At 36.6% G+C, this 61,867-nt stretch overlaps 1 protein-coding gene across 4 annotated transcripts; it reads left to right on the top strand.

Moving 5' to 3' along the window:
- The first annotated feature begins 1,573 nt into the window (after positions 1-1,573).
- On the top strand, positions 1,574-30,658 carry LOC106504368 (butyrophilin subfamily 1 member A1-like). Of its 4 annotated transcripts, XM_084970401.1 has the most exons (13): positions 1,574-1,634; positions 6,951-7,061; positions 11,868-11,885; positions 16,343-16,360; positions 16,446-16,466; positions 16,758-16,778; positions 16,864-16,884; positions 24,280-24,300; positions 25,539-25,559; positions 25,913-25,939; positions 26,671-26,697; positions 29,875-29,901; positions 30,111-30,658. In XM_084970401.1, exons 1-13 carry the CDS (start codon positions 1,574-1,576, stop codon positions 30,656-30,658), a joined length of 942 nt encoding a protein of 313 aa, XP_084826527.1. The 4 variants fall into 4 exon arrangements, with proteins under 4 accessions (XP_084826527.1, XP_084826529.1, XP_084826530.1 ...); XM_084970403.1 differs by lacking the exon at positions 24,280-24,300; XM_084970404.1 differs by lacking the exons at positions 16,758-16,778; positions 16,864-16,884; positions 24,280-24,300.
- Positions 30,659-61,867: the final 31,209 nt, after the last annotated feature.

Below are 61,867 nucleotides of genomic sequence, written 5' to 3'. Positions count from 1 at the left end.
TTTATTGGAATATTCGCTTTATCAAAGTGGTCTGGAATTGAACTCACTGTATCTCCAAGATATGCCTACAGTGTCAAGAACACCACTGGAAATACTAATAAACTATTATATCAGGTATTATAAACATATAATTCTATTAAAAATACAAGTACATTGTGAGATATTACTATGTGACATCACTCTGTGTTCAGTGCCCTTTATGCTAATCTATCCCTCAAACAAGACGGTCATTGATCTAAAAGGAAAGAAAGGACTTGAATTCTGGAGCTTCAAGGTGACAGAGTTAGCCAGCTATGAAAAACAAACAGAATAAGAATGTAAAATACTGGTTCATCAGATCTAATTTATTGGAGGTTCTCCCAAAAGCAGTAAACCAGGAAAGACTAGTAACATTTTAAATTAATTAATTTTAAAATGGTATTAATTCATGTCCTCCACAAACACAGTGAGTATAGAACAGGAAAGAAAGTAGACACAAATCCCTACCCTCAAGGAGTTTTCATTCTTGTTGAGAGAGACAATACACATTTACAGACGTTACATATGGAGTGTCTTAAATGGTAATAAATACTCAGAAGAAGATAGAGTAGCAAAGGCATATAAGGATTGAAGAAGCCTGGCAACATGAGACAGTTTGCCCAAGGAAAGTCTCCCTAGAAAGGTGAACAAAGACCTGAGAGGGTGGAAGGAGAGTCGTGGGCATATCTGGAGGAAGAGCATTCTATTTAGAGGAAAGAGTAAGAAGAAACAAAACCTGATTGGAATATTCATGGAACAGCAAGGGAATTGGTCTGGTTAGAGCAGGTCATCAAAAGGGTGTGAGATGGGGTCAAAGATACAGCCCTGGGACTCCACCAAAGAGCCTATGTAAGGATGAGAGATACAAGGAGAACCTACGGCAGAGTCTAGGTCCATCATAGCAGAAATGGTTCAGAAGTTCACAGAGTCTGAGGATAGTGTCCAGTGCTCAACTTGGGCTGCTGAAGAAAACTCTTGAGACAAGGAAACTGAAATCAGTGGATTAGATTTTAAGAAAAAAGAAGAGGAACCTACTTTACAACAATCCTTAGTTTTTACTGGTCTTTGTCAATTATCAAGTGAACATAAAATTTTTTTCTCTTTTAGCACTAGGCACTCTGAGGTTGATTTGCACTGAAGAGAAAAAAAGAGAAATCTCCCATGTATCAATTGATTTTCTGTGTATATGCAATTATTTGTGCATGTTTTCAAATGAGCAAATGAACTAAATGCAACTAAAATATGGTTTTATGAGCTATAAGGTCCAGAGTCCAGAGTTTCTGTTCCTGCTTCTGATTAATTCTATACTCCAATCTAGCTAGAGAGCTCAAGAGCAAGAAACCTGATTCACATGACTAAAACTTCTCTCTGATCCAGTGATATTGCCTTGGGTGGTATCTTGCCCCTGTATTAACAGAGTGAACACAAAGACTTTCAAAATCTTTGTGTTTCAAAAACACAAAGGATTTAAAAATCCTGCCAACGCAGCTTGAAACCAAGTTAAGGATTTTCTTTGGGCCACGAGTGAAAGACGTGAAACAATTTCTTTCCTGAGATGATGACCTACCCAAGAGATTGCTGTAGAAAATTACCTATAATGAATGAAAATCACAAAGGTGAGTTTTATTTTTTGATACTGCAGTTATTGTTCGTGTGTGTGTGTGTGTGTAGAGCGAGAGCATGTGTTCAAGAGCACACATGTGTCTAGTGCTTCTGAAAAAAACATCTGAGTCACAAAGATAGAGCAAACCTCAGTGTACAAGGTATAAGACTTAGATATTCTACTCTCTCAAGTCTGGTCAACCTGACTTCCATGCGTTCTTTTCTCTATGTCATTAGAGTATCACTTATTTCAAAAATATAACCAGAAATTAGCAATTAATAAGTGTGATATTTTAAGTGTGCATTCTAAAGTTATGAAAAAGTACCTTATAGGATTAAAAACTAACAGTCTTATACTAGTGACTTTATGTAATAATGAATTAAAAGCTTCTTTTTTTTTTTGTCTTTTTGCCATTTCTTGGGCCGCTCCTGCAGCATATGGAGGCTCCCAAGCTAGGGGTCGAATCAGAGCTGTAGCCACCCGCCCACACCAGAGCCACAACAACGTGGGATCCAAGCTGTGTCTACAACCTACACCACAACTCATGGCAACTCCAGATCCTTAAACCACTGAGCCAGGCCAGGGATCAAACCCGCAACCTCATTGTTCCTAGTCAGATTCGTTAACCACTGAGCCACGACAGGAACTCCAAAAGCTTCTTTTAAGGCACATGATGCTGTGGAATTCCAAGATGCTTTTAATATTCTTGGTGAATATATTTTAATGTGCAGTAATTGGGCATTTTAAGAGTGGAGAACTAAGCTATAGTGGCTAATATTCTGGTTCATAGTAAGTCCTAAAAAATTGATGTATAATGAGACCATAGGTAAGCTTCTCTGCTTGGAAAAATAACCTGTGAAACAACTCATAGATGTGTAGAGATTAGAAAAAGTTATTTCTGGTCATTGTTGGGTATCATTCAAATTATCCTAACATAAGAGTTTCATACTTTGTTCTAAAATTTTTTTTTTTTTGTCTTTTTGCCTTTTCTAGGGCCGCATGTGTGGCATATGGAGGTTCCAGGCTAGGGGTCGAATCGGAGCTGTAGCCACTGGTCTACGCCAGAGCCACAGCAATGCGGGATCCGAGCCACGTCTGCGACCTACACCACAGCTCACAGCAATGCTGGGTCCTTAACCCACTGAGCAAGGGCAGGGATCAAACCCGCAACCTCATGGTTCCTAGTCGGATTCGTTAACCACTGCGCCACGACGGGAACTCCCTAAAAATGTTTTATGTAAGAGTATGGCTTTGGACTATTTTGATATTAACTTTAAACATTTTATTACTTGGCAATATTTAATGAAATATTTAATGTTTGAGGAAGAAGACTAGATACAAGAACAGAGGAACCCATTGATGATATGACCATTTACCTAGAAGGAGAGCTTCACCAAAACTTCCTGTTCAAACAGTACTAACAGTAATGGTGTAAATACATCCAATTCCCTCAGACATTTGGCTAAGAAATAAGCAGAGAACTGTTGGTCTCTAGCAAGAAGAAAGATGATAATATAAAGAAAAAGAAGTAAGAATATAACTAAATCATATTACAGCCAGCTCAATTAAGTAAAGGTGGCTACATCTCATTTACTTAAATTCTTGGAATTTAGCTCAATTATTTAATTATTTTTAAAAACCAACAAGTAAATAATCTGAATGACATATAAGACCATGTTATTAACTTCAAATGCATTTTCTGAACAAAAAAATTTAAAGGTGTAGAATTTACATTTAGAAAGAGTAAGTTTTTCATCCAATCCTGGCCAGGGATCAAACCCAAGCCACAGAAGTGACTTGAGCCACTACAGTGACTATGCCAGATCCTTAACCTGCTGCTGCACCAGGGAAATTGATACAGATATTTAAAGGTTACACCCCATTTATGGTTATTACAAAATATTCACTGTATTTCCTGTGTCTTAAGTACATCCTTGTAGCCCACCTTAAACTCAATAGTTTGTACCTCCCACTCCCCACCCCTATTTCGCCCCCCTTTAAAAATTGTATATAAAAAAAAGAATGAGTTTTTTCACTTTACATTTCAAAGCAAAGATCAGATTCAAAGATGAAAAGGGGAGTTTCTATCCCAGGTCAGCAGTAACGAGCCTGACTAGTATCATGAGGATATGGGAATGATCCCTAGTCTTGCTCAATGGGTTAAGGAGCTGGCGTTGCCCATAAGCTGTGGTGTAGGTCACGGGTGCAGCTCAGATCCCGAGTTACTGTGACTGTGGGGTAGGCTTGCAGCTGCAGCTCTAATTTGACCCCTAGCCTGGGAACTTCCATATGCCTCAGGCACTGCCCTAAAATGGAAAAAAAGAAAAAACAAGAAAAAGGATTTTTCCTGTTTATTGCTCATAAAAGCAATATTTGCATTTGGCAATAAATAAAACTTTACATTTATCTGCTCTACTTCTACTAAATTAAGTCTTCTTAAAAATATGTATATATATGATCTAGGAAACAAACTCATTCACTTCTATTCATAAAATTTGTCTATATTTCCAGTAAAACGGCATAGTTCTAGAGGGGTGTGAATCATGTATATATGATTGGATGTTCATAATCAGTGTGTACAGTAAAAACATATCCTACTAGAAGCCTGATCAGTTAGCTGCATCTTCAGATTCCAACCTGAGTAGCACTTCAGAAGAGTTACGCTGTTTTCACTCAGGTAGAGTCCCTCCAGTTTCTTTCCCCAAACCAGGGATCAGGAAACATTATATGTAAAGGAAAAGGTGATAAATACTCCAGGCTTTGAAGACTAAGAGGCAAAAAATAGTATGTACTTAGATAATAAGAGAGAAAATATTTCCATAGACATTTTATTGGTGAGATTTATTAAGTTTTTTTTTTTTTTTTGGTCTTTTTGACTCTTCTAGGGCCACTCCCGCGGCATGTGGAGGTTCCCAGGCTAGGGGTCTAATTGGAGCTGTAGCGGCCGGCTTACGCCAGAGCCATAGCAATGCAGGATCCAAGCCACATCTGCAACCTACACCACAGCTCACAGCAACACCGGATCCTTAATCCACTGAGCAAGGCCAGGGATCGAACCCACAACCTCATGGTTCCTAGTCTGATTCGCCAACCACTGAGCCACGACGGGAACTCCGAGATTTATTAAGTATTAATAGCTATTGAGTACAATTTTTGTGATGCAGATCTAATAATGAGAAGAATAGAAGTTTTGGAGGAAATAGGGTCTTGCTTAATTGTGGATTTAAGTTAGCCTTCCTGATCTTTAGAAACAGTGCTTATCTGTTAATAATGGTCCGTTATAAGAGTTACTTATTTCATCTTTGAAAATGTCTTTTCACCCAGCGAACTACCACCAAATGCTGATACTAGTCCAGGGGCATATGAGTTTAACTGAGCTTGAATCACTTCAAAGACAATATTTGAGTTCTATTTTGTTCTTCTCTTACTAGTCGCCTTTAGAATGTCATTACATTGTAGATCTGCCACTTCCATTTGAAGATTATTTGGAAGCTGCTCAATTGCACAGAGACATACATTTCAACATATGGAAATTTCCTTTGCAGTGTTATTGAGGTAAAATGGATGCTGCTGGAAATCTTATTTAAACTTTGAAAACATATCTGGTGCAAATTCGTGTGAGGAGGAAGATCTTTCCTTTTGTTTGTTTACTTTCTGACACCACAAGAGGCATATGCGAAGGAGCTTGACACTTTATGTGATACAATTGTAGTTAAAATGGCTTCATCACAGTCTAAATTTCATATGTAAGTTCTATTTTACCTTGTAATTTTAGGTTGAATGTGTGGAGAAGCATTATGATGTCTGAAGTAAGAGCTATTTTCAGAGTTACGTGGTGTTCAGTATGAATGACTGAGATTGATCTTATTTTTCAGAAAATTTCAATCTCACCCTGAATTAAAGAAATAAAATTATATAAAATAAAATTTTATCACTGCTAAGCCATCAACATCCTCTGTGGTAAGGTAAATTAGGATATTCTGATTCTATTTCTGACAGAAATTAACAGAATTAACAGTAATTAAGGACACCATAGTCAATGAATGATATTCATTTTCAGATGTTGGATTATTATGTATCTTGGCATGAATTTAGTCAGGTTTATCCTATTTTTGGTTGCTCAGCTTATTGAATATGTAGATTGATGCCCTGTGCCAAATTTGGAAAATTTTCAGCCATCAATTATTCAAACAGTTTTTCAGCCCCACGGCCTCTCCCCTTCCTGGGACCTCAGTGACATGTACATTAGATCTTCTGTGATAGCCCCACAGGACATTTATTTTAGTCTATTTCCTCTTTGTTGTTGAGATTGGATAGTTTTGTTCTGTATTTAAGTCACTGACTCTTCTGTCATCTCTTTTCTCTGCTAAGCTATTCAGTGAGCATTTTATTTTCCAGTTCTTAGATTTCTGTTTTGTCCTCTTTTGTATCTTCTATCTATTTACTAAAACTTTCTATCTTTTTTCACTTGTTAAAAGTATGTTCAGAATTGCTTATTTTTGTGATAACCACCCTACCATTCTTGACAGATCATTCAAAAATTGTTGTCCTTTTGGTGCTGATGTACATTGATGGTCTTTTTTTTTTTTTTTCATTTGAGTGGATATTTTCTTGGTTCTCCCATGTGTGAAGTGTGATTTTCTATTGTATACTGGACATTTGGGGGATCTCATATAGCACCTCATTTTGCTAAGTGCAGGTAAAAGTACAGGTTCTCCACTCAGCATTGATTAATGCTATGGAAGGAGAGAGGCGTTTTGAGTTGCTGGGTAGGGCCATTCTGCAACCTGCCCTGGATCATGTTTAGCTTCACAGGACATACGACATAAGATCCCATACATGTGGTACCATCTGAGGCTTGACAAAACAGATGATGTAGGGAGTTCCCATTGTGGCTCAGTGGTTAACGAATCCGACTAGGAACGATGAGGATGCGGGTTCGATCCCTGGCCTCACTCAGTGGGTTGAGGATCTGGCATTGCCTATGAGCTGTGGTGTAGGTCGAAGACACGGCATATCCAGAATTTGGCAGAGATTCTGTCATTTACTTTTCAGTGTCCACCCTCAGAAATCCTTCATAACCCATAGGAGAAACATCTCCCTAATCCCTGGTCTATTCTGAGATATTCAGTCCCACACTGTCTTCTGAGTGACTGCTGCAAGACCCCCTTGAGATACTTAGAGGCAGAGCAATCCCTCTACTATGAAGACTGAAACTTGGTCATAGACGTACAAGTTACTTGAGTATAGAATAAAATTTCTATTGTAGAAACAGCAATAGGATTGGTCTGGATGTTAACAAGAAATTTCTCTGTCATGCCTTTTTCAGAATCTCAACCCAAAGTAGACCATGTGGATGACAACTTTGCAACTTGCCTTCTCAAGCTCTTAGTGATGGTTCTTATTTTTTATGTATTCCGGGAGGAATGTTTTGGAAATAGTAAGTTACTAAATATTTAAATAACTAAAGTCATGCTATCTTAAGGAAACTGTCCACTACTCTGACAGGCTTTGACATTGTTCCTGAACGGTGATGATAACAGAGATGAGTGGCCTCTAATCTTCCCACAAAAGCAGAACTGGAGGCAAGAGATGTGGCAGTCTCGGTTCACTGTTTACTTTTCATTTTTGGAGGGAACACATTCTATTATTATTATTATTATTATTATTATTATTATTATTATTATTATTATTATTTTGTCCATTCTAGGGCTGCACCCACGGCATATGGAGGTTCCCAGGCTAGGGGTCTAATTGGAGCTGTAGCCGCCAGGCTATGCCAAAGCCACAGCAACTCAGGATCCGAGCCGTCTCTGTGACCTACATCACAGCTCACGGCCACACTGGATCCTTAAACCCACTGAGAAAGGCCAGGGATCAAACCTGCAACCTCATGGTTCCTAGTCGGATTCATTAACCACTGAGCCACGATGGGAACTCTGGGAAACTCATTCTTTTAGTTCTGGAAACACGGTTTAAGAGAGATTTTGACAAGAAATTCATCAAGTGTACCATTTCCCCAAATTGCAAAGTTTCTGAAAACACTTCTTTTAAATTAACAGAATCAATCAAAAATAGTTAAAATTTCTCAACTATTTTGATAAATCTTCATTGAGAGTAGATTCTCTCAGTCTCTCAGTTTCTCTCTCTCCAGTGTTATTTCAACTGTTAGCATTAGAAAGAAATAATGATTGAAGTTGTAAAGCATCATATTTGACCTCTATATAAGGAAATATTTTAATGGTAAGACCTTTTTCATTATTGAATATTCCTGTAAAAAAAGGTCATGAGTTGCCTACCACTGAGATCATTTAACTGAAATCTTAATGGTCATATACAGGAATTGTTTTTCCTCACATTAGAAAATAAATTTCTAAATATATTGAAGGGTCTAATTATATTTTATCATAAAAATGTATAAGTGTAAAGAATAAATCCTAATTTTCAAGCAAGATTTGTGGGGTGATGTTAAAAAAATTTTTTACCACCGTTTTCACAATTTTTTAAAGTTGCTTTTAGAAAAAAATTATTTCCTTAGAAAAATTAAATATGCAGTATTTTGCAAATTTAGAAATCCTGAATATGCAGAAATAGTCAAAGAAATACACTGGGATTTTTTTTTCAGTAGATTCTTAATAGCACTAGGAATCAATGAGTATTAACAAATGAAATCCTATACAAACATTTTATTCTAAAAAAAACCCACACTGGATTTAAATAAATATTCAGGTAAAATCAAGGCCAAAAAAATTTTTAAACAGGAGTTCCCGTCGTGGCTCAGTGATTAGCGAATCTGACTAGGAACCATGAGGTTGCAGGTTTGATCCCTGGCCTTGCTTAGTGGGTTGATGATCCGGTGTTGCCATGAGCTGTGGTGTAGGTTGCAGAGGCGGCTTGGATCCCGCGTTGCTATGGCTCTGGCGTAGGCCGGCCACTACAGCTCCGATTAGACCCCTAGCCTGGGAACCTCCACATGCCGCGGGAGCGGCCCAAGTAATGGCAAAAAGACAAAAAAAAAAATTTAAAACAATTTAAATTAATATATAATCAACCTAACACAAAAATGTATATAGATACAATATAGGAAGCCAAATTTAAACAAATATCTTTAAAAACTCCTAATAATACATTAAAACAATCGATATAAGGAATTCAATTCAATGAACTCAAACATCATAACTATGTAAGGACTAATTGCAAATATTTCACTGAAGAACTATTATAGGACAGGTAACAAGAAAAGCTATTATTCTATTCTCTTAGGCTGCTAAAAGAGATAGATTTGATTTTGTGTTTCTCTTGCATACGTGGATAATTATAATTTTAATGGGAGAATAAACAGAGCTACAGAATCCCATAGATTCTGCACTGCCAAACTCAGATGTAACACTCCACCAGTCATACGCACGTGTTCTTATGCTGGTCCTCACCATGATTACATATCCAATGGATATGGAACCCCTAAAATCCTCCAGTGACATTCTCCATGCAGTGGACATATGCAGGGCTGGCTTCATGGGTATGCGACTTGTGCAATTGCTCAGGGTCCAGTGCTAAGAATGTCCCATGATTGGTATAATGCTCTCGTGTCGTTATATTTACATTTTCAATAACTTTATATCTGAATATGTTTCCTAAGTGGAGTCCAGTGAGACAACAGACCATGCATATGAGTGGAGGAAATATACTTATTGGCACTGCATGGAAGCAGTTGTGATCCAGCAGCAGTCCAAACACAGTGGGCTCAGGCCTATGGACAAGGAGCAGTGTACAAACCATAGTTGGCACATGCAAATACTTGTGGTGGGCCAGAACATCATGGGACCTAGGTTTAATAGGATTTTGGCCTGTGTCCAAATTTGTGACAACAACAGTGGCAACAGCAACAGAAGTGATGTCAGAGGCTGTGGCTGTGGGAAAGAAGAGGAAATTCTCATGTGTGTAGTGAGAGCAACTGCAGTGGAGACCAGCTTGCTCACCTGTCCCAGAGCCTATTCCTGTGGCATTTGCACAAATATTAAACTCTCTGTTCTGAGTGTTGGAAGAGAAACAAATATTCATGGTAACTTTATTTATATTAGCAGAAAATGGTCACAAAGCAAATACTTTTCAATAGCTGAATGGTTAAATAATCCAATGTACATCCATACAGTGGAATACTATTCAGCAGTAAAGTGGAACAGGCTATTGATTCCTACAGCAAATTTGATGGACTTCAATGGCACTGCATTTTGTGGAAAAAAAAAAAAAGTCTATTCAAAAGATTATATACTGTATCATCCTATTTGTATAACACTTGAAAAATTATTTAACCATAGAAATGGAGTATAGATTAGTGGTTGACAGGGGACAAGGGCTGAGCAGAGATGTGGAGTAGGAATATAAAGAGATTGTACAAAATATTTTTTCTGTGGTTATGGAATATTTCTGTGTCTTGATTGTGGTGGTAATTGCTTGACATGATATATGGGGGAAAACTGCATAAACACAAACAGAGACACACTCAACAGAAACACACACACACACTCATCAATGCATGGCAAAATGGTGAAACCTGAATGATATATATTGTATAGTCAATAGTATTGTACCATGTCAATTTATTCGCTTTGATATTTTGCTACAGTTACAAAGATATTTATCTATCATTAGAGGAATATGTGTAAAAGACACACGGGGATTTATACGTTTTTTTAAAAAAAGGAGGAAAAGAAAACTATAATTGCTAAGCTTCATCAGGTAAAGCAAAAGAGACTAGAAATGAAAGAAATAGAAAACCACAGCAGAGAAATAGAAACTAGGGAAAAAAACAGCCAAATCAAAATTTTAGAAATTTTAAAATTTGAAATTTAAATATTTTACTGTATTGGCACAATAGCAAAATGCGGATGGCAAAGTAAAAAGACCAGAAACTGGAGAACAAATCCATGGGATTTATTTTATCTGAAGAATAGAAAGGAAAATATATTTAAAGCATGAACAGAGCTGTGAAGAAACTACAAGATAATATCAGATGTTCTAACACAAAAACCACGAGATTCTCAGAGGGCACAGCACGACTGAGGCATAAGACGTATTTGACGAAAACTGTCAAAATTTCTCAAACTTGGTGAAGATTTAAATTTAAGGTTGCAAAATACTGGGCAATATACAAGCAGAATAAACTCCAAGAATAACCACATACCTAGATATATCACAATCATAATACTTAAAACCTCAAGATAAAGAAATAACTCCTGAAAATCTCTAAAGGAAAACAAGAAGATCAATTATTTAAGATCAGGTGGTTTCATATCAGACATCATAAGAGTAAGAATACGGTGAATCAAGAGTGTTAAATACTGAATGAAAAGACTGTCACTCTAGTAAAATCTTCTATATATCCAGTGAAAAGAGACTTCAGTGATAACGGCAAAATCATACAACCATGCATGGAAGAAAGGAAAGTCAAGGAATTTATCAAAATATTTGTTTAATAAGAAACTCTAAAGGAAGTTCTGCAAACTTAAGGGAAATGATACAGAGGGAATAATAGAGAGGAAGAGAAGGATATGATGGATAGAAATAAAATGAAGGGTGTGTCGATTCTGAAAATTTTAATTTCCTTTTTTTAGAAAACACAAAGGTGAAACATATTTTATCTTCATCAGTACACAAAGGGTTTAATTAATAATCTAATTAATTTGAACCTCTTTACTCATTTGTATGTTGTACCAATTTATTGGACACAAATGAATTTAATCTATTTAATCAGAGAAAGAAAGGAAGTAAAAGAACTATCTCCCCCAATTAGAAAATGTATAATTAAATAAAAATCAGACCTGGATTATATAAAAGCCACATTCTTGGTACCTTGGCATAATGTAAAATAGAACTTTATCCATAAAGAATTAATATTTGATCCTCTGTAAGTTTATTTGTGAATTATTTGAATTATTTATTTATTTATTTATTTATTGTCTTTTTGCTATTTCTTGGGCTGCTCCCGCGGCATATGGAGGTTCCCAGGCTAGGGGTCGATTCGGAGTTGTAGCCACCGGCCTAGCCAGAGCCACAGCAACGCGGGATCTGAGCCGCGTCTGCGACCTACACCACATCTCACGGCAACGCCGTATCCTTAACCCACTGAGCAAGTGCAGGGACTGAACCCGCAACCTCATGGTTCCTACTTGGATTCATTAACCACCGCACCACGACGGGAACTCCTGAATTATTTTAATTAATATTTATCTTATTTGTTTTGCAGAGAAAAGAAAAGGAAATGGTGAGTTTCAGACTTTGATCCACTTACAGAGACATCATTGCAGCCAACCCAGCTTTAGGCAATAGCAAGGAAAGAGTTCCAGCATCTTCACATTATATAAAATAAATCATTCCCCCGGTATACAAATCTATTTGAAAATCTTATTTTGTTTGCAATTTTCTTCAATTTAATCTGTAATACATTTGTTTATATCTGTTTTTTGAAACTGTCCAAATTTTTGTCTAATATTTTTTTCAGAGACAATTAAGGAAGAAAATAAGCCAGAGCAAAGGAAGCCTTTTATCGTCACATAAATATAAATTATGTAACCAAAGCAATGTCAGCCCTTGTGTCTATAAGAGCAACACAATGGGTATTTTGGTGTTTTGTAAAAACAAGAACTTTGCCCATGAGTAAACTTAATCGATTCAACCCTCTGCTATTTCGTTTGTAGATTGCTTCTAGAGATTTATGTTTTGCTTCTATTGGGCTAAAATTCATATAACATTAAGTTAGCCATTTTGAAGTGTGAAATTCAGTGGCATTTGGTACATTCACAATTGAGTAACATCACTTTCATCTAGTTCCAAAATAATTTTATTACCTTAAATGTAAACTCCTACTCATTAATGAGTCACTTCTCATTCCCTCACCTCTTAGTCTCTAGCATCTGCTGGTCTGCTTTCTGTCTCTGTGAATTTACCTATCCAGGTATGATTGCACATGCATGGGATTATACAATATGCCAACTTTTCTGTCTGCTTTTTTCCCCTTGCACAAAGTTTTTAAGGTTTGTTCATGTTGTAGCATGTATCAGTATTTCATTCTTTTTTCTTTCTTTCTTTTTTTTTTTTCCTCAGGGCTTCACTGGCAACATATGGAAGTTCCCAGACTAGGGGTCTAATCAGAGCTACAGCTATCAGCCTACACTACAACCACAACAATGGCAAGATCTGAGCTGCATCTGCAACCTACAGCACAGCTCACAGAAACGCCAGATCCCCAACCCACTGAGCAAGGCCAGGGATCAAACCCACATCCTCATGGATTCTAGTCAGATTCAATTCTGCTGTGCCACGAAGGGAACTCCCAGTGTTTCATTTTTTTTTTTTTTAAGGCTGAGTAGTTCTTCATTGTATGGACATACCACATTTTATTTATCCATAAATTGTTGATGAGCATTTAGGCTTTTTATACTTTTTCATTACTATGAATGGTGTTCCTTTGGATATTTGTATTCATGTATGTGTTTAAATGTCTGTTTTCAATATGGGGGGATATTGCTTGGTCATATGGTCTGCTTTGTTTAACATTTTGAGGATCTACCAAACTATTTTCCAGAGAGATGGAACCATTTTACATTACAGCCAGCAAAGTATTAGAGTTCCAGTTTCTCTGCAATCTCAACAACGCATTATTTTTCCTTTTTTTTTTTTTTTAAATAAGCCATACTAGTGCCTTTAAAATGGTATTTCATTGTGGTTTTAATTTCTATCCCTTCATGACAAAAGATGATCATCTTTCCATGTGCTAGTTGGCCATTTGTATATCTTCTTTTGAAAAATGTCTATTCAAGTCCTTTGCTCTTTTTTTTTTTGTCTGTCTATGTCATGAAGAAGTTCCTGGGTCAGGGATTGAATCCAAGCCACAGCAGTGACAATGCCAAGTCCTTAACTGCGAGGACACCAGGGAACTCCACTTTGCTGACTTTTTTTAATTTAATTTTTTAATTTTAGGATTTCCCATAATGGTGCAGCAGAAATGAATCTGACTAGGAACCATGAGGTTGCTGGCCTTGCCATGAGCTGTGGTGTAGGTTGCAGATGTGGCTGGGATCTGATGTTTTCTACGGCTGTAGCATAGGCTGGCAGCTGTAGCTCTGATTGGGCCTAGCCTGGAAACCTCCATATGCCATGGGTGCAGCCCTAAAAAGCAAAAAAAAAAAAAAAAAATTTTAATTAAAATTTTTTAATTTAATTTAATTTATTTTTTGGTCTTTTGGGGGCCACACCTGTGGCATACAGAAGTTCCCAGGCTAAGGGTTGAGTCTGAGCTATAGCCGCCAGCCTACACCACAGCCACAGCAATGCAGGATCCGAACTGCGTCTGTGACCTACAACACAGCTCACGGCAACACCGGATCTTTAACCCACTGAGCAAGGCCTGGGATCAAACCCTAATCTGCATGAATGCTAGTCAGATTTGTTAACCACTGAGCCACAACAGGAACTCCCAAAATTTTAATTTAAAAATTAAAAAATTTTCCATACCCCTGTGGCATATGAAAATTCCTCAGTCAGCTATCAAATCCCAGCTGGAGCTGAAGCTATGCCATAGCTGTAGCAATCCACTGCATTAGGCCAGGGATCAAACTGGCATCTGAACAGAGACAAGCCATATCATTAACATACTCTGCCACAGTGGGAATTCTCCCTTAGCTCATTTTTACACTGGGTTCCTTTTCTTTTTGTTATGGAGCAGTAAGTTTTCTTTCTCTATATATATTCTTGAAACTAGGCCCTTAGAGTATATACTTTGCAATATTTTCTCCTATTCTGTACCTTGCCTCTTCACTTTCTTATCTTTTGATGTATGGAAGTTTTCAATTTTTATTAAGTCCAATTTATCTTTTTTTTCCCTTTTGTTACTTGCGCACTGGTGTCATATTTAAGAATCAATTTTCAAATCCAAGGTCATAAAAAATGTACTTTTTTGTTTTATTTTAAGAGTTTTATAGATTTAAGCTCTTGGATTTAGGTCAGATTCATTTTGAGTACATAACATTAATACAGTAAGAACATTAAAAAGTGAGTAAGAAAGACCTATATACATTAGTCAATCATTGGAGGCTTTTGCTGACCTTTTTAAAAGCACTTTAAAGTGTCCTAGTAGGAAAAAAAAACCCGTGATGTTAAATCACTAATTGGATTTTCAAATAAGGTAGTTGAAATAAGAAAAAAACACATGATATATTATTGTTTAACTTTCTGAGGATCTGCCAAGCTTTTAATATAGTCTTTCTATATATTACACAATATTATATACTATTTATTACATAGTATTTGAGAGTGCCGACTTTACCCTAATGCTTTTTTCTTCTACTGAAAATATCTTTTCCTAATAAGAAAATACACAGGCAAATGTGTTCCCTGTTTTTTTCTATTTTATCACATATTAAGTTAAAATGAAAGAAATGAATTACAATATTTATAAATCATTGGAGTAACTAGTCTAAAATAACTAACAACTACACGCTTAAAACTTTTCTACCAGAGAGGTCTAATAATGGGAGAAGTATATTATAATGACGGTCAAAACGGACATTAGCAAAGAGAATGAAAGAGGAGTATATGCAGACAAAACCACTTAAAATTTTATAGAAAACAGAAAGTGGATATTATTACCACATAGCAGAGCAACTAGGATCATAAAACAAAAGAGGAAATCTACGCTTCCATATAAACCTTTAACGGGCTCTAGACATATCAATGTCAAAAGCAGTGAAGAATTAAAAAGCACTGTAGAGTTGAAATAGGGTGAAAATGGAAGCAAGTTATATGACTTTTCTCAGTATGAAGTTTACTGCCACATACAATAATCTAGGAACTTGCACATCACACAAGTGAAAGACAGCTAATACTTCATCTTTATAAAAATAATTGAATTGCTCTAAAGAAAAAAAATTTTAATTATCTGTTACTTAAATGGGCTCCAAAATAATGGCTAGCTCTACCTCTTATCATCCTAAGATGGAGCTCTCCTCTCATCAAGCTATTTCCGAGAACAGAGGATGTCCAGTTTGCTTTTAAAAATGAATTCATTACTTAGCCTTATCCATCATTTGACATGTTGTTCCACACAGATGAAAAGCTATTTTTTAATGATGCTGAAATGCCCGGAGATAATACAGAAAACAGAACAGATTATTTCATTGGATAAAATCATTAATTTTGATGTCAGACAGACTTTGGATAAAGTTCTGACTCTGAAATAAGCAACTGCAGGGAACTCAGCAAGGAACGCATACTTGCTCTAACCTGTTTACTCCTCTGCACAAATATAGTAACTTATCTGGAGCACTTCGATGATCAAATATAATGCTACTTCTAAAACATGTATCACGGAGTCTAGTACAGAGAAAATACGCAATGAATGTCGATGGTAATTATCGCAGTGGTGGTGATGGTGATGATAATGACAACGACGACGTTATTATGTCTTAAAAGGGGCTTTAGGAAAACATTTTGTGGGATTCTTAAGTTTAGTCATGAGAAATTTAAAACTCTTTATCTACTTCACCATTTGGCAAAAAGCAGTGATGCCCCCTATATATTTTACAGGAAAACACCTAGACAATAATGTTTTTCCTCTCTGAAATGGCTAACTTATTATATATCACCTAGGTGAAGAAATTTGGGGGACTGTTGTGTTTGTTTCTGTTTCATAAGAATTCTTATATTACTCTTTTTATTTTTCAGATCAACTGAAGGAAAATGGTAAACTTTTATGACTCTTTACAAAATATGATCTCTCTATTAACTGTTTCATAAGAAGTCTTATATTACTCTTTTTATTTTTCAGATCAACTTAGGAAGGAAAATGGTAAACTTTTATGACTCTTTACAAAATACGATCTCCCTATTAACCATTTCATAAGAAGTCTTATATTACTCTTTTTATTTTTCAGATCAACTGAAGGAAAATGGTAAACTTTTATGACTCTTTACAAAATACGATCTCCCTATTAACCGCTTCATAAGAAGTCTTATGTTACTCTTTTTATTTTTCAGATCAACTGAAGGAAAATGGTAAACTTTTATGACTCTTTACAAAATACGATCTCCCTATTAACCATTTCATAAGAAGTCTTATATTACTCTTTTTATTTTTCAGATCAACTTAGGAAGGAAAATGGTAAACTTTTATGACTCTTTACAAAATATGATCTCTCTATTAACCGTTTCATAAGAAGTCTTATAATACTCTTTTTATTTTTCAGATCAACTTAGGAAGGAAAATGGTAAACTTTTATGACTCTTTACAAAATACGATCTCCCTATTAACCGTTTCATAAGAAGTCTTATATTACTCTTTTTTTTAATAATTTTTTTTTATTTTCCCACTGTACAGCAAGGGGGTCAGGTTATCCTTACATGTATACATTACAATTACAGTTTTTCCCCCACTATTTCTTCTGTTGCAACATGAGTATCTAGACATAGTTCTCAATGCTATTCAGCGGGATCTCCTTGTAAATCTATTCTAGGTTGTGTCTGATAAGCCCAAGCTCCCGATCCCTCCCACTCCCTCCCCCTCCCATCAGGCAACCACAAGTCTCTTCTCCAAGTCCATGATTTTCTTTTCTGAGGAGATGTTCATTTGTGCTGGATATTAGATTCCAGTTATAAGTGATATCATATGGTATTTGTCTTTGTCTTTCTGGCTCATTTCACTCAGGATGAGAGTCTCTAGTTCCATCCATGTTGCTGCAAATGGCATGATGTCATTCCTTTTTATGGCTGAGTAGTATTCCATTGTGTATATATACCACTTCTTCCGAATCCAATCCTCTGTCGATGGACATTTGGATTGTTTCCATGTCCTGGCTATTGTGAATAGTGCTGCAATGAACATGCGGGTGCACGTGTCTCTTTTAGGTAGAGATTTGTCCGGATAGATGCCCAAGAGTGGGATTGTGGGGTCATATGGAAGTTCTATGTATAGATGTCTAAGGTATCTCCAAACTGTTCTCCATAGCGGCTGTACCAGTTGACATTCCCACCAGCAGTGCAGGAGGGTTCCCTTTTCTCCACAGCCCCTCCAGCACTTGTTATTTGTGGATTTATTAATGATGGCCATTCTGACTGGTGTGAGGTGATATCTCATGGTAGTTTTGATTTGCATTTCTCTTATAATCAGCGATGTTGAGCATTTTTTCATGTGTTTGCTGGCCATCTGTGTATCTTCTTTGGAGAAATGTCTATTCAGGTCTTTTGCCCATTTTTCCATTGATTGATTGGCTTTTTTGCTGTTGGGTTGTATAAGTTGTTTATATATTCGAGAGATTAAGCCCTTGTCCGTTGCATCATTTGAAACTATTTTCTCCCATTCTGTAAGTTGTCTTTTTGTTTTCTTTTGGGTTTCCTTTGCTGTGCAAAAGCTTTTCAGTTTGATGAGGTCCCATGGGTTTCTTTTTGCTCTAATTTCTATTGCTTTGGGAGACTGACCTGAGAAAATATTCATGATGTTGATGTCAGAGAGTGTTCTGCCTATGTTTTCTTCTAGGAGTTTGATGGTGTCCTGTCGTATATTTAAGTCTTTCAGCCATTTGGAGTTTATTTTGGTGCATGGTGTGAGGGTGTGTTCTAGTTTCATTGCTTTGCATGCAGCTGTCCAGGTTTCCCAGCAATGCTTGCTGAATAGACTTTCTTTTTCCCATTTTATGTTCTTGCCTCCCTTGTCAAAGATTAATTGACCATAGGTGTCCGGGTTTATTTCCGGATTCTCTCTTCTGTTCCATTGGTCTGTCTGTCTGTTTTGATACCAGTACCACACTGTTTTGATGACTGTGGCTTTGTAGTATTTCTTGAAGTCTGGGAGAGTTATGCCTCCTGCTTGGTTTTTGTTTCTCAGGATTGCTTTGGCGATTCTGGGTCTTTTGTGGTTCCATATAAATGTTTGGATAGTTTGTTCTAGTTCTGTGAACAATGTCATGGGTCATTTGATAGGGATTGCATTGAATCTGTAGATTGCTTTGGGTAGTATGGCCATTTTTACAATATTGATTTTCCCAATCCAGGAACATGGAATATCTTTCCATTTCTTTACATCTTCTTTGATTTCTTTGATTAAAGTTTTATAGTTCTCGGCATATAGGTCCTTGGTCAGGTGTATTCCGAGGTATTTGATTTTGTGAGGTGCAATTTTAAAAGGTATTGTATTTTTGTATTCCTTTTCTAGTATTTCATTGCTGGTATACAGAAATGCAACTGACTTCTGAATGTTAATCTTCTATCCTGCTACTTTGCTGAATTTATGAATCAGTTCAAGGAGTTTTGGGGTTGAGTCCTTAGGGTTTTCTATGTCTAGTATCATGTCATCTGCATACAGTGACAGTTTGATCTCTTCTCTTCCTATATGGATGCCTTTTATTTCTTTTGTTTGTCTAATTGCTGTGGCTAGGACTTCCAGAACGATGTTGAAGGGCAGTGGTGAGAGTGGGCATCCCTGTCTTGTTCCAGATTTGAGGGAGAAGGCTTTCAGTTTTTCCCCATTGAGGATTATATTTGCTGTGGGTTTCTCATAAATGGCTTTGATTATATTCAGGAATGTTCCCTCTTTACCCACTTTGGCGAGGGTCTTGATCATGAATGGATGTTGGACTTTGTCAAATGCTTTTTCTGCATCTATTGAGATGATCATATGATTTTTGACCTTTTTTTTGGTAATGTGGTGTATGATGCTGATTGATTTGCGTATGTTGAACCATCCTTGTGAACCTGGGATGAACCCAACCTGGTCATGGTGTATAATTTTTTTGGTATGTTGTTGGATTCGGTTGGCTAAGATTTTGTTGAGAATTTTTGCATCTATATTCATCAATGATATTGGGCGATAGTTTTCTTTTTTGGTGGTATCTCTGTCTGGTTTTGGAATGAGGGTGATGGTGGCCTCATAGAATGTCTTTGGGAGTATTCCTTCTTCTTCAACCTTTTGAAAGAGGTTAAGGAGGATGGGCAGTAATTTCTCTTTATATGTTTGATAGAATTCACCTGTGAAGCCATCTGGTCCTGGACTTTTACTTGTAGGGAGTGATTTTATGACCTCTTCAATTTCATTTCTAGTGATCGGTCTGTTCAGTTGGTCTGTTTCTGCTTGATTCAGTTTTGGCAGGCTGTAAGATTCTAGAAAATTGTCCATTTCTTCCAGATTGTCAAACTTGTTGCCATACAGTTGTTCATAGTATTCTCTTATGGTTTTTTGTATTTCTGTTGTATCCGTTGTGATTTCTCCTTTTTCATTTCTAATTTTGGTTATTTGGGTTCTTTCTCTCCTCTTTTTAGTGAGTCTGGCCAGGGCTTTGTCAATTTTGTTCACCTTTTCAAAGAACCAGCTCTTGGTTTTATTAATTTTCTCTATTGTTTTTTGAGTCTCTATTTTATTGATTTCTTCTTTGATCTTTATAATTTCCTTCCTTCTGCTGACTTTAGGACTTCTTTTTTCTTCTTTTTCTAATTCGTTTAGGTGGAGGGTTAAGTTGTCAATTTGGGATCTTTCTTCTTTTTTGAGAAAGGCCTGTATTGCTATAAATTTCCCTCTGAGCACTGCTTTCGCAGCATCCCATAGATTTTGAGAGGTTGTGTCTTCATTATCATTTGTTTCAAGGTAGTTTTTAATTTCCTTCTTGATTTCCTCATTGACCCATTGGTTTTTTAGTAGCGTGTTGTTTAGTCTCCATGGAGTAGGTTTTTTCTCTTTCCTTTTCCCGTGGTTGGTTTCTAATTTCATGGCATTGTGGTCAGAGAAGATACTTGAGATAATTTCTACGCTCCTAAATTTATTGAGATTCGCTTTGTGTCCCAATATGTGGTCGATTCTTGAGAATGTTCCATGAGCATTTGAGAAGAATGTGTATTCTGCTTTTTTTTGGATGTAGTGTCCTGAAGATATCAATGAAGTCTAACTTTTCTATTGTTTCCTTTAGGATCTCTGTTGCTTTATTGGTTTTCTGTCTAGAGGATCTGTGCATTGATGTGAGGGGGGTATTAAGGTCTCCTACTATGATTGTATTCTCATCAATATCTCCCTTTATGTCTGTTAATATTTGTTGTATGTATCTGGGTGCTCCTGTATTTGGGGCATATATGTTGATGATAGTAACATCCTCTCCTTGGATGGATCCCTTAATCATTAAGTAGTGTCCTTTGTCTTTCTTTATGTCTTTTGTTTTAAAGTCTATTTTGTCTGATATGAGCATTGCGACTCCTGCTTTTCTGTCATGTCTATTGGCGTGAAATATTTTTCCCCACCCTTTCACTTTCAATCTATATGTATCTTTTGTCCTAAGGTGAGTTTCTTGTAGGCAGCATATTGAAGGTTTTTGCCGTTTTATCCACTCAGCCACTCTGTGTCTTTTGATTGGGGCATTCAGTCCATTGACATTTAAGGTGATAATTGATAGATGATTATTTATTGCCATTTGAACCTCGTGTTCCAGTTGATTCTATGGTTCTCCATTCTTCCTTTCTTTTTTTTTTTTTGGTTGGATGGTCTCCTGTTATTATCTGCTTGAGTGTATTTTTTTTTCATTTTTTGCAAATGCAATATTTGGTTTTGGCTTGTGGTTGCCCTGTTTTTTAAGTATGCTAACCCCTTCCCATACATGTGTGTTTTAGCCTGATGGTCCTGTAAGTTCAAACACTTCATTACTATATTAAAATTAAGAAGAGAAACATATAAACAAACAAAAAGGGTTATTTACTTCCTAACATCCCTTGTCCACATTTTATGGTTTTGATGACTCTTTTTTATTTTTTTCTTTTTAATTTTATTTTGTTTGAAGCATGTTCATGATTAAATCTGTATGCTGGCTTATTTGAGTGACTGCTCTCTGATTGCGGTTTCCTCAGTCCTAGTTCTTCCTCTTCTTCTTCTTTTTTTTTTCTTTTATTTTTTCTTCCCTTTCCTTCCTTTCTTTTTGGTTTAGAGAAGCCCTTTCAATATTTCCTTTAACCTGGGTTTTGTGTTGCTGTGTTCTTTAAGTTTTTGTTTGTTGGAAAAAATTTTTATTTCCCCTTCTATTTTAAATGATATTCTTGCTGGATAGAGTATTCTAGGTTGCATATTTTTTCCTTTTAGCTCTTTGAATATCTCTTGCCATTCCCTCCTGGCCTGTAGTGTTTCCGTAGAGAAATCAGCTGATATTCTTATGGGGGTTCCCTTGTAGGTAACATTCTGTTTTTCTCTTGCTGCCTTTAGGATCCTCTCTTTATCGCTAACTTTTGCCATTTTTATTATGATGTGTCTTGGTGTGGGTCTGTTTGGGTTCAGTTTGTTTGGGGCCCTCTGTGCTTGAACCCAGTATCCTTTAGATTTGGGAAGTTTCCATCGATAATTTCTTCAAATATATTCTCCATCCCCTTATCTTTTTCTGCTCCTTCTGGAATTCCTATTATGCATAGATTGGCCAGCTTTATATTATCCCATAGGTCGCTTATATTGCTTTCCAATTTTTTCGATTCGGTTTTCTGTCTGTTGACCAGATTGTGTGATTTCCATTATTCTATGTTCCATATCACTGATTCGTTCTTCTGCATTATTCATTCTGGTTTTCACTGCCCTTAGTTCGGTTTGCATCTCTGCAAGTGAATGTTCTAGTTTTTCTTGGCTCCTCCTTATATTTTCTAGTTCCTTTCTGAGGGTATCTGCATTACTGTTCATATCTTCTCTTAATTCCTTCAGTATTTTCATTATTTCTCTTTGGAACTCCAGGTCTGTCAGACTGCAGAGATCTGTTTCATTGTTGACTGTATTAGGTGAGTTCTCCTGTTGGTTTGACTGGGGGTGGTTTCTCAGCTTCTTCATCTTGCTTGTTGTTTTCTTTCTCCTGAGGGAGTTGTACTCTCCGTTATCTGGCAGTGTTTGCCTTGTCACTGCCGTGGAATATTTCCTGAGGGCTGGCCTTGTTGGTTAGTCTTTTTTGAGGCATTGTGGCCTTTCTGGAGTGTTGCTGGGGCTAACAGTGTTTCTTTGAAGCAAAGGAGGGCTTCCTGAGGGCAGACAGGACTGGGAGGTCCACACCACGATGGTAGCAGATTTCACTTGGTCATGCAGAGCTTGCTCTGGTGTTTTTAGGCTGTGGGGTTCTTGCAGGGGGTTGGTGGTGTTGGGCAGCTGTTTCTCAGGAGTGCAGCACCCCCTGGGGGCTGGAGCAGCTATCTGGGTCACTGAGAACCTAAGAGGCTCTTCCCTAGGGCAGCCCAACTCAGAAGGACGGCCTGAGAATGTAAGCGGATCTCTTCACAGTCTGGCCGAGCTTGTTGCAGCTTTTCTGGGCTGCAGGGGCCCTTCTAGGGGGCTGGTGGTGCTGAGCAGATATTCCGTGGGAGTGGGGCACCCCTTTGGGTCTTGGGCGGGTAGCAGGGCCGCTGGAAACCCAAGAGGCTCCTCCCCAGGGCAGCCCGACTCAGAAAGACCGTCTGAGATCTTTTCCTGACTCAGCCAGGCTTGTTGCAGCTTCTCTGGGCTGCAGGGGGTCCTGCCTGGAGCTGGCAGTCCTATGCAGCTGATCCACTAGGGCACCCCCTGGGGGCTTGGGTGGGTAGCAGGGCTGCTGGAAATCCAAGAGGCTCCTCCCTGGGGCAGCCCAACTCAGATAAACCATCCAAGAATTAGGCAGATCTATTCACGGCCTGGCTAAGCTTGTTCTAGCTTTTCTGGGCTGCAGGCCTTTTCTCGGGGGCTGGTTGTGTTTGGTGCTGCTCTGCGGAAGTGTAGCCCCTCCAAAGGGCAAGCAGGCCTGTGCAGGGACAGCCCCTGCGGTGATAGGCTTCAGGCAATTGTTGAGGCCAGCCCTCCTGGATGGCAGGCAGCCCCAGGTTGGGCGAGAGCGTAGGGGGTGGGGGGGTGGGGGGAGGGGATGCACTGCGAAGCACAGCTTTCAGCTAGCTAGCGGGCCTGTAAGCTTGCTGTGGCATGGGTGGTATTCTATGGGGACCCACCCCTTCTTCTCTCCCTCCCCAGTACGGGCGCAGACCAGGCTCTTCTCCCAGGTTCCCTCTGATGCGGCTTTCCACTTCCCTGCCCTAGAGTATTGCTCCCTTCCTCTGCAACAGCTTTGTTTTCTAGTCTCCCAGGCAGTCTCTGCCCCGTCAAATGGTTTCTAGACCTCCCAAGCAGTTTCCGCTCCACCCCACCCCCCCAGCCCGTTCTCAGGGACTAACCTTCGGAGGCGAGGTCTTGGTGCCCAGCCCCCACCCAGGCATCTCAATTTTTGGTGACTGTGCCCGTAGTTCAGATGGTCCGTTCGGTTCTTGATCGGCTTTTCCGTACTCCAACTTACTGCTACACTCTTCTCTACATCTGGAGATTCCTCCAGTTCGTTTGATCTTTCCCCCGTGTAGGTGACTTTCCAGGGTGCGGGATCCCTTTCTCCTCTGCAGTTCCCTTTCGGGAGCGCCTGTCCCGCTCGGATTCACCTTCTCTCACTCTCCTCTTTTCTCCCGTTCTGCCCAGTAATGTCACGAACTTCTTGCCGTTATTGGAGTTTAGGTTCCTCTGCCAGCGATTGGTTGCTGTTCTGTGCGAGTCATTTATTCTGTAGATGTGCTTTTTTTTTTGTGTTTGTGGGAGAGGGCGAGCGTGTCCCCCTACTCCTCCGCCATCTTGTCCTCTCTCCACTCTTTTTATTTTTCAGATCAACTTAGGAAGGAAAATGGTAAACTTTTATGACTCTTTACAAAATACCATCTCCCTATTAACCATTTCATAAGAAGTCTTATATTACTCTTTTTATTTTTCCGATCAACTTGGGGAGGAAAATGGTAAACTTTTATGACTCTTTACAAAATATGATCTCCCTATTAACTGTTTCATAAGAAGTCTTATAATACTCTTTTTGTTTTTCGGACCCACTTAAGAAAATAAATGGTAAACTTTAATGACCATTTATGTGATTTTTCTATAGTGATTTTTCCTGCTTCCTTGCTTTTCCATTCCTCCCTCTGTATCATTTTCTCTTTTGTGATTTTTATTCATTCTTAGTATATTACATCTTCCATTGCTTCTTTCTCTCTTTGTTCTTCTTCATCAGTTAACTCACTTTTCCTACTGACCCTTCTCTTTATCTAATGCATTATTTTTCTTACTGTCTCCCTGATGCTAACAATAATAACTCCTTCTCATGGCTCTGAGATGAATGAAATTCTAATATGAAAGGATATCTGAAAGTGCTCTCATAGTGCTTTTGTGTCCACAAGCTGATTTTAAGAAAAATTCAAAAGCTCTTCTATGCAAGACACTTTTTAAGAAGTACAGTCGATTGTTCCTTGTAGAGCACACCATTGTTCTCTACCTTGAGATTGAAGCCTCACCTGGCTGGACCAGGAGTGGAGATTAATGGCATAGTGATATGGAGACTGCTTTTCATTTTAACAGACCTGGGTTCAAATCACTGATCTGTTCATTGACCAGCAGAAACTTCTCCATGTTATTGACCCTTTTTATTCTCAGATCTTTTGTGAACAGAGAAGCACTAATTTACAATTATTATGTAATATTAATCAAGTAATTACATAAAGCCCTTAGCAAATATTTAAGTCATTGGAAACACCGAATAAATTGTAGCTTCTTTTGCACAGATGATATAGAGCATGACAGCATTGCAGAGGATGATAACCATGAATATCAGCATTCCAAATTAGATTAAAAACAATACTTCATGGGGGATTTGATAATTTCCCTCTTGAATTTTAACTGTAAAATTATTTGTCTATGTTAGCAAGTAATATGTTTTCTTATTTTCTTTCTTTTTTGGGGAAACATGTGCTGGAGAAAACTGAGGATTTTAAAAACCTTGATGAGTTAATTTATGTCTTTGTATATAATCCTTCCAAGCAAGTTTAATTTTTCTTTTTTCTGTAACATTAAAATGGAGTTTTCACTTTTTTCCCCCAGGAAAATTGCAAAAGGAAATTGGTAATGGTATTCTAATAGTTAAAATATTCTCAAGAGGATGTCCTCCTCTGATGATCCCCTGCTTCCTTTCATTCTTTCCCCTTAACTCTTCATTTTAAGTATCTTTTGCATTTCCCCGTTGCCTCTGTATGTTGCAGCTATCATGTTAGGAATAATTTTCTGCTTACCTTGATTAAGTCCTGAAAATCATGTGACTCAACTTTATTTTATGCATGAAAAACAATTTCCAAAGGGAGCAATGGCTTGACTAATGATAGTAATGACTACGGTAAATCCCTCAGAAGAATGCCTGTCTTTTTTCTGCGTCATCCTCTCTTTGAGAGTCCATGTCTTATGTGTGTATCTCCTTTCAGATGAGAGGAAAGCTCAATTTAGGAATGGTAAGTAATTTGGAAGTTCTTTCGTGGGATCAGATTCCACAAATAATAAGCCATCTAGCCCTTCTCTAAACCTCCTTCCCAGAAAGAGTCAGGCATGGTATACCATGGCATGTGCTCACTGCGTAGAAGCATAAATGGAAGAGAATCTGTGAAAGTGAGTTAACTCATTTTCTTTCCTAACTTAGAATATCCTTTTATTGAGATGGGGAAAAATTTAATTGTTGAATGGATATTTCCCAAGAGCTCCTTCCTTTGTCTTCACTTCCCTAACCACCCTTTTCTTTCCCTTTTCACTCTTTGTCTCACTCTTGTCAATTCTTTCTTCCTTCACCTCTGTTCTTTCCAAATCCTTACCTCTCTCCTTCCTCCTTTCCTCCTTCCCCCCTCACTCCTTCCATTTTATCCGTTATGCTTTCTTTCCATCTTCATTTCTCAAACTATCCACTTTTATTTCCATCATTTCTTTATTTTCTTTGTTCTTATTTTTCTTTTTATTATTACTTCTCTTGCTTATAGCTTGATTTTTCTTTTGACTTTATACTTTTTCACATATATATATACAAACCCAACAATTTTAAAGTTAAAGGAATGGTCACAGTATTGTGAGGAAGGAAAGGGATGGAGAGATAAATAACTGAATACTTAGAGAATACTGGTGATGAGGAGAGAGGAAAAGATACACGAAGGACCAGGAAAGGGTAATCACATGTTCTCATGTTGTTCAATTGCAGGCTGGCAGAAGTCATCGTTGTATCCTGGTGAGTATGTTGCACTGAAGATGAGTCTAAGATAGACTATTAAGCTTGTAAATTCTATAAAACGTTGGGCTACTAACTACCACATGACAGAGAAATACATACATACATACATACATATATATATATATATACATATATATATATATATATATATATATATATATATATATATATATATATATATATATATATATATATATATAGAGAGAGAGAGAGAGAGAGAGAGAGAGAGAGAGAGAGAGAAGCGTATGTATATATATGTGCTTGCAACTTCTGGTCCATAGCAAACACAGCAAGAAAGATAATTTTTAAGTATTTTTCTTTTTGTCTTTTCTCACCTGCATCTCACAAGACAGAAGTTAATTAAACCAGATATTAATAAATGAAAAAAGTATAATTTTCTCTTTTGTGATTTTTATTGGTTCTCACTATATTACAACTTCAGTATTCCTTGCCTAACTCAAAAACATAAATTTTTTTCTCTAATCTTTTCCACTGGTATTGGATTTTATCAAATGATTTTTCTGTGCCTATTGAGATGATTATGCTATGCTGTCCTTTATTTTATTACTATGGTTTATTATATGAATTGATTTTTACATGTTAAGCTGATCTTGCATTCTGGGAACTAATCCCACTTGGTGGTGTGTATAATCATTTTTGCATGGCTGTTATATTAAATTTACTAGTATTTTATTGAGAGTTTTGCATCTGTATTCATGAAGGATATTTGTGATGTCTTTGGTTTTAGTACCAGGGTGATACTAGCCTCAGGATGATAAGGGAAATATTCTACCCACTTCTATTTTCTAGAAGATTTTGTTGAATCTGGTATTTTCTGTCCTTTAAGGGTTTGATAAAACTCACCAGTAAAATCATCTGGGCCTGGGAATGAATTCGCATAAATTTTCAATTAAAAATTAAATTATTTTACTTGTTATAAGTCTTTCCAGGATTTTCTATTTCTTAAGCCATTTTTAGTAATTTGCGTATCTTGGAGAATTTGTGTAGTTCGTCTAAGTTTAATTTGTCAGCTATGGATTTTAATAGAAGTTTCATTTGAGCTTTCTAAATTCTGTAGATTCAATAGTGATCTCATTAATATGTGGTTTCTCATTCTTATTGAGCAATCTAGTAAAATTTGCTGATTTCCTAAAAAAGCAAAATCTGTTTCAGTGATTTTTTTCCTAATAAATTTTGTTTTCTTTCATTGATTCCTAACCTAATCTTTATTATTTCATTATTTGATTGCTCTAAGCTTAGTTCACTCTTCTCTTTTCAGTCTTTTCATGGAGAAACTTAGGCTATTGGTTTAAGATAATACTTTTTCTCTACTTTGGACAATTCAAGCTCCAAATTTCCCTGTAGGTATTACTTTTAGCTGCATCCAATAAAGTTTGGTAGATAGTGTTTTCATTTTTATTCAATTCAAAATATTTTTAAAATTTTCTTTTGATTTTTTTATCCACAGATTGTTTATAAATATATCAATATCCAAATGTTGCTAAATCAGAAATTTTCTTCTTTTTTGATTCCTAATTTAATTTTATTGTAACCAGAGATCATCTTTTTTACAGCTGTCTTTTTATTAATCGCTTTAAATATTTTTTCATGAATGAGTGTTTCTTAGTTTGATGTGTGCCTTTGTCAATTTCCACCATTGCAAAGTGATCATTTTTTTTATAATTTTTCTAGTTTTAATTGTTGCTTTTGGGGATAGGATTTAGGCTTCTCATTCATTCCCTTCCAGTTAGTTTCATGCATCAATAACTATTTCCTAAGTAGAACTCTAGATATATTTGTCTAGCGTTTTTCCCTATATGTCTTCTGTATGGTTGCTCACTTGAAGTTACCCAGTATAACTGTAAAAATTCCATCATCTTGATCTTTGCTTATTATTGACTTTCTTAAGTCATTTTGTTCAATAAAGAAATTGCACTAGTGCCTTATGCTAAAATTGCACATTTAATTTCATTTCTTATTTTAGGTGACCTACGAAAGCCATTGTCATACTTGTTCTAAAAAGGCCAAGATTGTAAATATTTTAAAGTTTATGGGCCATATGGTCTCTGTCACAATTACTCAACTGTGCCTTTTTAGCACAAAAGCAGCCATAGACAATACATAAAGAGATAGCATGGTTGTGTTACAATAAAACTATTTACACTGACAGATGGGCTGGATTTGTCTCCTGGACTAACACAGGAACTGACTCTGGGTCTAGAAAAAGTCACTTTTCAAACCCTGAAAAATCCACCCATTTCTGGAGTTTTTCATTTATTTTGATTATGTTTTATATTAAATATGTATTTAAAAGACAAATAGTTCTTAAAATAAATGGTAATAACAGATCCAGTGGATACTCTCTTTTCAAATTCATTCCTATAGATCCTGTTTAGGGCACAAGATATATCGTCTAAATGATTATAGAAAAAAAGTTTTAGAACTGTTTTGTCTATTCTTATCATGCTGTCTCTATATGCAGTCAGGTTTATCTGTTTCGTCACTCTTACCACCTAAGCATTGAACTAAGACTGCACTTTTTAAGTGTTGGTTACAGTATTTCACTTTCATTTATTATGGCACTATCTGCATTGAGCAGTGTAATGAACTTTAATTTTTATAAAAATCAACTCATATCTCTGTGGCTTAACCTCTCGCATACAAATTAATATGAGTATATCTAGGTCTGTGGTTCTTCTGGGCAACTCTATTCAAAATAGTAGCTCTGAGAACTAGTTTTTTTCCAGTCTGCTGTCTTCTCCATTTCTAGGGCCTTATGATTCTGGCATTGGGTGGGAAAGTGTTAGAATGGGAATGAAAAAAAAATCAAGTGAACTACTTTATTGTCCAACCTAGAAATGATATGGTTGCCTGCTGAGCACATTGTAATGACCATAACTCAGTTGTATCATCTCACCTAAAGACAATGAAGGTGGTGAGGGTTGGTATGTAATTCTACTCTTTTTTAAGAAGAGGATAACTGCTTGCAGTCTGCACTACATAATATATAAGTTAGAGGGATTAGTTCTTATTTAATAAGAAAAGCAGTGGAAACTTCAGTTCTAGAATATATTTGGATCATTATCAAAAGAAGTGTTAGAAAGAAGAAATTACCTCTTTGTACCAGACAATTCAGATACTAGGTCTGATCATGCATATTTATTTTCTTTTCAGACTGGAGGAAAGAATTTTTCCAGGCTGGTGAGTCATACCCTGATGGCCGAAGAGGGACTCTACTCCTTATTCTCAGGATCAGCCTCAGGAATTATTGGAAGAGGGCAGTTGAAAAAGTCCACGTGGGACTACATGCATGTCCCACAAGCTCAAAGATACCTCAGGCTAATCCATATAGTGTCTCTGTTTCTAGGATCCTTCTTTTTCAGAGATTAAAAAGCTTACTGTCTTTGCAGTGACTATTACTCTGGATCCAGACACAGCCCATCCTAGCCTCGTCTTGTCAGAAGGGAACAGACGTGTAACCTGGGGAGAGAAGTCTCAAGATCTACCTGAGAACCCACAGAGATTTTATTCCTTTCCTTGTGTGCTGGGTCTTCAGGTCATCACCTCAGGGAGGTGCTACTGGGAAGTGGAAGTTGGAGACAGTCAAGCCTGGGACCTGGGAATCTGTAGGTCTCATGTAATGAGGAAGGGAGGGATTTCCATCAAACCTGAAGGTGGTTTCTGGGCCATCAGGTCTTATAATGATGAGTACTGGGCACTTACCTCTCCAGAAACACAACTTATTCCAAAGGAGCATCCTGCCAGAGTATGTATTTTCCTAGAATATGAGGAGGGACGTATTTCATTTTATAATATGACAGATAAATCCCACATTCACACCTTTTCTCAAGGCTCCTTTGAGGGGCCCTTAAAGCCTTTTTTCAGGCTTTGGCCCAGTGATTCAGCATGTTTGACCATCTGTCCAGTGCTTGAAGCAGCACAGAATCCCCTGTGCTAGGAGTATCATAAAGCTGCAGGTCAGTGTGGATGGAAGCATCTGATCATGACATACATTCTCCTATACCAGAAGCAAATTATTTTTTCTTATCCCATATTGTGGTTCTCCCTATCATTTTATCTTCTTCATAAATAGTTCCCCCAAAGCATGGTGCAGGGTAAAAAACTGTGTTGCTCGTGGCATGTTTCAAGAAAAAAAAAATATATATATATACATAAACATATAAATAGACTCATATAATATGATCATACTATCATTGTAAGGATATACAAGGAACTAGTGCATGTGATTGCCCATACAGTATTGTAATTTCTTAAGATTCCAACTTTAAAATGGCAAATGTAGGAATGAGGGGAGAAAACCTTTTTATTTTATACAATTTTGTAACTTTGGGTTTTGTACTACGTTTATAAAGGGATATGCAGAAAAATAAAATTAAAACTTTCAAATAAGTAATTGAATTGTTCTCAGTTGTACAACTTAGTGACATTCAGAGGGAAACATATTTCCAAGTTTAGCCTTCAGCTTCCTCTGTATGAACCTCATCTATATTATATTTTTACCCTTTTGACCTTTATTTCCTTATGAGATACTGGTTCATTCCTGCCTTTTCTTACTACTATTCATTGCTTGGGAATGAATTCATAGCTCCACATTTTCTTAACATACAAGCATTAAAAATGATTTTTTTTGGTACAGTCCTATGGATTTTAATACTTGTATAGCCACTACTACATTCAGAATACACGACTGTTCCATTATTTCAATAGACTGTTTTATGCTAGGTTTTTGTAGTCAAAAAACTTTCATTAATGCCTAACCTGTCAACAATTGATCACATTGGTGTTTCCGTATTTTTGTATTTTACCAGAAGCTTTTATAAATAGAATTATATTATAGGTTGTGTTTTGAGATTGGCTTCTTTCCCTCAGAATAAGGCTTTTGATAGTCAACCAAGGTAATGGAGGCATTAATACTTTATATTTCTACTGTTTGCTGAGTAGTATCCCACTGAATGTACAGCAGTTTGATCGTTCAGTCACTAAAGAGTATTTATGTTGTCTCCTGTTGAGGTGATTATGAATTCAGGTGCTATAACCACTCATGTAAACATTTTGTGGGTAAACATCAGTTCTCACTTTTCTACAGTAAATATCTAAAAGTGAAATTACTGGGTCATAGGGTTAGAGTGGTTACAACTTTATAAGAAACTGCCAAACTCTTCCCAGAGTGGCTGTACCATTCTTCATTCCCACTAGAAATGATGGGGAGTTCCAGCTGTTCCACGTCCTTACCAGTACCTGGCATTGTCAGTTTTGCTTTTATGTTTCACTTTTCTTTTATTATTTAATTTTATCCACTGTAATAAGGATGTGGTGGTTTCCATTTGGATCTATCTAATGCTTATAACTTTGAACATCTTTTCCTGTGCTTATTTACCATTTGAGTGTCTTCTGGAGGAAGTGTCGGTTCAAATCTTTAGTCCATTTTATAAATACTATAAAAGACTTTAAGAGCACTTTAGGTTTAAAGAAAAAAATGTGCAAAAAATAGAGAAAGTTGACCTATGGCCCCTATTCCCTGCACACAGTTCCACGGAGTAACAGCTTGTATTAAGTAGTACATTCATTGCAATTGATGAACCAAGGTCCTGTGCTCCACTTGTCCATTTCAACTCCTCTCCTCTGAACCCCTGGCAACCACTGATCTTTTTACAGGGTCTATAGTTCTGTCTTTTCCTCTATGTCATATACTTGAAATTATATAGCATGGGAGCTTTTTTCAGACAGGCATATTACACTTGGAGAAATGCATTTAAGTGTCCTTCTTGGTGTTTTGTGGCTTGATAGTCCATTTCTTTTAATTGCTGAATAACATTCCATCATACCAATGTTCCACAGTTTGTTTATCCATTCTCCTGGTAAAGGATATCTTTGTTCCTTTTGATGTTGGGCAATTATGAATAAAGCTGCTTTAAACACTCATGGGCAGGTCACTGTGTGAACATGAATTTTCGGAGTTCCCATTGTGGCTCAGTGGTTAATGAACCCGACTCGTAACCATGAGGACACAGACTTAATCCCTGACTTCGCTCCATGGGTTAAGGACCTGGCATTACTGTGAGCTGTGGTGTAGGTTGCAGATGGGGTTCTAATCCGACGTTGCTGTGGCTGTGGCTTAGGCCAGTGGCTACAGCTCTGATTCGACTCCTAGCCTGGGAACCTCCATATGCCATGGGTGCAGCCATAAAAAGACAAAAATTTTTTTTCCAACACATTTGGATAAATAACTGGATCATTTTATAAGACTACTGACAATGAAAGGGAGTTTCTGTCATTCTACATCCTTGCCAACATGTGATAGTGGGAACACAGACAGTGAGTCCACAACACTATTTTTTCTCCCAGATTTATAAGCAGTGTTGGTGTACAAGATATATGAATGGATCTGCCTCTAATTTATGTGGAGGATATTTTTCTTCCAGTGTCTATGTAAAGCTTAATGTGTCAAATGGGGGCTGTAAAATTGTTACGAAGACCTTCTTTTGTTTCTTAGGCTGTAATAATGATATTAGAAATTCCTTTCCATAGCTCAAGTCAAATTATTTGGCAGTGGCTTTACCTCCTGAATGTGGAGCCAGCACCTAGGAACTGCCAGTTACCTGGAGCAAGTCAGGACAGTACCTCACTTTCTAAAGAGGGAAGCCATCGGCTTGATTTCCTAGTTACATGTGTATGGGCTCCATGTCCCAGATGTAGTGGGTGTAGTGTGCCCATGAGGGCAGGTCTGGGGAGGTGGTGGGGATGCTCTTCTCCACTGAGGATTCATCTTTTACCTTATCCTGCTGGTAGCAGGGGGTTTACAGAAAGCTTTTGAGATGTATACTTCCCAGGGCCTCATGATACAGGTCATGATCAGACACTTTATTGCTTTCAATCTTTTGTGGTTCCTTTACAGTGGCATCCAGTTATCTACCCTATCTATATATTTGTCTCTATACATATATAAAAATACACAGGTATTTTGGTATTAGATTTCCTTTCAGACTCTTCTTCCAATATTCTTTGATATATTACCTTTTATACTGCTGATACTTATTAATTTTACATGCAAAACTGATCTCCTATTTAAAAATTTACAGGTCTCTTTGAAATTTATATGAATCAATGCAGAGGAAAGTGCAAAGGGCATTCGGGTTTGAAAATGGTCTGCACAGGGATTACTTGAAGGAAAGGCAGGCAAAGGAAAACAAAGCTACCTACAAGGGAGTAGAAAGGAGAATTAATACCAAGAAACCAAAAAAGCAATCCTCAAAAGAGACTTGGAGGACTGAACTTCTCTATGACCTACATGTTCTACTGTAAATACTTAACAATTCGCAAATCCTAGCTCCCCTCATTTTAAAGTAATTACAGCAAGGAAGGTTTCTGTGTGTTTGTTCTTAACAAAGAAATCTATTTTCTCTATTTGGCATTTAAATGAATGGTATATATTAAAATCACAAACTTTGAAAGTAGGTTTCTCTAATTCTTTCTATTCCAATGTCGTATAGGAAGAATGATGAAGATTGCTGTCTCTTTCACATGAAATTAAATCTAGTTGAGCAGGGGGATTCAGATTAAAATTTATTCCACTTAAAAACATAATTAATTAGTGACTCGTGATTCTAGGCAGACTGTGGTGTGTATCAGCAAGATAATACTCCTATCCCAACAAAATGAGAATGAATGCAATGAGTAAATTGAAAAAGGAAAAAATTGAAAGTTGAGTCATGTAGGTAAAGAAGTCAAAAACTGAGGAAGAAACATTGACTTGAACTAATGAGCTGATTCTCTGAACATTTTAGTTCCTGGGGGGTATTTCCTGATTCAGAGAAGGGCTTGCCTGAGCAGAGGGATACTAGTGGAGAAAAACCACAGGGCCTTTTACAGTTAGGTGAATCTGGAGCAATGAATTAGAAACCAGAGGTTCCCATACTGAAGGTTAATTTTTTTTCCAACAGAACATTTTATTAAGTGTTGGGTCGGTACAAGAGGTTGGCAGGGGCAGAAGGGGTAAAGAGGAGGGCAGAGTAAAATTTCCTGCTACTCTGAGGTGTTCTTCCTGGTAGCAAAAGACTTCAGCAAATGTCAGGAACTGGATCATGTCTCCCAAGATAGCAGGACTTGAACCCTGCTAGTTTAAAGAACATGACCACTTGCACTCTTATGATTGCTTCAATATCAGGTTGGGTAGACAGCATGGAGATACCCAACAGAGATATCCACATTGCCAGAAATAATCCTCTGAAATTAGGGCAAAATTGTTGAAATTCTATTGAAACACTGAAAAGTAAAAATAGAAAATATTATATCCTAAAAATGTATTTTCTCTAAAGAACAATGATCAGAAAATAATGAACATGCTAAATATTCCTTGGATGATTTGGAATTCTCTGAGAATGATATTACAAGCTACAAGACAAAATTTGAGGAGCAAATAGTGAATTCATGTCTGCATATGATGAGTTTGAAGTACAGCTAAGTGTTCACTGGTGGCCTGGCGGTCAAGGATTCGACTCTGTCACTGCTATGGCACGCGTTTGATCCCTGGCTCAGGAAGTTTTGGATACTCCAGGCTCAACCAAAAAGAAAAATTTTTTTTTAAAGAAGTACAAGAAAGATGACCAAAAGGAAATGTTCTGGAGGTTGTTAAAAGAACTGTCAGGTGCTCAAGATGAATGCCTAACATAGATAATTGGGATATAGGAAAGAGGATAAGGGCTGGGATGAAGAGAAAGACCCTGTAATTGGCTCACAAAGACCCTTGGAAATGAAAAAGAGTGCTATTTCATGGCACTCAAACAAGACTTGAATGTCATAGGCTTAGTGACGACACGTGTCCAATGCCGTGGAGGGTCAAATTAGGTGAAGGCTGAAAAATGTCCAAGCAGAGCACGATGGATATGGTTAATGGACTGCTGGCTTTGAAAAGTGAATGGATATATTAGGTAAGTGAAAGGCCTGAGTGTAGACCACTCTTTCAAAGGAAACTGGCTGTCAAGGGAAGACAAAAGACGGCAGAATCTGTGACAGAATGCAGGTTAGAAGGAAGGAATTTAGTTTGTGCTTGTTTTGATTGCTTTGCTTACTTTTGTTTTGTTTTAAAATGAGAAGCACCAAAAAGTATGTTTATGCAGAAAGGAGATTGGAGAGTGAGAGATGGAAGTGATTAGAGAGAAGCTACCACGTGAAATGATTATGCCTGGAAAGAATGGAGGTGGTGATATTCAAGCCCACAAATGAAGACTGCATAAGAGAACACAAGGTGTAAAAGGTCTTTAAGGGAAAAGAACAGCATTGCCAAATCATGGTTTAAAATATTCACTCAGGCTGCATTTAGGCGTTGACTAAAATAACCAGCATAAGTGATGGATCCAGTGGAGAGTTAATGCCACTGGAGGCCAAGACCCTACAAAACTGGGGGAGATATTATGAAAGCAAAGGGAACAGCAGGCTCTGGAGAAGAGGGACACCTCTGAGTGCCTGAGATGATGAGAAATTACAGGAACCACGGAATTGTTTGTGCAGTTAAATTGTAAAAATTCTTCCAGTGATTTTTGCTTATCAGTTAATTATGGTCTGGATTTGTCACCTTTGGTCTTTTCGAGAGGGGAGCTCACACATTACTATGTCCCACAGGTTTGTATCTAATTATCACAACCCCAGACTTAACCCTGATTCATGCTCCACCAGTTACTAACAATCTTCACAGCCAATGTTATACATCTCTGTGCAGAAACAATCACGCAACATTATGTGGGGTCCTTGCATAGAGTTTCCCTTTAATCTTTCTGAAAGTCCCTCTGACCTGTATATTTGTTCATTAGGTCCTTTTCAAATCCTTCCTCTAATGCTCTTGCGTACCATTTTTGCCATGACTTTGCCTCTGAAATGAACCAATATTTTACTTATTTTTATGAACCCTAGAAGATTCTCTAAATTTTCATCAATGAAACACAAAAAGTTTCTGCACCAAAATACTCTTCCAGCAGTAAAAACAATACCTACCCCTCCTCAGCCTCATGGACTAAATGACAAAGGTGAACCGATGTATCAGTAAGTCATTAGTTGTGGCTGATTTATTTCTGCAATCATTCTTATCTGGGCAATAAAAGCTTCTGAATAACTTTCTTGTTTTTTCTAAGGTGATATGTTCAAAGATCATCAACAAACCACGAAGGGATGAAAGAGAAAGAGAAACACAGAAGCACAAGCTCCTTATTACCCTAGGTAGAACATTCATGGAAAGAGAATGGAGATGGGAAAATCAGTGAACTTTGGAAAAAGAAGATATATGGATTATTTTATCTGAGTCACTTTGAAAACATAAGTGACAAGAGAGTTTAAAAATGCGTTTTGTTTAGTAGGTTTTTACTCTCTTTCACACTACGCAAGCACGTATAAACGAACAAAACTAAAAGAAGCTGGATATCAAGGAAACCGGTTTCTGAGCATTAGAAGGGAAAAAACAAACGGTTGTCCTTTCATTTGGTATGTGATTTAATATATTTTTGGAAATATATTTTGAGAACAACATGTGTACTTGGAAGAGTGTACATCATGGTTCTTCCTCATCTGCCTCTGTGACAGGTGCACCTGGCTGAAACCAGAAGCTTGGGCCATGGCATTCACAATAAGGGCAATACAGCTCAAAAGCAAAACATTGGGAAAAAAAAGGGGGAGAGAGAGAAAAAAAGAAAAGCAAAACTTAGAAGAACTGCCAAAAACTGAACTTGAACGAATGGTACACAAAGTATTGACATACCTGAAGGTGACATGGGCTGGTCTAAAGTAGGGAAGCTGAACCAGTTCTTTTTACCAATAAAGGCAGAATCTAAAGTAAGGATCTGAGTGATTTTCCAGAAATGCCTTTATCATTATTAACTTTTTTTCTGGCCTCCATAATGAGTTAACAGAGAAACCATCCCCCACTTCTCTGGTCAGCGATAGGCCAAGGTATCTCACTTCAGTAGCTAGAATTACAGTAGGTTTACTTGGTGGAAACTCCTGATACTTTCAATGGAATTTTCATGGTAGGGCATGGATGTTATTTTTTGGCTTAACTTTTTCCCTATTTTACTTTCAATAGAATTTTTATGGTAGGGCATGGATGATATTTTTGGCTTTATTTTTTTTCCTATTTTACTTTTTTCAAATATTCATAAGCAACAACAGTTTCACCAGTAGTGAGAGAGTAAATAGCAAACATTAGGCTCCTAGAGGGAAAGGAATGTGAACATCACCACCTTGGACTTCCTGGCATTCGCACAAGGTCACAGTTTGCTTTAAGTTCCTACAGTTCTTCAAAGTGAGGGAGAGTTTTCGGAGGAGCTGGCTCATCTGATGCTCCTTGAGCATACAAGACCATTAAAATCCGTTTTAAATCTTTTCCATTATCAAAATACTTCCTCCAAATAGCACAGTTCTGAATTTCTCATCTGCAAAGTGTTCTGCGTACATATTTTCACTAGTCTGCCTGACTGGAGGAGGGGGTGGGTTTGAGAACTTGTTGCACTGAGTCATTCAAATCGCCCATCTACGGTGGGAGGGATGGGTGGACTGGGGATTTGGGATGGAAATGTTCTAAAATTAGGTTGCAGAGTTCTGGCCTGGCTCAGCAGAAACAAATCTGATCAGCATCCATGAGGAGGCAGATTCAATCCCTGGCCTCGCTCAGCGGGTTAAGGATTCTGCATTGCCGTGAGCTGTGGTGTAGGTTGCAAACACAGCTTGGATTTGGCATTGCTGGCTGCAGTGTAGGCCAGTGGCTACAGCTCCGATTCCACCCCTAGCTGGGAACTTCCATATGCCGTGGGTACAGCCCTAAAAAGACAAAAAAAAAAAAAATTAAGTTGTGATGATGGTTACACAACTATAAATATAATAAAAATTCACTGAATTATAAAGAAATAAACAAAAATTAAAATATAAAAAAACTCAAAAAAACAAAAAAACAAATTGTCCATCTGAGAAGAGAGATCACACAGAGCATTCGCAGACATGGAGTGAATGGCTCCAAGGCCAAAGAAATGTATGATGCTGGCATCATTGTGGGGACTGACAGTCATGAGGGCCAAATAAGGTTTTCAGTCCAGAGATCAAATCTGAGGAATTAAGACATGTCTAGGATATTTAGACAATCATCCCTAGAATTTTGTATATATCTTATGAGTTTAAACTGAATGCAAGTGATCCAACAATAAATGAATGGTGGGTTATTTCTGAGTTCTTCTGTACAACAAGCATTAGAACTTCTAATTTAGTTTTATGGGCTGATGTCATTTAAGGTATGGGAGTATCCTGGAGAAAGCAAACTCTTGACAAATGTAAGTATCTATTGGAGATTTTTGCACAGACCAGCTATAAACATTTATGGGGCTGGAGACGTAAAATTAAGAATCAGCTACCCTCAATGGCCCAGGTAGATTTTCCATAAACTGTAATATCAGTAAGGCTAGATTGCAAAAACTATAGTGGCTATATATGTATATATATATATACACACACAATCCTCAACTCTGAAAAAATGTAAGAACATAAAACTAGAAATTTGGTATACTGGAATTCCCATCGTGGCTCAGTGGTAAGGACCCATTATTGTCTCTGTGAAGATGTGGGTTCAATCCCTGGCCTCCCACAATGGGTTGAGAACCAGGCATTTCTCTAAGCTTTGGCATATGTTGCAGATGGAGCTTGGATCCAGTGTTGTCCTGGCTGTGGCAAAAGCCTCAGTTGCAGCTCTAATGTGATCCCTGGCCCGGGAATTCCATGTGCCACAGGTGTGGCCATAAAAAGAAAAGAAAAAAAAAGGAAATAACAAGTTGGTATACTGATATTTCACTTAAACGTCTATGCTATTCTCTTGAAAACAATAATAATAATAAAAGCAGGAAGAAGGACAGCCATTCATCAGAGGATATTAACATGTGTGTATGTGTCTTCGTGTGAGCATATATATCAGCTTTACATTTATGTGAAGTCAAATTTATTGCCATCATGTGAGCAAAGGAGAGTAAAGTACAGTCCAGAGTCCCCTTCTCTGGGGCTTCCTGCCCTTGTGCCCCTCTCATACCCCTGCTGGTTACAGAACAGGGAGGAAGACAACTGGGTGTTGTGACTGACACTTGCAGGTGGCAGGCTTCAGTATTTCAGAGGGGGCTCAAGAGAAGCGAAGAAACGGACCTATTTTGTTGATGATTAAGCCCGGTGAGTTAAAAGTAAAGGGTGTTTCCTGGGGAATTAGAAAGAGAAGAGCCTGAGAAAGGTCAATGGAGACATGACAAATTTATATTAAAAGGCCCAAACTTAGTGTCTTTGATTCTCATAATTTGTCCATCTTTCTTTTTTCTTTTTTTTTCGTTCCCTGGTTAGAAAACTTGAAGGGTTCATCTGGAACAGCTGTATGCTCTCCAGCGCTGGGTACTGGGCTTTCACCCTGCTCTCTCTGGTCTTCAGAACTTGTCTGGCTCTGTTCCGATTGGGCCTGTACCCATCCCATGGCCTCTGTCTCTTCCTTCGTATTTCAGTTCCCCTTTCATCACTGTTTGTCCAACGGCTCTTTTTTTTTTTTTTTTTTTTTCTGTCAGGTGAGAACATTCTGAGTCCTGCTCCTTCCCTGTACCTCCTTCCCTAAACTCAGCCTCTCCTAAACAGATGAGGAAAATGGGACTTCATCCTTGTAATCTTACTTACTTACTTACTATAATAAAATCTAAAACAGAATATGAAAAACAGGTACTATTAAAATGCATGTAAAAAGAGTTCACTAAGATATAGAAGCATAATCCTCTTCTCTTCCTCTCCTACAAATGCCTTAGTAAAAGCGTTATCTTTTGTAAAAAGAATTGCAACAATTAGACTTTTGCTGCCTATTTCCCAGCACTATGTTCTGTCATTCTGTAAAGGGAATACATTTCCTGCAGAACTGTCTATATTATACCATATGCATTTGCCAGCTATGTATTATATTTCCTCCTTTTGTTTCCTTGATCATGTCTTCGGAAGGAAAAATATTTAAAGTTTTGTTAAGGTCCAATTTATAGATTATTTATGACTCATGGTTTACATGTCCTAAGAAATTCTTGCCTAATCCAAAGTCTCAAAAAAATTCCTCCTACGTGTTTTCTTAGATGATTTATAACTTTTGTTTTATATGAAGCTCTATGAGCCTTTTTGAAAAGTTTTCAATATTGTGAGATAAGAGTTCATGATTACTTTTTTCCATATTGTTCCAATGCTATTCATTGAAAAATTATCCTTTCTCCTACTGAATGCCTTTGGCACTTTTGTTGCAAATCGTTGAAGCAAATACGTACGGATGGATTTCTCTATTACTCCTTCAGGTACACTAGTCTATATATCTCTGCTAATGCTAACAACATACTTCAGAGTTAGTGTAGCTTACTGAAATTTAAAAATATATATAAGCCCTCTGGGTTTTTTCTTCATTTTAATATTTCTTTGACTGGTCTAGGGCTTTTGGCATCATTTTGTGAATTTCCAAAGAAGTAAAAGGCAGCTAAATTTTGATGGGGGTTATGTTGGTGCAATAGGTGATTTGGGGGAGAACTGTGATTTTAACAATAGTGAGTCTTACAACACATAAACTATGGAAGTTCTCTCCCTTCACACTTTCTTTAATTTTTCATAGACGAGATCCTATATGTCCTTTATTATGTATATTTTAAAGTATTTTACACTTCTGCTAATACAAATGGAGTCTTCTGTGTTTATCATGGTTATTGCTACTGCATACACTTAAATTGATAATTGTACATTAACTTTTATTCTATAACCTTGCCATATAGACTTATTAGTTGTTGTTAGTTTGCTTTGTGGATTCCTTAGATTTTTTTTGCATTGATTATTTTTTTGCACATTATCTGCAAATAGAGACAGTTTTACTTTTTTTCTTTCTGATTTTATGCTTTTTTTCTTTTTACTGCTAATACTTCAAGTAAATTATTGATGAGAAGTCATGAGGATGAGCTCCATTTTTCTGTATTTTAATCTTTAAGGAAAACATTCCATAGTTCACCATTAAGTATGATTGATATAAGCTTTAGGGCTTTTCCACAGATTTCACTGATCAGATAAAGGAAATTCCCTTTTATTACTATTGTAGTGACACTTTAATTTTTAAAACCGTGAACAGATGGAGTATTTTGTCCAATTTTTTTTTGTCCTTTGGAATGATTACCTGTTTTTTCCTTTATTTTCTTAATATGATGAATTGCATTAATTGCTTGAGAATATTGACTGGTCTCGCATTGTTGGGATACATTCTATTGACTCCAATCTTCTCATATATTTTGGATTCAAAATTGCAATTTCTTTGTAAAGGCTTTCTTTGTCTTTGTTTATGCGTGCTGTTGGGTGTGGAACTTACTTTTTGTGTAACATCTTTGCCAGGTTTTGTTTTTAGTTTTATACTGATCTCATGAAACAAATTGATAAATGCTCCCTCCTTCACGGTTTCTTCAAGAGTTTCTGAATGATTGGTGTTATTTTTTCTTCTAATGGTCAAAAGAATTCACAAGTGAAATTACTCTTCTGAACTTTTTTGTGTGTGGAAAGGTTTTGCTGACAAATTCCATTTCTTTAAAAGACTTAGGGAAAATGATATTTTATGTTTCTCTCGTATTACCCATAGTAAATTGTATTTTCAAAGAATTTTTAAGAAATTTAATCATGCTTGCCCAATTCGTTCCTATAAATTGATAAAAATATTCTTCCATTATCCTTTTAATATATGTAGAATTTATAGTTACAGATCTTTTTTTATTCCTAATACTGGTCATTTGTGTTAACTCTTTTCAATTCTTGATCTGATAAATGAATAGTTTATCAATTTTGCTGTCTTTGCAAAGAACCAATTTTTGGCTTTTAAAATTTTTTCTCAATCATTCACCTCTTTGCTTTTATAGATTTCTGTTGGTTTGTGAAATTGACAAGCTGATACCAAAGAACTCAAAATAATGTAAGTACCTTCTTTCTTACACTTTGCAATAACTTTGCTTCTGGAATATATTCTGCAGTAGATTGGTGTAATTATTGATATGATTGCATTTATGTTTACATATATATATATAAATACACACACACACACACACACAATATTACTTGTCTCCTCTGATTTTTGTGCTCTATACTCCCTTTTCAGTATTCCTTGGATTACTTGAATATTTTTAGGTTAGGATACGATTTTCACTTGTCTTTTGACTTTTTAGCTTCAACTCTTTGCATCATTCTTATATATTTTTTAAACAGGTATGTATGTCTCTAAAAGAAAAGAAGGGAAAAGTGGATTATTTCATATATCTAAATATTTAACACTGTTGATACCCTTCATTCTTTTCTGAAGCTCTGATTTTTCTTCTGGCAATGTACCTTCAGAGTGAAGAATTTCCTTTAGCATTTCTTAAAGAGGGAGTTTGCTGATGACTCATAGCTTTTAATTACCACAAAATATCTTTATTTGTCATTAACCTTGAAGGATATTTTTGGCTTACATTAGAATCTGGGGTTGGAAATTATTTTTTTTTTTAACTTTCTTTCATGCTACGAAGATACTGTTTCACTGCCTTTGGCCTTTCAGAGTTTCTGATAAGACTCTGTACCATCAAATCTTTGTTTCCCTTATGGAATATGTCACTTTTCTGGATACTTTAACAGTCTTCTTATCTTTGGATTTTTCAGCTTTAATTTCATATGCCTATGCATGGTGTTCATAATATTTATTCTTTTTGGGGCTCCACTGAACCGATTGGAACTTTAAATTTGTTGTTTTTGACTAAATTTTGGAGGAGAAGTTGAAGAAGAACCATTACTTCTTCAAATATTTTTCTGACACATTCTCTTTCTACTTTCTCTGAGTGCACATATCTATACGTAGTGCCCTCTGCTGTGGTCCTACTGGTCCCTCAGTCTCTGTTGTTCTTTTTCTCATTCTGTGTCTCTCTTATTGGATTGGATCATTGTTACGTTCATATATTTTTTTTTAGATATTGTACTTTTTAAGTTTAAAAATTCCCATGTGATTCTTTTTTATATTTACTTGTTTTCTGTGAATTTCCTGTTTTTATTCATAATGAACAAGTTTTTCTTTATCTCACCAGTCATAGTTACAGCAGGTTTAGAGTCATTGTTAGATATTTCCAACACTTAGTTCATTAGCAGGATGCAATTTATTGCTCATTGTTCATCTTTTACCTGGAGAATGTGTCACATTTAACTGGCACTTCATATATCACTTAATTTGGAATGTAGCCTGGACTATTTCAATGTTATGTCACAGAAACTCTGAAATCTTTTACATATTCTTAATTGGTATAGAATTATTTGCTTTAGCGGACACCTGTTGGAATTCAAACTGTAAGCACTATGATGCCTGTGGTGGGTGACACTTAGATCTCAGTTCAGATTTTATAAGAAGTCATCCCCAAAAGGACATGGATGACAACTCAAAGGGATTTAGGACAAGTCTGTATGTGACTCTGGGTTTCTCTTTTTTGGTTCTCCTCTCCTGTATTCCTCTTTCATTCTTCTGTGTTCTTAGTTCTTTCTCTGGTTGCTATATACAAAAATATGAGACTTTCTATTAGAATATAAGCAACATTGCTAACTGGGTGCCCTCAGGGTAAAGGCACAGCAGTTAGGAAACCTGATTTATGCTGGTCACTTGCTTCAAGTTTTTACTTGCCAACAAATCCTGTCTGTTTTTGTTCACTCTCCAGGGCTCTTGAGTAGTTGCTTCTTAGTTTTCATCCAAAGTTTAAGGTTCCTTTCTGTGAGGAGGGTCAGTTTGTTACTAGGCTAATTCTCTAAAGAGAGGCAAACATTTTTTTACCTTAAAAATATATCAGGCCAATATATGTATAGCTGGGTTACATTGTTGTACAACAGAAATTGACAAAACATTGTAAATCAACTATAATAAAAATTAAAAAAATATACCAGCCCATTTTATATCTGTCAAATTTATTCCAAAATGATTTACACTGTTGGCAGGATATGAAAACTCCAGTTACTCCCCATGTTCACCAAACTTGGCATTATCAGCATTTCATTTTAGGTATTTTAGAGAATGCATAGCATTATCACCTATTGTGTTTAATTTGCATTTCCTTGATGGTGGATGGAGCTGAAAATATTTGCAAATATAGATTTATTGATCTATAATCCAAAATCTCAGCGAACTAGATGAAGAGGAAGGTACCACAACAGGCTAATATTAAATATAATATTGTTCATACAAACAAGCACAGCTAACATCTTACTGAATGGTGAAAAGCTGAAAGCTTTTCCTCTAAGATCAGAAAGGATGTGTGTCCACTCTTGCAACTTCTATTCAGCATAGTTCAGGCATTCCTCTTTTTATTGCATTTCATTCTACTGTGCTTTGCAGATATTGCATTTTTTTACAAACTGAATATTGTGGCAATCCTGCCTTGTCAGATGATGGTTAGCATTTTTAGCAGTAAAGTATTTTTTATTGAGACATGCACTTTTTTTGACATAATTTGATTGCACACGTAATACACAGTAGTATAAAGGAAACATAACTTTTATATGCACTAGGGAACATAAGTCACAAAAATTTATGTGACGTATGTTATTGAATATTGGAACTGAAGCTGAAATATCTCCAAGGTATGTCTGTACTCAAAATCCTAGCCAGATCATTAAGGCAATAAAAGAAGTAAAAGGAATCCCATCAAAAAGACGTAAAATTGTCTGTTTTCAGATGACAGAAAAATATATGTAGAAAACCATGAGGTTTTTCATAAGAACATCATCAGAACTGAAAAATAAATTCAGTGGTTATAGGAATCAGAGGTATTTCTACGTAATAACAAACTAACTAAAAGAGAAATTCAGAAAACAGCTCCATTTAAAATAGCTTCAAATAGAATAAAAATTAGGAATAAAATGAACCAAGAAGGTGAAAAATCTGTACACCAAAGACTGTAATGACACTGTTGAAGGAAATTGAAAAAGACCCAAATACATAAAAAATATATCCCATATTCCTGAGTTGGAAGAATTAATTTTGTTAAAATGTCCATACAACCCAAAGTAATCTACAGATTCAAGGTAGTATGTATCTTAATTCCAATGGCATTTTTCACATAAAGAGAAAAAGTAGTCTTAACATCTGTATGGAACCACAAGGGACCTTGAATAGTCAAAGCAATCTCAAGAAAGAAGAATAAAGCAGGAAGCTTCATATTTCCTGATTTCAAACTCCATTCTAAAACTATAGTAATCAAAACTGTATGATACTGTATGATATAAACAAAAGCATAGATCAACGACACATAATCGAGAACCCAGAAATAAACCCATGAAGAAGTTAAATTATTTTTGATTAAGTTATGAATAATACTCAAGGGGTATAGTGTGGTCTCTTCAATAAATGACATCAGGAAAATGGGAAAACCACATGCAGAAAAATGGCATTGGAAATCTATCTTACAAATTAACCCCAAATGGATTAAAGACTAAAAAATAAGATTTGGTATCATAAAACCACTAGAAGAAGACATGGAGGAAAAGCTCTTTGACATCAGTCTAGGTAGTAATTTTTTGAATTTGACACAGAAAGGACAGGTACCAGAAGCAAAAATAAGTAATGGGATTACATTAAACTAAAAACTTTCTGTACATCAAAGGAAATAATCAGCACAATGAAAAGGCATCTGAGAAAGTGGGATACAAAACTGCAAATCATATCAGATAAGGGATTAGTATAGTGAATACATATAGGGAGCTCAAACAACTCCATAGCAAACAAACATCCAAAAGGGAAAAAAAAACAAAAACAAAAACAAAAACTTTACTTAAATATGGACAAAGGACCTGAATAAAAATTTCTCCAAAGATATGCAAATATGCAAAGAATATATGAAAAGGTACTTAACATCCTTAATCATCCAGATAATGAACCCCAATAAGATATCATCTCACAGCTGTTGAAATGGCTATCATCACAAAGGCAAACAATAACAAATGTTGGTGAGGATGTGAAGAAAAGTGGACCCTCGCGCGCACTGCTGGTGGGAATGAAAATTGGTATAGTTCCTATGGAAAACAGTATGAAAGTACCTCAAAAGTTAAAAGTCAAGTATCAGGACTTCCCATCATGGCTCAGCGGTAAGGAACCCAACTAGTATGCATGAGGACATGGGTTCAATCCCTAGCCTCGCTCAGAGGGTTAAGGCTTTGCCATGAGTTGTGTTGTAGGTCACAGATGCAGCTTGGATCTGGAATTGCTGTGGTTGTGACATAAGCCAGAAGCTGCAGTTTTAATTGGATCCCTATCCTGGGAACTTCCATATGCCATGGGTGCGGGACTAAAAAGCAAAAAACAAACAAAAACAACAACAACAAAAAAACCCCTATCATATGATCCACCAATCCCGTTTCTGTATATACATTTAAAGGAATTAAAATCAGAATCTCAAAGTAATATTTGCACTCTTATGTCCATTGCTGCATTATACACAATACCTAAGATATTGCAAAACCTAAGTGTACAAAAGATGAGTGTACAAAGAAAATGTGGATAAGTGCACAATGATATATTATTCAGCCTTAAGAAGGAATAAAATCCTAGCTTTTGTGACAAGATAGATGAACATAGAAGACATTCTGCTCACGGAAATAAGCGAGACATATAGAGACAAATGTTGCATGATCTAATTTATATGTGGACTCTTAAAAAAAATGAGAAAAAAGCCAAACACAAAGAAACAGAGTAGAATAGTGGCTACCAGAAACTGGAGCATGGGGAAAATGGAGACATGTCTTTTAAAAGGAAAGAAAAAGAAAAAAGAAAGGAGAATGACTGTTTGCAGGATGTGGGGAGAGGGAACCGTGGGAAGTTTATTATTTAATGGGTACAGAGTTTCAGGGCTGCAAGATAAAAAGAGTTCTGGAAATGGTTGTTGATGATGTTTGCACAATATGAATGTGCTGAATACAACCAAGCTCTACACATGAAAAATGGTGAAGATAGTAAATTTTTTGTGTATATTTCATCACAATAAAAACTGGGGAAATTGAATAAATTCAACAAAAGTCATGAAGTAAATAATTCTTTTCTTTTCCTTTTTTACTTTTACTGCAGAAAGAGAAGAGATCATGAGAAAGTCACAGGGGATTCCTGTTTCAGGCAAGAAATAACCTCCTCAATAACTTTTATTCACATTCCATTGGCAAGAGCTAATTATATTGCCAAATAATGTTGCAGTGGAGGTAGATAATATACTCTGGCCAGGACGGTGATCTAATGCATCTCTCCTTTTATCACGTGTGGATCAAAAGAAGCAGGAGCCAAGAACATTGGGTGTCCTGTGACTAAATTTTCCTGCAAGTACCAGCAAGATGCATGAAGCAATAACTCTAGAATGCTGCCATTTTTTTTTCTTACAAGAATACAATCCTTAGACCTATAGTATCCTCCTTGAAAAAAATGTCAAGGAGGCATTTTTTTCAACAATTTTTTTTTAATTTGAAGGGGAGTCAACTAAGGAATAAATCAAATCAATGTATATAGGGGGCTTTACCTGACAAATACTGCTCAAATAGTTTTGGACACATGAGTGCCTTTACTCTGTTCTTCATCATCATTTTTTAAGCACCTCTCCCATGTATAAGCAGAGGTTTTCCTTTTATTCTGAAAAAAGGTAGAAGACTCAATGCAAGATCAATAGTTGATGTATTTATTATCTCAAGTTATTGATTCTTTGATTTGTTATGTTGCTACAATTTATGCAGATACTACTGTTTTTTTTTTTTTTTCTTCTTAGAGTCACACTTGCAGCATGTGGAATTTCCCAGGCTAGGGATCGAATCAGAGCTGCAGGGGCCAACCTGCACCACAGCCACAGCAATGCCAGATCTGAGCCACATCTGTGACCTACACTACAGCTCATGGCAATGCTGGATCCTCGACTCACTGAAGGAGGCCAGGGATCGAACCCATGTCCTCATGGATACTAGTCAGATTCTTTTCCATTGTACAAAATGGGAACTCCCAGATACATTTTTGAATCAAGTGAATTATATTACTCATACACCTCCGAAGTACCAAGCCTTTTCAGAGTGGCTGACGTGAATGTTTTGTCCAAAATATATTCACGACATTTGACTTAGATCTGATCTACTGCCATTGAAGACTTTGTTTCCTTTCCTTTCATGGAATTTCATTATAAAGAACTGAATTTAGGCATTAGTTAAAAAATAAATTTATAAAACACAATTTTATATATCCATCAGTTGATGAAAATTTTCTAAATAGGGTAGCACAAGAAAATTGCCCTGTAATACTACTAAAAGCAGTGGTTCAATATGTTCTAATTTAGTTTTGTAGAAATTCTATACCATATAGCCTTTGCAATACAGAATTGTATATTCATATTGGTTAAAAAAAACCTTATTTAAATATCACAAACCAAATTTAAAAAGCCTAACTAATGACAAAAGGGATCAGGATCATTTTTAAAAGGTGAACATGAGGGAGTTCCCATTGTGGCTCAGCAGTAATGAACCCAACTACTGTCCATGAGGATGTGTGTTCAATCCCTGGCCCTGCTCAGTGGGTGAAGGATCTGGCATTGCTGTGTCTGTGGTATAGGCTGGCAGCTGCAGATCCAATTTAACCCCTAGCCTGGGAACCTCCACATGCCATGGGTGTGGCTCCCCCCCTAAAAAGAGACAGACAAACAAAAAAGTTGAACATGAGAAGTAATATTCCTGAAACTTTTTCTCAACAGTAAATTCACTCTTTTTGTGCCAATTTTCATTTTGGGAAGAATACACACTATGGACAAAATTGAGACCTCAAACACTGTACTTATGTGTGCATGAGCCAAAATGCAAAGTATGTGTGTTTGTGTGTGTGTGTGTGTGTGTGAGTTTATGTTCATCTGCATTCTGAAAAGTTTAATTTTATTTTAAACATCAATTTTGTATTCATTTCATATTTTATTTGTATTTACCCATTATATTTTCTTTGATCTCCTCATTTTATGTTTCAGGAAATCCTCAGGGGAAAAAAGCTAAATCTTTTGGAAACATGTTAACTCACAAATCCCTTTTACACTACCGATTTCTCCAGGCCTTGAGATTCCCTGTTGCTAATTCATACACCTTTCCTTGTTTTGTACTCCTGAATCGCTAACTTTCTCTAATTTTTAACATATAGATTCTCATATCATGTTCTTAGTTTCCCTTGGTTTCTCTCTCTTGAATCTTTTTCAATTCTTACTTTTTCTGTTCCGTATCATTTTCTTCCTGTAAACACTAATATTTTGTCTTTCTGTGACCTGTTCTGGTTTCACTAGGAAGTTGTTGAGAGGAACAGCACTCACTTGAAAAGCATACTGTTTCCACTCTGTATATTTTTCCAGGACACCGCAAGATGGGAAGTCTATCACATATTTCAAGTTCAAGGGCTCATTCTGATGCCAATGAAACTTTCCCAAACTAATAGAGATTTCCCAAACTAATTTCAAAGCCTATGAAATTTATGCTCTCATTGACCAGTCAATGCAAAATCGAGGCTTATTCTCCTACTGTGACAGAATTTTTATTGCCCAAAGAATCCCAGGTATGAAAATATGTCCCACGAATATTCTCAGAATATTTTCTCACTGCAGAAATTATTCTGTGTTTTTGTCATTTTCAATATCACATTTATTGTCTACGTAAACTGCAACTCCTATTAAATGTGTGTGGGAGGACTTTAAATCACAGGGAATGTTCAATTATTGTATATCTGTCAATTCTCAATTTTTCATGTGAAGTACATGAGCACCAATAACTGTGGGTTTTGTCAAATACATTCCTTACACACACATATAGTTCATAGCAAGTCAGTAGCCTCTTAGTCATCTTTTTGCAATGACAATTTTTAATTCAAAGAGAATTCATTTTACAATTATACTGATTTAACATACATAGAATATATGACTACTGCTACAGAAGAGTTGGGGACAGATAGGTAACTTTATTTTGTCCTTTTCATCTCTTTTCAAATATCTCTCTTGTGATTAAGTTTGTGTTTTCATTTTATGATGAAAATGTCAGAGTTATAATGCAAAAGCAGAATCAGTGATTGATACATTTTTTATCCCAGAGGGATAGTTAGCACTCCATTCTACTTCCTTGCATCGGTGTATTGCCAGTGTGTGGGAGGACTTTAAATCACAGGGAATGTTCAATTATTGCCTTTCATCAAAGGGTGTATGGAAGTTTAAAAAAAAAAACTCACATATTTCTGATTGGTGAGGTTGTCTTCAATCCTGTGGTTCCAGTTCCCTGGAACATGTGTCAATTAGGATTCCAGTGAAAACCATAGCAGCGTCTGAAATGTTTGTCTTCCTTTTTTCCTGACATTGCGCCCTCATTTCAAGTTAACTACTTCTTTCCTCCTTTTATTTTCTCAACAAATATGAAGAAAAAAATGGTAATTCTCATTAATGTATTTGTCTGTGTACATACGTAGTCAAAGTTTCATCTGTTTTTGCACTTTCCCTAAAGTACATAGACATCTCTCTCACTGGGCTTCCTTATATGTTTACCTGATTTTCTCCCCTATCTTGTCTTTGCTCTGACTGCTGTCATCTTCCTTTGCTATTCAGTTATCTCACATTGTTGCTTCTTGGATTTGTCTTTTGATTGTGATCTATACATATATTCCTTTTGAGCCACATAAGCTTTATTAAACATACACATCTGAAATATTGGCATTTTCAATAATGATATGAAAGTTTTGTCCAAGGTATGTCAGGTGATTTGATATAGACAATTTCACTGCCATGTGACACTTCCAGTCCTACTTTTCATGGAATTTGATTAAGAATATTAGTTAGGCAATGATCAAAATAGAAATTAAAAAAACCCACAAAGTTGTGCATTTCTCTGTTGGTGAAAATGTTGTGACTAAAGGGAGCCCAAGTAAGTTTCCCTAAAGTATCCCTAGAAGCAGTGCTTCAAGATCCTCCCATTTGTACTTATTGTAGAATATATATTCAATAATACATATAAATTACAAGGCATTTTATTTATAAAATCATACACACGGAATAATAAATGTTATTAATGTCTAAAAGGATAAGAAATGGACCACTAAATTCACTAGCGTAATACCATTTTCACTTCAGGGAGAATCCTCTGTGGACAAAACCGGCCCAATACCACCATATTTATGTGTTCATATTTTGAGTGTGTGGGTGTGGATGTGTTTGTGTGTGTGTGGGTGTGTTTGTGTGTGTGAGTGTGTGTTTTTGTGCGTATCTGTGCCCTCATAGGTTTATTTTTATGTATAGATTTTGCATTCAATTTGAATTTTCTTCACATTTCCCATGATGTTTACATCGATCTCTCCATTTTAATTTCAGAACAACATTAGAGGGAATATGGTAAATTTTCTGAAAATCTGTAAATCGCCCCCAATCAAAGTGACTGCTCTCCTGTTACCTTAATATTCCCTGCCTTTTAATCTGATACCATTCATTGGCTCACACGTCTCCTGAACATCTGCTTCTACCTCCTCAACTGATAGCTTATGGATGTTTCCCAGAGAAGTTCTTTTTCTTTGTATTTCCCACCTTCCATGATTTCCAATTCCTTCTTTTCCCACTCCATAGCAGTCTTTCCCAATTGACATTGGCTTTTTCTGTTTTCCAGACATGTGCTATAATGTCACTTAGAAGGTGGTGAGATAAGAGGCACTAGGTTGATAGGAACACCCTTTCCATTTTGTGTATTTTCCTGAACCATATCTAGTGTGACACCTGGACACATTTCTTGTTCACTGGCCAATTTTGATACCAGTGATATTTTCATGATCTAAGAAATGAGAGAGGACTCCCACTTGCTGAGTTCAGTTTGTCCATCCATTGTTCTTTGAAGGCATGTGTAAGTTCTGTTATTGGCCATTTGTCAAGTACAAGTTTGAGGCTCATTTTTCCACTGCTTTGGAACATATTACCCAAGCATGCCAAAGTATACAAAAATTTTTTTATGATTCTCATTGAAATTTTAATACAGACAACCATACGAACATTTCTTTTTCTTTAACTTTTTCAATGAAGCTATTTAATTTTATTAAACTTCAATTCCTGTTATATATTTGCAGAAGGAATTTAGTCCACAGGGAATTTTTCTTTTTTTCGTTTCTTTACCATTTTTTTTTCCAGAGCTGCACCTGTGACATATGGAAGTTCCTGGGTTGGTGGTTGACTCAGAGCTATAGCTGCCAGCCTATGCCACAGCCATGGCAAAACTGGATCTTTAACCCACCCAACGAGGCCAGGGATTGAACATGAATCCTCAAGAGACTATGACGATCCTTAACCCTCTGAGTCACAATGGGAACTCCTCACAGGGAATTTTCAATTGCTACTTACCTCTCAATTTTCAATTTTTCATGTGAAAGACATGGAAACTCTTATTTTGGAATTTTGCCCAAGTTGGTGTCTTACAATACAAATGCAATTAGAAATTTAACATGCTCCATGGAATGATATTTTTAATGATAATTTCTATTTCAAAGGGAATCCAATTCAAGTACATATAGATTTAACATTTGTATGAAGCTGTATATAGGTACGTCTACACACAAAGTATTGTTCAATGGTGACTTGAGTCTGTTTTTCCTCTCTCTTTACAAGCACCTGTTTTGTGTTATGAGTGCGTGTTTTCCTTTTACTCTGAAAAAGATACAAGGCTGAGTACAAACCAACGATTGAAATAATTCTATATCTTTTAAACCAGAGGGAGGGCTATTTACTGCCTTCCATTCTGTGATTTCCAGCTCAGTCCCTTTGTCATCAGAAGGTGCATGGAAATGAAATGATGCTTCCTTTGATTGCTGAGATAGTCTTTGAATTTTGCAGTTCCAATTCTCAGAAGACAACGATCAGAAATAACTTTGGAAGTGTTTGAAAGTTTTGTTTTCCTACTTCCTGGTATTGTGCCCTCATCTTGAATGAATTCTTTCTTTCTTTTTTTTCATTTATTGACCAATATAAAGAGGAAACTGATAAGTCCCATGAATGCATTTCCCCGTGTTGTTAAGCATGACTTTATCGGTTAACTGTGCCTTTCCCTTCAACTTCCAAAGATCATCTTTCTCAAATCCAATACGTGCATATTTTACATGATTTTTCCTAGGATCTTACCTTTGCACCTGAAGTTTCCCTATTTATTTGCTATTCAATCATCCCTCAATACTGCTATTTGATTTGTCCTGTTATTGCAGTGTATTCACAGACATTCCTTTTAAGTCGAGCATTTTTTACTAATCATATGCCTCTGAAGTAATGGTTTTTCAAAGTGGCCAAAGTGAAAATTTTGTCCAAGACATGCTCAAGTCACATGATTTAGACCTACTTCAAATCCATTAACACGTCTTTTTGCTGAACATAATAAAATCGTATTTAAGCATGGATAAAAGAGAAACATCCACAATATTATATATTAATTGGATAATGAAGGTATTCTTAGTAATGGAGCCCAGGTGATATACCCTATAGTACCTCTAGAAACAATGATGTAAGATCCTCCAATTCAGCGTATGTGGCTGTATGTGTCATGTAGATAGCATAATAAACAGATTGTATACACACTTTAATTAAAGGGCCAAGTACTTATGACATCCTATAAACTGAATGATAAAAGCCTAACTGTATCCAAAGGGATGAGGAACATTTTAAAGGTTAGCATGAGAAGTTCCAGTTCTAAAACGTTCACTCAAATCAGACTACTCACTCATTTTCTGCCCATTTTCATTTATGAAGAACGCTCTTCAGATAACACTGAGTCCTATGCGTATACGTGTATGAGTGTGCGAGTGCTTTCGTGTATATGTGTTTATTTGTGGGTGCATCCACGTGGGTTTAATATGAAATATGAATAGTGCGTTAAATTTGTATTACCTTCCCTTTTCTACATTATATTTACATTGATATCTCCATTTTCTTTTTCAGAAAGACCTGAGAAAAGTGTAGGTAAGTTTTCAAAAATCCCATTGCTTCCAAACCCATTAAAATGACAGTTTTCTCCTGGCATTATCATTTCCTGCCTTTGAATCTACATCCGTCCTCTGCCTTGCTCTTCTCCTGGATGTCGGCCCTTCCCTCCCCAATTATATGTGTATGCATTTCATTCTTAATTACCTCAATGTAGCATCATCTCCCAACCATCCATAATTTCCCATTCTTCCTCTTTTCATTCCTTACCTTTCTTTCCCGATGGACACTGGCTTATTCTGTTTTCTAGAGCCATGCAGTTGTTTCACTGAGAAGTTGCTGGGATGAAGGGCATTAAGTTGACAGGCACACTGTTTGTCTTCCTGAAACACAATCCAAAGATAGGAACTCTGTCACATATGCCAAGTTCAAGAGACCATTTCCCTGCCAATGACACTTCCTCAAACATGTAGAGATGAGAGATGTCTATCATGTGAGTGATATTTGTCGATCTACTGTCCTATCACTTGTAAATATCAATTATTAGTTAATATGAAGTTGAGGTTCATTTATCCACTGCTCTTTAACATGTTATCCAAGTATTTCCAGGTTAAAAAAATTTATACTTGATTCTCATAGAAAAATTTTAACGAAAAATCATATTGTTCTATTTTTGCACTTTCAGTAACACAATATTAATTTAGCCAAATTGAAATTCCTGATAAATAATTATAGCACTTATACCTCAGGAATTGGTCCATTATAACATACCTCTAAAATACCACTTTTCATTAAAATTTCATGACATGCAATTACCTAATATGATATCAAGTATTTTTCACACTACAGGAATAAACTTTTTGTTTATTGAACTATACTCAATGTACAATATTGTGTTAGATTCAAGTGTAGAGCAACGTGATTCAGATATACATGCATATAATCTTTTTTCAGATTACTTTCCATTATAGGTTATTTCAAGACATTGAATATACTTCCCCGTGTTATACAGGAAATCCTCATTGCTTATCTATTTTAGATGTAAAACAGTGTATCTGCTAATTCCATATTTCTAATGATCCCTCTCCCATCTTTTTTCCCCTTTTGTGGCCTTAAGTTTGTTTTCCATGTCTGTGTGTCTGTATCTGTTTTGAAAACTAATTCATTTGTATTACTTTTTTAGATTCCACATATATGTTATTTAATACTTGTCTTTCCCTGTATGGCTTGCTTCACTAGTATGATAACCTCTAGGTCCATCCATGTTGCTGCAAATGGCATTCTTTTGTTCTTTTTTATGGCTCAGTAGTATTCTGGTGTGTATATATACACCACTTCTTAATCCAATCATCTATCAATATACATTTAGGTTGTTTCCATGTCTTGGCTGTTGTGAATAGTGGTGCAGTGAACATGCAGGTGCATGTGTCTTTTTCAAGGAGAGTTCTGTCTGGATACATGCCCAAGAGTGGGATTGCTGGGTCATATGGTAGTTCTATGTATAGTTCTCCATAGTGGTTGTATCAATTTACATTCCCACCAACAGTGTAAGAGGGTCCCCTTTTCTCCACACCCTATCCAACATTTCTAGTTTGTACACTTTAGTTTCCCCACTGAAAGCCAAATACCTCACTTAATCATACAAACTGAAGAGTGAAAGCCTAACTACTGACAAAAAGTGATTACTAACTTTATGAAAAAAATTACCCCCAGAACTAACATTTCTAAAATCCTTTCTCAATGTAGTAAAATGACTCAGGTTATGCCCCTCTCCATTTCTGGAAATGGTTCTTAGCAAAAGTGACTATTTGGTCACTCTGAATGGGTTAGCATGTGTGTGTGTCTCCGCAGGTCTGGGTGCTCCCATATACAAATGGTTCCATATGTGCATTACTGTTTTGTGTTTTTGTGTACCAGGCTATGAATGAGATGCACTTTAAATGCAAATTTTTAGTAAGAGTGAATTATCTTTGTTTTTTGAGGTTTACATTGACCTTCTCATTTTATTTTTCAGCGGAACTTTGGAAAGTATTTGGTAAAGTTTTCTGACATTCTTTGCCTCATAACCTTGAAATGATTCTAATGTTCCCTGCATTTCTATCTGCATGACATCCACTGCTTCTCTTTCCCTTCTTTGCCCTCCAATTTTTTGATATGGACCTACTCCCATTTTAATATCTTCTGTTTGGTTTTCCCCATTCTATGCCTTCCCACACCTTGATTTTCATGGAGTATCTCTTCTTTCCTATAAACATTAGATTTATTTCCCTAATTTATACATCTCCAGAGACTTGTTGATTTGACTTTGATTTTAAATGTAATGTAAAAAACAAGAGGTATTAGGCTCATCAGCACACCTCTTCCATCCTGTGTACGTTTTCTGATAAATGACCACTGAGGTAGAATCACTGTCACTTTTCAAGTTCAAGGGACAATAACCATGCAACTGATACTGATCCAAACTTGAAGTGGAAAGCAAACTCCACATTTGCTGAATGAAGTTTCTCTACCTTCTGCTCAGTCAAAGGCTCATTTTCTCCTGTCATCCACTGGTCAAGAATGGAGTGAGCTCTAAGCTAACTCTCCAACAAACCTTGATCTTATTAGTCAGTTGTTCCCAGGTATATAAATAGTTTACCTAAAATAGTGTGGCATCTTAGCTTTCAAAATTACTCATTCTGCAACCTGCAAATGTTCTTACTGTGTTTAGAAGGATATCATCTGTCCAGGGAAGGTCATGTGATAACAGATCTCTCATTAATGAAATGTTATGTTAGTGAAATGAAGAGTGGTATTGCTTGGCAAACTGTAATGAGTTTTTACAGAAAACGCTAAGTCAAACACTAAGATTTTCCAACCTCTATACTCTTGATATGTTTTCATTTACATTTTTGTTTTGGAGAAATTGCATTTAGCCATCTATCTCTTTACATTTTGTAGGAAGCTAAGAGTGCCTAAGTCTCCATTAACCCATGTGTAGAGGAGGATTTACTCTTTACTGTATGTTTCCTCATCACTCTTTTTCTGGCCACACCCACAGCATGCAGAAGTTTCAGGGCCAGGGATCAAACCCAAGCCACGCTAGGACCTGGGCCACAGCTGTGACAACACCAGGTCCTTAACCTGCAGAGCCACCAGGGAACTCCATCATCCCTTATTAAATACATCTCTAGTATATCTGCTCATGGAACATTTTTTATTCTGAAAAAGGTAGGCGGCCCAACACAAGCCCAATGCCTGAAAATGCTTAATCGAGAGGAACTCCTATTCTACTTCCTCTGATGAGGCCATTTCCAATCTTACATTCATGTGGGAACCAGAAAGTATGGACTTAAAACCTGCACTACTTCCCATTACTTACTTGGACATTGAGCCTCATGATTTAGATTCTCCTCAGTGGAGGGCCATTTGAATTTGAAATTTTTGACCTCTTCTCTTCCTGCCATTGACCTCTTGTTTTTAGTGGATAGGTGTTTCCTTCATTTTATTTGACTGATTAGTTAAGAGGAAAAAGGTATATCTCACAACTTATATCACTTTGTACCTAAGCAGGTTTCATACGATTCCCATAACTTTGTCTTCAACACGCAGTTCCCATCTACCCCAACACCTACAGACATTAAACTTACATGATTTTTCTTGTTATTTAGTCATTGCAGATCAAAGTTGCCTTCTGCATTTGTTATTCAGTTTACTTCCATTCCTGCTTCCGTGATTTCTCTTCTTGATACAATCTAGGCAGACATTTCTTTGTGTCAGCTAAATGTCACTAACATTAGTAATTATACATTACAAAGTTCTGCCATTTTCAAGCTTCTGCAGTGAGGTTTTTTCCAAATATGCTCAGCTGTTTGATTTACAACCACTTTCACTCTCATTTAGGACTGAAATCCCTTCTTTCACGTGAACGTGATTTCATTAAGAAGGGCTTCCCTTAGGCATTATCTAACATAGAAATTTGCATCACAAAAGTTTATGTGTTCACCAGTAGACAAAAGTGTGAATAGAACTATCCAGGAAACAAACCCTGCATTTCCTCTGCAACACTGGCCAAAGATGTCAACGCAATAGTTAGAGCATCTTGAGACATCTTAGCTATTACAGTAGTGATGTTGACTCCATCTATTATTAGAGCTCATAATCCTAGTAATAAAGCAGTAGTTATGGCAAAATAGGTAAAGAACATTTTTAAAATGTAACATTTGGAACTATTACTTGAATATTTTGTCCTTAGTTAAGGCGACGTTTATTTTTTACTCTTATTCTCCTTCGGGAGAATGCTCTCTTGACAAAATAAGATGTCATCCACTCTGTGTGTGTGTGTGTGTATCATTATTCAGCTAGTTATAAGTTTATATATGAATTGTCTAATAACTTGTGTTTCCTGTTGTTCCATTTCCATGATATTGACCTTAAACTTTTCACTTTATTTTTCAGAACCTCAGGGAAAAAATGGTAAGTGTTCTAAAAAGTTGTTACTCATTAATCCTTTTTACACGACTGATTTCTTGAGGTCTCGACATTCCAAATCTCTTAATCATCATGCTTTTCTTTGTCTCGTCTTTTTCTGGAATGTGTATCTTTCCACTTGTAATTTTTTGTTATAGAATTCCCCATAGAAAGTTTTGTTATAGAATTCCCCATAGAAAGTTCTTTCCATGAAGCTTTCCAGCCTCAAATCCACATCCAACTCTGCTCTTTCTATTATTTCTTCACTATCAATAATAGCACTTTTATGTTTTTTTAGAGAATGGTTTCAGGCTCATTAAAAAGTCCATGAGTTGAAGGACATTAAGTTGAAAGGCAGTAGGTTCCATCCTGTTTACCATCCAGGACACACCCCTAGTTAGGACCCTGTGACATTCCAATTTCAAGGTTCCACATTTATGCCAGTGGGACTTGCTGAAATCTGCAGAGGTGAGAGAAAATGCCCAGCAGCCTACCTGAAGTATGACTCTTCATTGTCCCTTCAAAGCCTTTATAAATCCTGCTTTTTCTTTCATCCAGAAACTTGAGGAGCATTTTTCCAACTGTGCCTGAAAACCAAATTCAAGCACTCCAAGCTAGAAGAATATTTCCAATATTAATTTTGGAATTTTATTTCTAACTATGGAAATTTGCTGTTGTTGTTGTCTTTGGTTTTATATTGTGAATGACAGAATGATCACCTTGGTGGCCTGAATTCTGTTTAACAATTGTAGAAGAATTTTAAATCTCAAGAACTGTTCAATTGTTCTTTCAATTAGCTTTTGATGTGAAACCTAAAGAAACCATTGCCCTAAGAAGTTATCGAGAATTTTTTTCCTAAGACAGCATAAAATTTTCATAATGTTAATGTCTTTTAGTCATATTTTTCAGTAATAGTTTTTTTTTATCTTTTTTTTTTTTTTTTTTTTTTTTTAGGGTCTCACCTGCAAAATATGGAGGTTCCAGGCTAGGGGCTGAATTGGAGCTGAAGCCGCCAGCCTATGCCACAGCCACAGCAGCACATGATCCAAGCCGTGTCTGGGACCTATACAGCTCACTGCAACACCAGATCCTTAACCCACTGAGCGAGGCCAGGGATCAAACCCATGTCCTCATGGATGCTAGCAGGCTTGATATCCACTGAGCCATGTCAGGAATTCTATCAGTGAAAATTTCTATTTCAAGGATAATTCAATTCAGAAAGGTATCAAATTAATATATTTGGCAGGATTTAAATGACTTCTGTAGGAGGTATATTTGTGAAGAGATGAGTCTTTGTTCTTCTCAGTTCTTTTAATGTACCTCTCTCGTGAATGAGTTTTTGTTCATTGTCTATTTATTCTCTAAAAGGACATGGCCTAAGGCAAGACCAATGATTGACGTAACTTTTATGGCTGAAGGGAGGCTGTATTACCTCTTTGTATGGTATCATTTTGACATTATTCTTTTTGGAACACAGGCATGTATGGAAGTAACACGTTTCCCTCCACTTGGTGAAAAGGACTTTAGGTCTCATGGTTCCAATACTCAGAAACGTGCCTCAGTTAGGACCCCACAGAAAACTATGGCAGTGTTTGAAAACTTTACCTTCCTCCATTCCTGACATCTTACTTCTTTGGGGGTGAATTTTTCATTTCTTCCTCTGACTTTATCAGCAAATGTTAGGCAAAAGGGCAAATTATGTGGTCATTTTTTCTGTGTAATTTCACAGTTTCATCTGTTTTGTATCTTAGTCTTCGGTGCTCGATCACCATCTTCTTCAAGGTCAACGTACATACATTCTTGTTTTACATCTGTTTTGTGTAATTATATTTTCAATCACATTTTGGTTTACAGATTGAATGGAATTTAGGAACACATTTTGTCAACGCATGAAATAGACTTCATAGGACTATGGCAGCAGATACAGTTTGTGACAGAGGGGTACTTTTCTGTACTTTTCCATTACATTTTAGATGCTTTTCCCATATATGTGAGCAACTTGGTCTTTTATGGTGAAAGAGCAGGAAGGCCCAATGCAAGATCAATGATTGTCATTGCTTATATCAGAGGAAGGTCTGCTCTATGTTCTGTCATTGTTTCCTTTTCTATCTTAACTCCTTTTGCACAAAAGTATGGGAGTATAAAACAACATTGCCTTTCATGGGCTACCTGGCATTTGCAACCTTTGATTCCAATTCTTAGGAATGTGGTTCAAGTTTAAGGAAAAAGTGAACAATGGAAGGGTTTCAAATTATTGGTCTCTTCTCTTCTGGATATTGTGCCTTCATTTGTATTTTAAATGGCTATTTCTTCTTTTTATTTTTCAGCTAAGGGTGAACAGAATAATGGCAAGTCCCTTTAATACTTTACACCTTGTATTTTGTCACATTTCTTCTGTTTCTATATCATTTGTCTTTGATGCTCCGTGATCATCTTTCTCAACTCCAACCTACACATATAACGTTACATCATAATTTTTTCATTTCTTCATTGTTATTTTAGCTAAAATTTATCATATTCATATGTTATTCAATGCCCTATTTTCCTTTGATTTATTCTAGCCTTGCTACTCATATAGAAATTTCCTTTTTCTCAAATATATTCTAATGATAACTAACTTGTAAAATTCTGCTATTTTTAAGTTCTTTGTCCAAGATGGTTGCACTCATTTGACTGAGAAGCCCATAAACTGCCAATTAATAGTTCACTTCTTTTCTTTTCATCTGACTTTGTGAAAG

This window comes from Sus scrofa, chromosome 7 (assembly GCF_054392235.1).
Source record: "Sus scrofa isolate SSC_HxYL_T2T_F1_AM1 chromosome 7, Sscrofa_HxYL_maternal_Yorkshire_Landrace_v2.0, whole genome shotgun sequence".
NCBI lineage: Eukaryota > Metazoa > Chordata > Mammalia > Artiodactyla > Suidae > Sus > Sus scrofa.
The sequence above is the reverse complement of the archived record's forward strand: the minus strand, read 5'-3'. Positions and strand labels throughout refer to the sequence as shown.

Bases quoted from the DNA above. Each gene is read 5' to 3' on its own strand.
- LOC106504368 (XM_084970401.1), top strand. From the start codon at position 1,574: ATGATGACCTACCCAAGAGATTGCTGTAGAAAATTACCTATAATGAAT. The intron at 16,467-16,757 runs GTAAACTTTTAT...TTTATTTTTCAG, and splicing joins TCAACTTAGGAAGGAAAATG to ATCAACTTAGGAAGGAAAAT. The intron at 25,560-25,912 runs GTAATGGTATTC...ATCTCCTTTCAG, and splicing joins AAAATTGCAAAAGGAAATTG to ATGAGAGGAAAGCTCAATTT.